This window comes from Glandiceps talaboti, chromosome 7, assembly GCF_964340395.1.
Source record: "Glandiceps talaboti chromosome 7, keGlaTala1.1, whole genome shotgun sequence".
Classification (NCBI taxonomy): domain Eukaryota; kingdom Metazoa; phylum Hemichordata; class Enteropneusta; family Spengelidae; genus Glandiceps; species Glandiceps talaboti.
In genome coordinates this window covers 5,815,811-5,887,899 of record NC_135555.1, presented here as the reverse complement: position 1 = coordinate 5,887,899, position 72,089 = coordinate 5,815,811, and the positions used below count along the sequence as shown (strand labels likewise).

The 72,089-nt window shown below is 35.1% G+C and overlaps 4 protein-coding genes across 6 annotated transcripts in view; 2 read left to right on the top strand and 2 right to left on the bottom strand.

Moving 5' to 3' along the window:
- The window catches only part of LOC144437203 (CBY1-interacting BAR domain-containing protein 1-like), a 13,887-nt gene extending 8,998 nt beyond the window's left edge, over positions 1 to 4,889 (top strand). Inside the window, exon 9 of the mRNA XM_078126096.1 lies at positions 148 to 4,889. Within this exon, the coding sequence (XP_077982222.1) occupies positions 148 to 369 (222 nt within the window). The 3' untranslated portion in view covers positions 370 to 4,889. The remainder of the gene's footprint in view (positions 1 to 147) is intronic.
- A 2,761-nt stretch (positions 4,890 to 7,650) lies between these two features.
- LOC144437383 (RNA-binding protein 12-like) lies at positions 7,651 to 30,973 on the bottom strand. Of its 3 annotated transcripts, XM_078126310.1 has the most exons (4): positions 30,929 to 30,973; positions 12,924 to 15,832; positions 11,079 to 11,114; positions 7,651 to 10,945 (listed from the first exon to the last, which is right to left on the bottom strand). In XM_078126310.1, the coding sequence occupies exon 2, from the start codon at positions 15,824 to 15,826 to the stop codon at positions 12,929 to 12,931; it is 2,898 nt and encodes a 965-aa protein (XP_077982436.1). In that variant the 5' UTR covers positions 15,827 to 15,832; positions 30,929 to 30,973; the 3' UTR covers positions 7,651 to 10,945; positions 11,079 to 11,114; positions 12,924 to 12,928. The 3 variants fall into 3 exon arrangements, with proteins under 3 accessions (XP_077982436.1, XP_077982435.1, XP_077982437.1); XM_078126309.1 differs by lacking the exon at positions 11,079 to 11,114; XM_078126311.1 differs by lacking the exon at positions 11,079 to 11,114 and having other exon boundaries at positions 13,219 to 15,832.
- A 1,094-nt stretch (positions 30,974 to 32,067) lies between these two features.
- Positions 32,068 to 56,251, top strand: LOC144437433 (meckelin-like). The gene is made up of 28 exons (XM_078126374.1): positions 32,068 to 32,254; positions 33,580 to 33,771; positions 33,981 to 34,068; positions 35,445 to 35,517; positions 37,429 to 37,503; positions 38,018 to 38,086; positions 38,509 to 38,657; positions 39,058 to 39,160; positions 42,472 to 42,558; positions 42,804 to 42,869; positions 43,866 to 43,929; positions 45,018 to 45,110; positions 45,590 to 45,710; positions 45,932 to 46,037; positions 46,645 to 46,800; positions 47,089 to 47,187; positions 47,947 to 48,033; positions 48,552 to 48,734; positions 49,069 to 49,125; positions 50,065 to 50,205; positions 50,498 to 50,578; positions 51,008 to 51,124; positions 52,233 to 52,343; positions 52,814 to 52,847; positions 53,541 to 53,617; positions 54,335 to 54,437; positions 54,907 to 55,049; positions 55,810 to 56,251. Exons 1-28 carry the CDS (start codon positions 32,068 to 32,070, stop codon positions 55,888 to 55,890), a joined length of 2,943 nt encoding a protein of 980 aa, XP_077982500.1. The 3' UTR covers positions 55,891 to 56,251.
- A 5,187-nt stretch (positions 56,252 to 61,438) lies between these two features.
- Positions 61,439 to 68,459, bottom strand: LOC144438241 (CUB and sushi domain-containing protein 1-like). Its single transcript, XM_078127287.1, has 6 exons — positions 68,081 to 68,459; positions 66,972 to 67,130; positions 66,036 to 66,215; positions 63,859 to 64,018; positions 62,771 to 62,840; positions 61,439 to 62,143 (listed from the first exon to the last, which is right to left on the bottom strand). Exons 1-6 carry the CDS (start codon positions 68,415 to 68,417, stop codon positions 62,114 to 62,116), a joined length of 936 nt encoding a protein of 311 aa, XP_077983413.1. The 5' UTR covers positions 68,418 to 68,459; the 3' UTR covers positions 61,439 to 62,113.
- Positions 68,460 to 72,089: the final 3,630 nt, after the last annotated feature.

The window sequence follows — 72,089 nt, the reverse complement described above, 5'->3', positions numbered from 1 at the left end:
TTATCATAGGATATTTTCATTAGATTTATTAGATTTAAAGGGTAGATCGTACCAACAGATTCTGCTAATGTGGATAGTTGTATTTGATATAGAGCAAATACTATACTCAGATTGTAATATTTTAACAACAATAATGTTATATTACAGGAATTTCGCAACTCACTGAGACCCCCAAGCACACCAGGACAGTCCCGTCTAGACCTCGTGAGGGCTGGATCTAAAGGGTCACTCAACTCAACATCTAGAAGCACCAGTAAGAATACCCCAAACTTTGATAGGCGGAGTGGAAGTAGTAGTCACCATAATGCCAATCATATCAATTATGACGATGAAGAAGATAGCGAAGAAGACAGTGACTATGCATCTTAGAGATCTACTCTACAACTCAATCAAAAAAATGGAAACTTATTTAAACATACCATGTGGCCTTACTTCAAATGTTTCAAGTTTGCTTGACTTTCTTTGTATAAAATGTTTTTTTTTCCAACACAGAAAAACAAAATGATGAAAACGAGAAAACTTGCGATTGATACTGTAAACCTGGAAATTTTCGCTACAGACTTGTTTTCCCTTATTTTACCAGAAAACAATGATGCAAAATAAGTAGTGACTCAATACCTTCTTGTACATAAAACAAAATGTACTAGTCTGGTAATTAGTAAAAATAAGTAGTGACTAAATGTCTTGTTAGACATGAACACAATGTACCAGTCTGATAATTAGTAAAAATTAGTCTTTGAGAACCAGCTGAAGACTGTAAAATCGCAAAATTTTCTAGTAGCGAAAATATCTAAGTTTACAGTATATTGTTCATTTAACACACTTTGTGGAATCTGTTTACAATACCGGTACTAGATCCCTTCCCATATTGTACTCAATATTAGGCTGCCTAATGCTACATCATGTCAGACTCTGCAATTTATTTTCACTCATGTTGCAAAATTATTTCATGATAGTAATTGCTTGTAGGTTGAGTGTTGAAGTCTAAAGGTGTGTGTGTTCGGCTCTCAGGAATGTAACTGAGTGATGAGCCATACAAATTTTATTTGCCTTTTTCATCCCTGAACCCACTGAATCACAGTTCCTGCATCATAGATATTGGTGATAGGGGATTGTCACTGAACATACAAGTTTCATTCTATTTGTGTAGTGGATAAAAAATTAAACAAAAACTCAAAGTGTTGTAAAGTTAGCAATTTAGGCCCTGTAATGTTACTAGAATAGAATACATGTCACCAGTAGTTCTTTGTTGACTGAGGTCAAAGGTCATGAGAACCATCAATCAAAGATAACCCTGAGAGAATGTCAAGCCCCCACAAATACAGAATTTACACTGAGTACAGAATGATCACATACATGTTATCATTACATTATGTGTAACATATGGGATAGATTTCTACATTTACAAAGTCTTGAGGACCGTCCATTTATAGTTAGTATGTTACAAGTCATGGGGGAAAACGACAGAATTGACAGGATATGACACATCGACACTCGAGTTGCTTAGCAGTTTATACCATGGTACACCTAACTTGCACACTAGCAACAGCATTTTGATAAATTAAATATTTGCCAAACCAAAGGAGGATATATCTGTAATAGAATAGGTCCTAAGTAATACTAGATTTGATCTAGCCCAACCCATATCACTCATTGTCTTTGTGTGGCCAGTTAAAATTTATTGTTATTTCAAAAAGACGAAATTTGCAGTTAGTGTCATATTTAGGCAATGTTATTGTAGGCGTAACAGATCATGATCAACACATTAAGATCTCACCCAGGCTAGTGCAAAGTTGGTCTAGATCTTACCTATGGTAACTATATGGGAAGGGTCGATGGAATTTGAATTAGCAGTACCCAGTAATAGGCCAATATGGTGCTTTCCCAGAACTATTTTCAACCGTGGCCTTGTTTAGTTTTGTAGTATTTTCAAAGTCACGATTGTAGTACTTTTATTTTAAAAGTTTTTTTTCTACCGTCCAGAATTGCCACCTTGATTCTCTCTAGCATTTGTGACATGTGATCAAACTTCTACAGGGTCTCTGGTTCTTTTTTTTTAAAGAGTGGTGTGCTTGTTGCAACGCAAGTCCAAAAGTTTTCCTAAATTTCAGATCACATCTGTTTCATATTTTTTGCATGGTAAAGCAGTTATATGTTCTGTATTATGTTAGATTTTATTGAAATCTTTTATCATATGACTTCCGATCCATGATGTAAGTTTTTTTTAGTGAAATTTGAAATCGTTCACCTTCCAAAATCAGTCCAGCTTAATGAATGAGAACCCATACAAATGGTTGCTTGTTAGTTTAATATGAGAGTATGAACAAAAATTTGACACTTGTATATTATATTATAATATAAAATGTAAAGTAGAATGATCACTATAGCCAAAATGATAAATGTACATTTATATATTTAATTACAAAAACTAAGTAATTTATAACGTGATCATCTGTAGTAAATATGGCATGAAAGTAATTACTATAGTTCTGTAAATTATAAAATTATACTATGTAGTTAATATATAGAGTTTATGTGATGAGAAGTGTTCCATAATTGCTGTAATCCCATATAATCAACATATTATATGTATTATTTGATTACAACAATTCTGTATTCACAGAAGCTGAGATAGCCGTAAGAATGATGTTTAGGTTTTTTTTGGGCAGTATTTGTAACAGCTATGTGTTGTCAAAGACTGGGGTAGGCATACTGTGCTATCAGTTGATAGAGAAATAGTGTCAACATCCAGCAAGGAATAAATGAATGTTACATTAAAAATATAAATGTTTCAGTAAGTTTGAGGTGTGAGAATACTTTGTAAGAGATTATGTTGATATCAGAAAATAGAACTACATGTATATGGTGAATATACTACAAATACTACACCAAGGAGTTAGTCTATATATTGTTTGTGTCATATAGGAGACTGAACTACTTGCAGTTGGTGGTAAAATATTGTTTAAGTTAGGGGGCTAACTCTTTCACCTACTCCTGACTCCCTAGCTTGATAGCAAGTGTGTGTGGTTGCCAGCACAAACCTACAGTCATGCCAATATTCCTTACTACGCTCCCAACACAAACGTCAAAGTCATTGTTTTTTTCCCCAGTATACTTACTATGTACTATATGAAGTGTTAGGTTTATTTTTGTTTTAAATTATTTTGCATGTATGTGTGAAGCTAATTTCATTTATGTTGACTCCCTGCTTTGGTGTATTTTGTTTTTTCAAGATAGGATTTATTGTTTTGTTAGCTTTATTCAAATCAAAAATATAAACAAGGCCTACCTCAACAAAGGCTTTAAAAGTGAACGGCACATTGTTGGCATTCATAGAAGACATACAAAGCAGAAAAACCCAGATGAAGAGACAGCCAGTCTTTTGTATGGAAGTAATGAATTTCATTGGTTGAATTGAAGTCATGTCAACCAATCAGCATTGAACTATTATGCTGGACAGCCAATTAGAAACCAGTGTCAATGTTTGCATCATACTAATGAGATATAATTTCTTTTTTGTTTTATAAACAACATCCTACTCAAATAATAAGAATTTGTTAAGTTTCAAAGTATGTATTTCATAATTTCATCATAGTAATATACCAATTAATTACAGTAGTTCAATACAAGTACAATATAATATTAATCCCATTCACTAGAATTAGAAGAAGAAAAATTGATGTATTTTAATGTTCTTTGTATTCCGTTACTTTGATTTTCTTTTTGAGGTTCAGAGCGCACAGAAGCACAGACCAGTGTTGCATGGATTATTAGTTTCATTTGAAAACCTTTATACATACATTGACCAACTTATGGAAGTATGTTTCGTCAATATTTTTGGAAATCCGACTTGCCATGAACAATAATATTATCATGTAATTTTATAGTATAACAATCAATGATAGATTGTCCAATCTAAGACCTGGTGGTCTGAGGACCAATTGATATTTGCATAAATAGCCAATACTGGCATAGTATTGGCTCACATAGTTGGCATTCACCATTATAACACCATGCCTGTAGTCTGGTTTAATCTGTGGTATTCATTAAGCAGTCATATGGAAAACTACTTTAAAGCTACGAGAATAAATGTTCATGAACTCTGGATTCATAATTTCATATGAAACTTTCTACACATATTGCACCATAGCATTCAAATGTAGATGGTATGATACACATTTCAGATTTCCTCAGTCAGATTTGTCTCTGATTTGTGAGTATTCAATAACAGTTTTCCCAAATCTCACTAGCAGGTATAGCCTTGGATACAAAGAACTACATACAATGATCACAGACTTGTATAGGAAAGTAATACCAAATCTAAGCCAATGCCTTGAGATATGACAGAGATGCCTTGAATATTGACAAAACATACTTTGTATTAATGTATAACACTTTGATAGAAGCTTGTCAGAGAAACAGACTAAAATAAGTCAAAGTTCTGGCTTGTATCTTTTTGTATAGTGTTCAACTGATCGAACTCAGAATGTGAGAGCAGAGAAAGAGTGGTAGCTTCATAACATCAAGAAAATACTTCTGATAGTGGTGCAAAGTTTGTTTCTTTGATAGTGTATAGTATGGTAGACATAGCACATATTGTAAATGAAATTACTGTATGTATGTATCTATGTATGTATTAACTATTAACATGATGATAAACGAAAATATAATACATGCAAATTTTGTAAATTTCTCTACTGTAATTAAATTATTGCTGAAGTCTATTTTTTATCTGTACAGCTGTATTATCTATGAGTATGCTTGGAATAAATTCTAAAACGTACTTACCCCGTCTGTGTTTTCAGTTATTCACAATACTAGATATGAATAATGGAAGGTTTGATGTCCTCTCCCTCAAGTCAAATGCATGCATGCATGTATGCTCTGGTTCTGGCTTCCAATGCATGCTGTTTCTTTCGACCCATGGTATTCACCAAGCTGTATTTCTGCAGTGTTATCCAAAAATTAGCAGAAGTTCATCCTCAGGAAATGAAGACTTTGCCATTCAAGTGCTTCAAATTAGGAAGCTCACTTGTTCTGCAGCTCACATGATATGGACATCATTTAGATTGTGTCAGTAACAGAAATGTCACCCCAGCAGATCTGAACAATAACATCTACATAAATCTTCAAAAATTTGCATACTAAATTTTCACAGCAGGTGTGCAAATGGATTATGTAAATTAGCTCCAATATGTTATCTCAGTTTTTTACCATACGAAATGAAGCATTTGATTTTTGATGTATTGGAATATTAATACTGTGTATTTTTGTACTTTGAATGCATTACAGAAAATATCTATCTGGGGAAAGGCTTTCCAAGAATAAACTCTCCTTGGCTTTGTAATTGATCTACAAATAAAATTTGTGTATGTGTGTGTGTTTTCTATTTATTTGCAATGTACTGCATTGTTGACTCACACTCTTCTATTTGCATACCCACCATCATACCATACACAAGCCAGGTTCAACAAAAAAATATGGAATATATACTCTGGTCGTTCTACATCATTGGTTCTGCTGTGTTCGAAATATGAGTCAAAACACTCAAAATTGCCATTACTTTCCCCAATTTTTAAAAATATGACTGCGATGGTATAATTATACTATTCCCCAATATTTTTCTTCATTCAGCTGGAAAAACTCATGACCTAAGGGTTGTCACTACGAGTCCAGTGACTTGTAATGACAAGGGCCCCTTTAGGTCACTCGTATTTTCCTTGGCTGAATTAAGAAAAATATTGGGGTATAATATCTAATTGTTCATTTCCAGACAATATATCTTTGATTTCCATTGACTGCAGTGTACAGCATTGCTATTACAACCTGTGTATCATTGCATGCACTGTGATGTATACATACACACATAAATGTCTATCACATAGTTACATCTCCTACATACTTCATTCAATACTTGTCAACCTTTGCATCAAGCCCCGTGTACACACCACGGATTAAAGATCAAAAGCCTCTATAAAAGTTCTTTATTCCTTTATTTAAAGAGTCCCCTTTGTCCGGTGACCCTGGAATCACTTCACATAATTGTTGCATGGCTTTGTATCCTAGACAAGGCACCGTTATTTAAAATACAGTATATAGTATATGTAGGTCACAACCTGCTGGAAGTCAAATATCAGGCTACAAGTGTACAATACTAAATGCCTGGAGAAAGAGCCCCCCCCCCCCCCCCATTAAATATTTGGATATTAAATCTCTCTCTCTCTCTCTTAAGAGAGTATGTGATATATAATTACAGGTATATTTATTACAGAGGGAAGAAAGAGTATGTATATTGATGCATTCATATTTGTTATGAAAGCCATGTAGATGGACATTGAAAATATCATTGTACCAGCATACCAATATACATTATGTATGGACTTCACCAGAATTTATTAAAGTATGCATACATCTAATGTAGTGGAAATGTTAAAATACAGGTCAGTGAGGTTTATTTTACTAATAAGCCAAACAAACGAACGAACAACAGAAATCCGGTGTGTAAGGAGAGTCAGTCTATTTTAACAAGAATAGGGTTGAACATATACCAGAGGGTCTATGGGTTGAATTTCCTCCAAGACAATAATATGGAGGCGGGATTATGTTCATGATGTATTATATTTAGGTTATGTAACACACATTACAATGGCCAATTAATTAACCTGTTCTTGTCATGAAAATACTAAGGGGGGGGGGGGGGTAATTATAGATTTGTATATTTATTTATACAACAGATAGCAACACCATGATAGTAGGAACAAATGCTATGATAAAAGAGAAGGTACTAAACTACAAAAGTAGAATGACTAAATTAAATTTTGTAACTTCGTTTCTATCACATGTAGATCTTACTAAGCTGTGAAAGGCATAAATGAATGGCATGATTGATGTGCTTGGCTTCCACAGTAAAAATTGGGTGATTTATTGCAATGAGGTGATCTTTCAACTGTACTTCATTCAACATTGTAAGTGCCTCACATACACTACCCAGCAACTTTGCTTTAAATCATTTGTTTGGAGAACCTGTGGTTATGTACCAAATTAAATGTCAAGAAACCATTCAACTATTACCAATTCATGTATAGCATGCATGCAAAGCTGCTAAGATTGATCAGGTTCATGGGTTTGGTGGTAGTTTTTATACACACCTGTATAAATTTATGTTTGGAACACTGACTTCAAATATCTTTAGTCTTTCTCAAGTATACACCACCACTACATTCATGATTGATCACAGTAGAAAGTTGAACTTAATTTCAACAGTTTGTGTATGTTGCATGTCACAATGACCTAGAAATTAAAACTACTTTTTTCTATTGACAACCTAGTCCAATAATATTGGGCAAGTAACAGTTGGTTCAAAGAAACTTGTAGATTGAAAAACGGTATTTGTTGTTGTGGACAGGCCACATTGTTGTCACTAATGGCAGTGTGGAGTACACACAACAAATCTGTCAATCTAGGGAACTGGAATTTTATTCAGACAACTGAACAGAAAGTCATCTAAGTATGACCATACCCGATGAGACAGCAACGACTTTATTGTTCAGTTTCCAATTTTAGTAATCCAGTCAGGACCATAACTGGTCACACATTGACTTGGAAATAAACACCCACACTTTTACAGTTCAGTTTTCAATATGACTTTATTCTGTACACAAAAATAATGATGAAAACTAGCACAACCAGATATACTTGAAAATATCTGTGATACGAATACAAACATAGTAAAACAACACACTGACAGTAATATGTTTTTGTCAGAAAACTCTAAGTATTTAGACCAGAGTACTTGGGTTTGTACAAAAATAAGCTGCAATATTTGATAAGACTCTGTGAAGATAAATATGGCCCAGAGACTTGTAACAGTCTGATCTCTAGTTATGTTTGGATACTGCTCATTTCATGTTAGTGTTCACTGGCTCTGTTTGAGTTTTTTGCTACATGTAGACATCAAAACTTTGGTGCCCATGTGCCTGTGTCTAGGTGCAGTATGTTTAATGGTTTATTTTGTTTAAACAAAATGTAGAAGAAATTGCCATCTTGTTATTTTATTTAAAGTGTAGAATGTGCTAGTGAACACTAACATGAAATGGGCAGTAACTAGAGATTGTATAACTATCACTCTCTGGACTAAGATGACTAGTGAATACCGCAATAGATACATAGTAGCAAGTGTTCAACACAAAACAACCATGTACAAGGACACTCCTTGTACTTTTCTACAACTTTCGAGGGTAAATATAATAACTTTGATACAAAAATCCACCTCCTAGATCTGGACAATGGCTTCTTTTAAACTATCAACACAACATCTGTACAGGATAGTGCTTAGAAAAATATGTGTTTAAAAGACACTATATGCAGAACGAAAACATTTAGAAATTTCATATATATCATTTTTCCTTTGAGTTGTTTAACAGTGTTCTGAAGACACACCATTAGACACAAGCATGTACCCTACACAATGATACAAGATACGTTAAGACAGCAGTTACCATGGTTACCAGTCTTATCAGCCCATAGAGGATTTGTTACAACTCATCAAATCAAATTCATCAAACTGATATCCAACCACCAATGTTGTTCATTTATTCTGTGACATCATACATGTTTCCAATTCAACATTTTGCAAATATTTCATCTGCAACTATTTCCATCTCATAATATACCAGATAATCATATTTTTGTTTCACTTTCAAATAAAACATCATGTTGTTTAACTTTAACTTTCAATATTTCAAATCTTTGATTTTACCCAGACAAGAAATGAAATGGATCCTTACAAAAAACAAAATGAAAGGTTTAACTCATGCTATTAAACTATATACACAGATATGGATGTCGGCATCCAAAACTTTCTGTTTTAATAACCATTAGTCTATGGTCAATGCATTGTCACAAAACCACAGCCTCTTTTACGACACCGTCCAGAACGCGCCATTGCAAGAGGCTCATTATTTCGCAGTATAAAGGCGGAAGAAATAACAGCTCTAGTTTGCGAGAATGTGGTCAATGTAGTATGCAACATTTTCCTTGTACAAATGCTTTGAAAGAAACATGAAACATCAAGACAGTTGTATTAGTACATTGCATGATGCAACTATTAAACTGCCCATTTTCAAATCAATAAATTTAGATATTATTAATCTCCCTGGGATAAATATCAAGTTTAGCACTTTGTTTGAAAGATATGGGTCATTCGGATAAATTTAACTTGCAGGGTACTTTGATATGTTTCCATCCCTTCATTCCTCTCTATGTAATGTTACTCCTCCAGTCTCAATTTTTACATGTTAAACTAGAACTGAAAGCTGATTTGTCAAGGTGACAGCGATGTCATCATGATATGCTAATGAGAATGAGAAAAACTGACAACCAATCATTGTAGTGAGTTTGACTATAATGGCAGACTTTGTAGGGCAATTGTATTGAAGATATTCAATACAATAATTGCCTGACAAAGTCTGCAAATAGAGTGACAATCTTGACCAGGGAATTTGATCTATCAAATACAACCCTATGTGAGTCTGGGGTATGGCAGATATTGTAGCAGGACATGTCTACAAAACAAGACTTTACGAAGTAATTGTGCCAATATAGAAATGTTTCATAGCGTTTCCCAACTGACTGCATAGCTACTTGGGGTATGCCAAAGTATGCATTATTTATACTCCATCTAACCCTATACAGCTGTGCACTGCATTTACAATGATTTCAGCCCAAACAATGTTGTCATTACCTGATCAAAATATCATGCTTATTTGGAATAGCAGAATAGTAAATAACGTGTGAAAATAGTGGGAAAGCAAGTGAGGATTTCTGTGTAAATGTAGTAAACAGCTGTGCACCATCATTCCACCACAGGATTGTAACTACCCACTGTGAGAATTAGATGGAAGATCAGTCGTTTACATCTCTTTCTACTTGGCGCTTTAACATATGACTCTTATGAGTAGTTACATAAGCGGAAATAATAACACAGCTCTTCAGTCTCCATGCTTTCATTACCAAAATAAATGAGTACTTGTGGCTAGGCTGTGTTTTAAGTTTTAAACAATATCTTTTGTAATTCTGGCCTGAGGAAAAACTATAACTTCTAAGCTTAATCTTTTTCAGTATCCATCATACACATTAACTGGCTTTGAAGTAAAAAATAAAAAATAATATTAAGAATATGAACAGGCAAAAGTTACATGCAAAGCAATGTACATTTCGCAGAATAGATTTAAAGTACTTGAAACATTCAGTCACTTAGAAATGACTACCTAATGAGTGGGTAATATTCTACAGCTCAGAAATAATATACAAGTATGAAAAAAGAAATATGCAAATAGGAGGATATCTCAAAGAGCATTATGAATCTACAAAAATGTCAAAGTATACACAGAAAACAAAACCTGCAAATGCTATACATTACATAAGCAGTAATGAATTTGAGTCGTTGTACACTCCGCCATACAAGTTTTTGAACCATTCTCAGACAAGTTTTGTTGAGACCCGCACTCACTTTCCCATTTCAGATTTTTATCATGCATGGGCATGTTTGTGGCAACATTATTATTAAAACTAATATTGTATGGATGTGCATGAAGAAACTATTTCATAGGTTTGAAAGACAAAGTGGACTGAGGTTGTTGATAGATAAGTCCTTGCATGACTAGCTGTTTGCAAAGAGATGTTGCAAAGATTAAATTGACTGTACTGAAAAGCAACCACACATGGTGAACAGGTTTGTATCACTAGAGGACACAACAACTCAAGACACTGCATCAGTACATATAGTTTAAGTTAACATGGCAGCATTTTTATGTTTACATCTGATGGTCCAAGACAACTGTGTGTAAAACTAAAAGAATATTTGGAAGGACTGATTATGTTTGAATCACTTTTCTTGGTTTCAAAACGTCTGCAGAGCTTCAGTAACCGCCGCCGAATCTAGTACCTGATGACACAAAAGAAGAAAAAAACATGTATATTTGTAAATGACTCTCATTTTTCTGAAATGGTATCACCATAGATTGATATGAAAAGTGTAGCTATGAGTGTTAGTCTAAGCCAGTCATGGTGTGCCATACCTGCAGCTCACTTATAAATCCACTTCATCAGCTGAACTAAAAAATAGAAGTGAAGATGGGCATTAAATCTGGTTTTTTTAATTGGGGTATTAATATCCAAGTATGTATTTTAAACATTATTTTGTAAATTCTCTGCTATCTTTTTCTGAAGGGGACATAAACACATCGTTTTCTCTCTTTTCATTTTAATTTTCAGAAAGATGTTTGAAACTTAGAGTTTTTTTTCTTTCTTTGTAGTCAAAGGTGTACAATGAAAGCCACAGTATCTGTAAGGCTTGGCAACTTCTTACATCTCAAAATGGAGATTTAACCTTTACTTTAATGTGATAATGGTTCATTTAAAGGGTGTGTTGTCCCTATGTGATCAAGCCACACATATTTTACAATTTTAAGTGATATCAATATGCTATATATCTATAATATAAGCTCATATCAGACATTTGAAATTTTACACAATTTTGCACCTAATATTGAAGTTTATGGAGTTAGTCTTTGAATATCAATTTGCTTCACTGTGATTAATGACAATGCAAACATTCCTGAAAGTGATTAAAGAGAACAGTATCTCTTGAATGACTAAGTTTTGGTCAGTCTTTAGTTGATTGTTTCCCCAAAGTTAAGCAGCCAATACTTACAGCTACCGTGCCTTTCGTCATACATATTTTGACCTTTTACCACAACAAATGCCACAATGGTAATGGAATTGATGCCTTTGCAAATATAGACAATTGGAAGTCAAAAGCTAGTGTTAAATGTGCATGTTTTGATGGAAAATAATTTGATAACTTGGCAAGGAACTGGAAAGTTGAAAGGAAACAAGCAGATTTATGAAGAAGTTTTTGACTTTAAAGCTGTAATTTCATATCTCAAATAATTATCATGACTTCAACGTAAAATCTCAGAAAAATATTACAGAATATCTGGGGTAATTACGATTTGTGTTATTTACATGCCCCATGTGCACACACACACCAAGTGCCTTATGTAGCATAAAACAGTGCATGTGTCAAATTATACAGATATTTCGAGAACTTATGCCATCCTGGCTTACTGTCAGTATTACCAAAGTCCCTCTATCACATCATATTTTATCTCTATGACATATCATATCTCTACCATAGAGGGCCTGTGTTAATACACATAAAATTTGTTCTGAAGACATCAGTGTAATGAATCTCTGACATTGTGGCATATATCTATACTGTGTACAAAGACTTGTGAAATATCAGACTTGCAAGTAAGTAGACTTTTATCGCCAGAAAGTAAGCTTTTAGATTCAAATACTATCAATAAATATCAAAAACTACTATTAAACTGCATAATACTAAGATGCAGTCTTCTATATAATAGAGACATGCATATTCACACTATCTACAGCAAAAGGAAATCATCGATATTGGCAAAAGATCCCAATTAACACCCTTCCCCTGTACACACACACACATGTCACACCAGAGATCCTATGTGCTGTGCACCTGGGGCATATGAAAAGTTTCATTCAAAATTTGTAGATATACTTACCACATAGAATGTACAATTACAGCTTTAAAGGTCAAATTATGCTATTGATTGATTAAGTCAATATTTTATGTTACCATGATGCATCTTTACAAAGCAGGCCAACACCTTAAGCTGGGTGAGAGGAACAGTATGAATTGCATGAGAGGCCAGAATAGACTGAAATTTGTGTACTTGCAATTTGATTTCTTTCAAATTTGTGGTTTGTTTTTTTTTGGTTTAGTTCATGACAGCCATTCAGAGTCGCGTCACACCTGTCAGACTTGTTGAGTTTTGTCTGACCAGATGACTTGACTTGACATCATTTGGCTATCTGGCTGTAAGTACCTGTTTTAAGCTAGATACAGCTGTACCCTCCTTGGTCCCATGGGCTTGTTGTGAAGCTCTCTGAGAGCTCTGATAGCCTGTTGTGGGGTCTCAAAGGCTACCAGAGCGTCTCCTGTTGGTTGGCCTGCATCGTTGAGGTGAATCCGGAAAGAGTCTGGTTTAGCCCCATATCCATGAAAGAAATCCACAATTTCTGGTATAGTAGCACTAAACGGAAGGTTAGTAGCTCCTACCACACAGGAACTACCACCTACACTTTCGCTTCCCTGTTCATTATCCCTTCTATCATACCCACCCTCTCTTTGATGACCTCCGGGTCCCATCATCTCAGGTGGTCTTGGCCATTCCCTTCTTCTCATACCTCCAACCAAAAGAGGATTAAATACAGGCGGGGTTGCAAGTAATGGTGGTTGACCCACACCTGCTACCATTGCTGTCGCTGCCATTGCTGTCGCTCTCTTCTCGTGTGCAAGTTTTAAACAGGGTTCATTTTCCTTCAACCGTTTGTCCATATCTGCCTTGGTGACTCTATCAATATATATTGGTCTCTCTTTAATGCGTTGATTGTTTCTTTCTGCTCCTAGCTTTGCATGCTCAAGTGTATAAAACTCTACAAAGGCTTCCCCAGTTGTTTGTCCTTTATCATTATAAATTCTATGTATACTTTGTTGAGGTACTGGAATGCCTGCTAAAAACTGTAGGATATCTTGATTGTTGGCTAAGTATGGTACATTTTTCAAATGAATACATACTTCTGCATTTCCATCAACAGATGGTTTTTCCTCATTACTCCTATCTGAGCCATTTTTAGGCTCCTTTTCCTTTTCTTCAGAGCTAGTTTTTTCAGTTTCAGTGTTTGAAGGGGGTGATTTCGTACTTCCACTAAGATTAGCAAGTGGTGGTGTCTCATTCTCATGTGACCACTTGTCACGTGCTTTCATCCTTGACCGCATTTCATCTTTACCGATAGCAATGACTGTTATGTATCTTGATCCCAAATACTGTCTATTTTTCTCCAAAGCATTTCTGAAATCATGGACGTTCTTGAACTCAATACAGGCCATGCCACTTGCCTGTCCCCTATCATTCTTTTCGAGAAAGATGTCATCGTCTGTGATATTTATTCCATGAAAGAATTCCATTATCAGACGTTTATCAGCATGAAATGGAATTCCTTGCAGACTAACACAAAGAGTGTCTCTGACAGGTGACCTTGACCTGCCTCGTCTTGAATCACGTGAACTACCCATTGGTCCAGGATAAGAATCAGGATGTCTTCTGTATTTTGGTCCACCACCTTCTAACCTCATCAGCCAATCTCTTTCATGACAAGGTTGAACATTAACATACCGGGAACCAATGTATTGTTTATTTCGTTTCAGAGATTCTTCATGATCCCTACGACTACTGAACTTTACAAATGCTTCTCCCGTCCTCTTCCCATCTCTGTCGGCTCCTATGAAGATGCCATCTCTTTCAATCATCAGCCCTGCAAAAAATTTGGCGATGTCTTCTTCAGATACAGCATAAGGAAGCCCAACAAGCAATGAACCCATTCCACTGCCACCACCACCACCACGCATCTCGTGAATGTTTGGTGGTTGGTCTGATCTTCCATGTGGCGGCCTTCCACGTCTGTCTACTTCAAATGGTCTATCTGTAGATCTGGGGCCTGACTGCTCAAACCTTGATCTACCCTCGTGTCGACTTTGTCTTTCTTCACTGAATCTGTTGGATGAGCTGTGATACTGACTTCCTCCTCTGCCTTGATCAAAGGGTGGGCCATCACCAAACCTTCCTTCTTGGCTTGCTCGACGTCTTTCACGATCACCTGGTCCACTGTTAAAAGCATCCATGTCTGGCCTTTCATCAAACCTGTGACTTCTCAAAGCTGCTTCATCTGGCCTAGCTGTGCTCTGAGTCTCTTCAAACCTTCTACTACGATATGGTTCATCATCAAAAGACCTCTCAAATCTTCCATTTCTGAAAGACTGTTCACTTGAACCTCCAAGAGTTGCAAGTGGATCTGCATCTCTGTTTGGTTGATGATCATGGGGTCTATCAGGTCTGTCGGGTCGATCTGGTCTGTCTGGTCTATCTGAATAATATGAGCCACGTCTTGGTGGCGCTGCATCTCTTGTTGGAGGTTCTCCCATTCTTCCCATAAAAGGTGGCTCACCTGGTCGTCCATGTACAGGCATAGGCTCATTCAATATGTCCCTTTTGTCATAGGGGAAACCAGGCTTGTCTTCCATCCACATTGGATTTTGTTGATTATAAGGCATCCTGTCTTGTCCATGAGAACTTCTGTCATGTGGAGGTCTATCAAGGCCTGGTCTATCATGACCAGGCCTATCTAAGGACAGGTCATGTGACCTGTGCATGAATGGCGGCTCTTCCTGTCTTCCATATGGAATAGACTCAGATCTTCCAAGTTCATATGATGACATAGATACATCAGAAGAACGTCGTCCACTTACAGCTGGTGGATATCCTCCATGGACTGACCCTGGTTCCATATCTGTGGTGAAACTTTTGGATCTATCAAGGCCTCTTTCTTCTTGAACAGGTGGTACAACTTCATTTGCTGCCGCTTCAAGAGCACCCTGAAATGGATCACCACGTTTCCTGGCTTGTGCTGCTCTACTTGCGGCTATAACATTTTGCATTTCATTCTTACTGCTAAGCATCAACGTAACCTTGCTGCCACACAGTGGCTGGTTTGTTAACATCATTGCCTTCCTGGCATCCTCATCTGTTCCAAATGCAATGAAGGCATCCCCACTTTCCCCACCAACAATGTGGACGCCACCATCAGGAATAGTCAAACCTTTGAAGTAATGCCGAATGTCCAGTGCACTGGCAGCCCAAGGAAGACCTTGCAGTCGGATTATAATTGTCATGACCACCTGAAGCAGAAAAGAATTCCAGAATTCGAGTCACACAAACATGGCATATAATCGTGAGATAAATCATATAATACATCACCCAACGGTGTCATTCTCATAAGTGTTTCAGAAAACACACAGTTTGCTTTGTTATGACCATTCATATCATTTTTGTTATTTGTTTTTACCAGTTTTTATTTTTTACTGTTGGAAGGTGATCGTGTTTCTTTGCCATTACCAGAGTGTAGGATATGATCAATGCTTTGAACAAAATAGCATCCATTAGTAACACTTTATTTGTGATATGTGTAACCCTGCCAATATTGTTTTCCCCTTTGAAAGTTTGAATACATGTATATAAAAGGAGTCATGAATTCACTTTAAGTGAGCTGTTAGAATAATTCTGTTTCCATGAAAAATTGTGCATAATCATATACTGCATCCACCTATCAAATTTTCCAATGGTAGTATGGAAATTTCTCAAATGTTGCCAAGAGATACAAAATGTTTGTATCAATTCCAAAAATTTTCTCTGCAAAATGAATATGTGGGACTCTTTATTGAGAGAAAAGTCCAGGCAGATTTACTTCTGCCTTTAGTAAACTTGTACTGATTGCTGCTATGTGATTTTGGGTGATGATATTGCACCTCAGTAACTTAATTGACTAAACTTTTGAAATTTTGTAAAGACAATACATGTACCTACCACACTGGACATGTGTTCAGCCATTAGAGAATTCCCTGTAAGGATTTATGAGAAAACGTGTGGTGCTGACATTACATTTTTCACAATCTTGTTGTCTTGACAATCATATAGTCTCGAGACAAATATCGGTAGATTGTGGGAAATGATATATCCAGTGTAGAAGGGTGTCTTTACAAGATTCACAGCTGAATAAGTTACCAGGGTGATATTTCATCACCAAAATTCTAAGTTGCTAGCAGTAATCAATGCATGTGTACAAAAGGCAGAAATACACGTGACCAGACATTTCCTTTAACACCAAAATATACATGAATGTTTCTGTCCGTTACTTTGTATGTAAATACATCAGTTGTAATAAGAGTTCAAAACCAAAACACTAAAAAAAGGCTTATCCATTTTTTAAATGAAAACAATTCCAAATAGATATATTAATTTTACCTAACAAGAATACTTCAACCAGTAAATACTATTTTCTATTAACATTTCTATACATCAATTTTTTTGAAAGAAATGTTTGAGAATTTTTATTTCAAAATTGTTATTTCCTGTTTTCTGTTCAATAAGATAATTGTCTTCTGTTTCAGGTGTTGGTCGCTGTCACACAGTAAACTACTACACATGTACATGTACGGTTGGCAAAACCTCTGATGATGCCGTACTGCCAAGGTGAAGAATGTGCCATTGTAGTGTATTTTGTAGTGAGTACATTAAGTCTAGTTTCAGAGCAACGAAAGTTCCATATCTTAGCAAACATGAGGTATATGCACATAAACTTTTCCAAATTGTGTGAAGTGTTGTGCTTTGGATTTAGATTTAGTAAAATTAACTTGGTACCGGTAGTTATACTTCGGAAGATAGTTATACTTTGGAAAACTGTATCATACTACTGGTGAAACTGTCAACCGTGGATGTTCAGGAAGCAGTTGCACATATGTATAATAATAATAATAATAATGTTGGTTTCTTATATAGCGCTTTCCCACTCCGTGCTCAAAGCGCTTTACAATTATTACCCCTGGCTCGGATCAGAACGGAACAACGGCCCTTTAGTCTTCCTAAACTCCCCAGCATACAATCCATTGCTGCCATTTAAGCGCATAGGATTAAAGCCTTCACATTGCAACCTACATCCAACCAGGTCCCCAGTTATACAGCTGGGTTGACTGAGGCACAGTCATAGTTCAAATCTTGCCCAAGGACTGTAGCCACTCAGAAACAAACAGCAGGCAGCGACGGGGCTCGAACCTGCAACCTGTAGATTCCAAGCCGGTCACGCTAGCCATTCACCCATCATGACTCCACAAATAATAGGTACAAATGTAGATATACAGATATTATAAACCATGTACACAGAGGTGTTCTGGTGCTGTTTTTTGCCCAATTTGTGAGAATGATTTCAAGATGATGTTATCACAATTACTGTCGTGCCAATTACTATGACATGCAGCCGTTTCAGATCACACACATTCAGATTTTACCATTCTACATTTAGACAATGTGTTGTACTCCTCAGGTGAGATCTGATAAATAGCAAGTTTCCGCTTCAAATGCAAACCACTTTCTTAAAACTTATATGCAGCTGTTGATGTTGTTGTCAATCTTGATATTCATTTCTCCAGAAGTTCTTTTTTCAACACAAGAAACCTAGTCATATATTTATATCTATTTTAGTATTCGATACCACAGCACATGATAAAGATCAAAACGATCCACCCACACTATTCATTAAAAATAGCAGAGTATCTCGCATACGACCAGATACAATTGATATGGTGAGCATCTCTTTTCTAAACCACAATCACTCAATTATGTAACCAAATTATTTTAAATGAACCATTGAGAATATGTAGGCCTAAACCTCACAGATAGTTTATAGGCAGACCTTTGATAAACTGTCAAGACCCAGTATAGACATACATTACTAAAGGCAAAGTTACAAGAAATTAACATAACAAAAGAATAGTTACATGTAAGTACTGTAATTTAATTCCATTGTTTCCAAAACCACACTACCCTAGAATTTAAGGCTTGGGAAGGAATATGGGGAGGGGGGGGGGGGAGGGGGAGGGAAGAGGAGATAAATAATTTCTTGAGCATGCTTGATAAAAGAAATGATTTTGAACATGTAAAGAAAATTCACTACTGTTTAATTACCAACAAAGATGAACTTATCAAGTATTTCAACACTTCAGCAAAGCCAAATACTTGGTACTATCAGTTCTTGTGGATTTGAATTGATGAACACCCACCCCAACTCGGTCTTTCATGTATAAAATTCCTACATTTTTCGGTGCACAAATCAATTGTGCAATCATAAACACAATTACATCCATTTGAAAGAGACCATTGTTACTGTACATGTATATACACTATATAATATACATTGTACACCAAATTGAGACTACCTTACAGTAAGAATGTATAGATGAATGATGTATGCACAGTACATTGTATATATGTTCAGCATGTGTGTTGCATGTTTGATGTTCATGACAGTGTTTTTGATAACGGTGGTAAGTAGTTCAAATCTACCTAAGTTCCCCAACAAAATTATGGCAAAACATATCGGAAACCAATCCAGTTTTTACCATATTTCCCTCTTCCTGTTACCAGGATTCTCAAACCTTTGCAAAAAACAGTGTCATGACATTACATGTACTTAGACTGTTACAGTATTAAGTTGTCTGATAGTACTGTGGTGATGCATATGTCACTGCATAATTTGAACAAGCAGTAGAAATGTTCACAGGTTGAAAATAATGGATTAAATTATTAGTTCATGATGTGAACTTGGAGTTTGTCTTCACCATGAAGGTTTTTTTTTTGTAAATATCTGTAGTAGCATCAGAAGTAAGATGGAGTGGATGACAGCTGCACCAGTTCCATACCAAAATGTTACACATATAATTAATATTAATAAGTCATGGACTTCTAGACATAATGTAAATCCAGGTTCTTCAGGTCTAGGCTGGGGTTTCACCTTGGTAACTACCACTATCACATAATTTACATTTCTTGTATTCACCTTCCCATGGATTTTTTGTCCGTGTCTGTCAGTATGATTACTACACGGTCAATGAAAAGATGTAGTCACTGATGGAAGTTTACAAGGCTTGTGAACAATTACATACTGAATGATCTCAATAAAGGGGACTTATAAGGTGTCAGAACTTACATTCAACAGAATTAGTCCAGATTTCAGTGCTAGTGAAAAATATCATCTACCATCCACTTGTAATAAGCAAGACTAGTATTTTCAGAATGCCATGCCTAAGTTTATGAACGAGAGTGCATGTGTCTCAGCTGAACGGACCTAGGGTTTGTCTTATCCTTGATTATACCATAGACAGTGGAGGGGAGCCCCTCCACTGTCTATGATTATACAGAAGAAATTACTTATAAAGGTTATAACACACAAGCAGTTCAAAGATTGTTTAGCATTGAGCTTTCGATGTCTTGGTCGACGATCCTCATTAGAATGATAAATTCAATAGTTACAGAAGAAAGTTTAAAATCGGTTTCTTTCTGATATAACACAAAGCACTCTTGTGACTTTTAATGTAGTGCAAGTTCAAATTCTCCAGCTACCATACCCATTCACATTTTGGAATAATTAAATGGCTGTAAGCAGCCTGAGCTTTGATCCAAATCTTGAGTACAGAGCCAGTTATTAACTCAAAGTTTTACCACCAAATTTGACAAGATGTACACAAGAGATCTAATTTATTGATAGAAATCTTTGTAGACTTGTCAAAATGATACGATTTTAATGATGTTGAGCTTGACTCTCCAGTTGTGTAAACCCAGGAAGACGTTGACATCATGTTGGCATTTCACCATATAACTGGCTAGCTTTCAAAGAATTTGATAACACGATTTTTTAATTTTGTTCAGTCCTTTGGACACCCTCTGTACATAGGAGATGAGATAACATTATTAAGTAATGATTTTCCATCCCATAATATATCAGCAGATACAACCATGAAAAAAAGAGTAGTTACTTTAGTAAAAGATCTACAACCCCTTTCTGTTGTATCATAACCAGATATAGATACCAAGTGATAATGGTGATAAGATAGTTCAGGGGTCAAAACTAGCAGTAGTCAAGGTCACGCAGACAATGAAATATGTATCTACATGTAGATTATGTGGTGTTAGTCTGTTGGACAAATGGAAAGCACTAGAAAAATGTAGCTGAAACAGTTGGCTTGGCTATTAAAGTGTACATGTAGACGTTAATTCAAGCTCTGTTGTGTAGAAAGCTGATGACCAGATTAAAAGCCATAATTTCTGATCTTAAGTTTAAAACACTAGACCGTGATGCATATCAATATATCATGTTCAGAATTGAAGATCTTGAGTGGATTATTTGTACAATTATAAACTTGTTTCCATGGTCTTTACTAGAACTGTTTCAGTAAGATTACTTGAAGTTTACTTCTGGAATCGGCTGGTTTCCACAGCAAAGCCATGATGCATATAGTATATAGAAAATGCTGATCTTCGAACAGCTTTCACAATGATGTAGAGGTGTTGTTGTACATATGGCGGTGTATGTGTGTACCCAGTCACTGTATCAAACTGTAATACTGCATTCAACAGCGACCCCCAGGCCTTTACTTTACCAAGGTCACCAGATCGCATCATGCTAGCCAACAAGTGTACATATTGTTGCTGGGTTTCTGTAGTCTATTTCATGATGGTGAATACATACGAACTGTGAGAGATTGTCTTTTACATGTGAACATACTTCCATGCACATCACTGTTATATAGAAAGTTACCATATGGTCGATTCTTTTTCACCTGAATGAGGTATTTCATGGTTCACTCTATAAAGGTTGTTTCATTTGTCTAATCTGCAATCATCTCCATAGAAGTACAGGAAATCTGCAAAGGAAGTCTTGCACATTTCTTTCATTTTCAAATAAAATATGTATTATTGTAGATCGTTAATGAAGGAGCCATTTCCATTAGATGCCCCCAGGAGGCCAATTTGCATGCCTGATAAATTCTATTTGTAGGTGAAGCATAGACAATTTGAATTCCCCTTTGTACATGTATGTATAGTGTTATACCATCTTTACATGTAAGAGGGTACATTTTTTGTAGTACACACTGAACATTCTTCAAACATCAGTCAAATATGTGAATAAAATAATGCTGACATGATGAAACTGATGTATGAATGCTTTCATCTTTGCATAAATAGAGTAGAGAACTGCAAAGTGCCTCATTTTTGTTTCAGTTGGGTGTACAGTAAGAGAAACTGAAGTATGCAGACACCCTCATACAACATGTATGGTTCAGATAAGTTGTCTTGAAAAGCATTTATTTAGGAGAGTACAATTTGAAAAGGAGTAAGTATAAAAGTTATCTACCATTTAAGTGAATTACTCTACCACAATATACACAACCACAGGCTTTCTTTGTGAAGTACAATGTATAGACATGTTTGCAGTCGCATCAAAGTGTCCATGGAAACACAACTTTGTTAATTTTTTAAGAATGTCCTCAAAAATGCTGTGTAATCCAAGGATGTTCATTATTTGTTCATGTTGAATGAATGTTTTTTGTTCACTGACTTTGAAATGTCCTAAGGTTATGTACTGAATGTATACACAATGTCCTCTGTAAGCAATACGTGCCTCAAGCTCACCTCGCCGTTAACATATGCGGTGGTGGGCCATCAGGTATACTAGAAATACAATACATGTATCCGGTATAACGACCCTTCTATTTCCCCCCCACCCCCACCCCCAGAATTCTACAAGTGATTTAGTAAATCACTAGGGGTGATAGAGTATGACTGGACTTTTCCTTTCATTTTGAAAGGTCCAGCTTAGCCCTGGAATACTGTTATGATCTGATTGTACACAAAGCATTAACAAATATAAATTGAATGTTTGAGAAGTTTTGGTATTAGATAATGCAGTTCCAGTCACACTTTCGTTTTAAACAGATATGCACATAGGAATCTTTATCCCCATTTTATCATTATGTCTTGGATTCAAAGGTCTACTAGTGATAAAGTACCGTGTTGTTAGACATTAATCATGGAATCATAGCATCTCTAAACAATTTGATAGAATTCGTATATTCATAACTTTTCAGATCTTGACACCTTCCCAAAGGGCATTAATGAGCTTCAATAGACAAAGAGGCTGTATATGTATGGCTATCAGCCCAAATGCATTTTTGAGGACTTCTGGTCACTCCCACAATTACTAGTAGGAGCTTGTTACACTTGGCAGTAGCAAAGAGTTCAGTCAGTGCAGTGTTTACTCTTCAATGAAAGACAAAAAACATTGCTGTGGTACCAACTTTGTTTTCTTGAGAGTCACCACTTATAATTGACCAGAGAATACATAATTTCATACCAATAATGTATAAAATCTGTAGTCTTTCATTAGAGAGTATGTATGTTGTACCCACGTGCAGAGAGTAGTTATGATAGATGTATCTTATCTTTCCAGTTTTGTTTGGTAAAGTACATGTAATTATTAGTAAGACATACATGTAACTGATGAAAGCAAGTCTAAGCTACTCAAAGTTTTCTATTTACGAAGAAAAAATAGAAATATCCTTGAAGTTGCTCATCACAAAATGCCTACGAGCAGATTTCTTTGTCAAGATTTGACCACCAATACTACAATTCATTATTAGTCCTCTGTTTGTGACAAATGAACAATGTCACTATCACATGAAAACTAAACCAATGAGTAGGAGGATTAACTGTTGACATCATACATTGTAGTCTCAACAGCAAGCGGTGACATAGTCTTGCTGCTAGACGTTCAGGCTTTCTTTCGATGCTATAACTATAAGCGAACGAAGTTCGCATGTGAGGGCTTGCCCGAACAGTCTAGCGAATGTCATTTCCAGACCGGACATTCCATTGAGATTACATTGAGCGGTGGGTTGGGCCATCTATGCATATATATACTTTAATATATTCAATAACCTATGACCTCGGGGAATCTCTGCATGCAAGTGTTGACAAACACATTTACGTCATTACTATGGCTTATCGGTTTATGGTAATTGCGAGTTTGATGAGTGTGTAGACGTTGTCATTCACACATTTCAGTTAACGCATTGGTGGTTATTTATACAAGCCCCTCCTTAAGATGAATATGCATGAAAATTTAGCTATTGTCCTCTGTTTGTGCTTGTCGCTAATACGGTTCTCTGATTGGCAGTTATTTATATCCTGATGACATTCGCTAGACCTCGGATGTTCCATCCTCGATAGCGTTGTTCGGCTGTGTGTCATATTTTATCGGAAGAACATCCGAGGGCTAGCTGATAGACTAGCGGTGACATGGTGTAGAAATGAAATTGACACTGAGCAAGTTCATCAGGCAAGTCTTAATAGAGGCTTCTTCATTGACATACATCATAGGTTGTCAAAATGTAGCAATTTTGCTTTGAATTACTCTAATTTCTCGGTATCTGAAATAGAATATTATTCCCTATGAGCATCATAAAAATAATGAACATTCAATTTCTTGGTCGACACTATGACTTCCACTCCACGCACTTCACATGCATTACTATAGGCGCGCATGACCCTCTAGCATGAGGTAAAAGCTATTGCAGGTACCGAGAATTCTACGAATCGTGACTTTATCAACAGCAGCATCCATGTCTTTACCATGCCATGCCGTGAGAATATCAAAGGTGCTGGTAGCATCTTTACATTGTTGATGGAACACAATTACAACAGTTGTCGTGTGTGTATGTGTGGTTTTTTCAAAATAGTAGTGTTCAGGGTGCAAAAGTATGCTTTATGGTTATACAAAATCACATGTAAAGCCCGAGTACATAAAAAGACATTTAGGACGAATGTAAGATATATGTCCTGTGTTTTGAAGTGTTCTGTATATGTGTATGTCTGTGTGTAGTATTCAGAAAATAGTAATGTTCAAAATGCAAGAGAACACATTTTATGGTTACAGAAAATTCTATATATTATTAAGCCATACATTTGTAGCCATTTGTTGACATAGGGACATGCTTTGAAGTAGAGATGTTGGACTTCCACATGGCTTACCAATGTATTTTGAGAATGTTTTATAAGTTCCAGCAATCTAATTCTACTATATCATCTACTGTATGCATGTACTAGAAATAACCATTACCGGGGTACTTTTGTTATCATAAAAGATGACCAATTGCATGACTATACATGTATGAGAAACCTAGTCCAATAGATGACATTTGTGAGCAAGACCACCTAAATTCAGGCAACACTATTGTTTTTTTCCCTTTGTAGATGTTCAGGGTTATTTGTTTGTTTTGAGAGCAACACTAAGCCAGGAATACAATGTGTCACTTTGATAGAGTACAAATACATAGCCTCTAAAAGGAAGCAAACACAAGAATACTTTGACCATAGATCAGCAAGGAGCTTATACACTAAAAGACTAAGAAGATTCTATGGAAAATGCCAGATGTACTGCCACATTGTATTTGTTTTTATAACATCATTTTACTATGCAAGTGGTGCATACTTGACTCTGTGGATTATCATACAACATTGCATACTAATCAGTCACAGCAAAACTAGAAGATAGAGCAACACATACATATAGGAAATGTTGAGAATTCTGAAAGAGTTCACAAAAATGTGAAGCATGCCATGTGAACAATTCTTTAACCGAGTACTAAATGGTGTTCAACTTTTGAAATGTTTGTCCCCTAAAGTTGATAACTGTGTAGTGTAGTATTCATCTTGTAAACATTCTACCAAGCCAGGTACAAGTACATTTTTCCACTTTTTATGAAAACTAAAATCATTCTCTTTTTTTAAAAGTAATGACAGTCTGACCAATCAGCGACCTACTTATTTAAAACATGTGGTAGTATCAGCATCTTGGGCCTATATTTTACAATGCTTGTAACTTATGTAAATTCATGTCTGTACTACTCTATGTTTGTGTACATTCAGACAAAGATTACACAACAAACACTCATGTATCAGTGTGCATGTGCGTGTATATGTGTGCACTTGTTTATAATGTTTGTAGTAGATGTACCAAGGAACCTGCCATCAAACAGAGATTGAGCCACAAGTTAAAAGGGAACACAGGTGAGGTTGATTTATCCTAGCTGCATTTTTTTTATGTTAAGGCAACCAAGAAAAGTAGTTTTCATTAACCATTCATTGTGCTATCTCTCTAAAATAACTTAGAGGGAGGTCTGCTGTACTATACTGGCATTATAATCATTTCAGTGAAATCCTGTATTCCATTCCTTTTTCAGTTGTTCTGGTTATGAAATATTTATTCATGTTTCATGGCACAGTAACCATTTTCAATTGAAATTTACTATTGATTACTATTTGTTTGACATGTTCTTGAGTTGGCTACTCAGTGAGTTGTAACAGTGCAGTTAGAAGCGTTGTTATTATAAAATGTATACAAGTCTTACATATTTTCTGCCATCAGGAGAAAACTGGGTACCAAGTGACTGCCTGTACATTGTACATTTGTTTCAAACATACTTTCAGACTGGGAATATTCACAAATATTACTCATCAGTCTGGGACGATATTGATTTCTGTGCAAAACAGTGTCACTGATCATTGTTACCTCTATTTGATGACACCTCCTAGTCCCTGATGCAACAAAACTAAGTGTGTGAATGTTAAAGACCATTGCATTTGCTATCTACAAAATGTATCAGCACAGATGTATGGAAGCTGATTCTTTGCAAAATCTGATGGAATGTAATCCAACAATTTACTGTTCTGCTTCCTTTGTGCCAAGGTGTCAGACCAAGATAGATTAGCCACGCATACATAATTCCCTGCTAGTCATCGAGGTAACAACTTGCATATCATAGTACAAGCCTGTCAGCCATGAGATATTTGTTGATAGAAATCCATCTAGAATAAATATTTTACAGCCTGTGAACTTAAGGTTTAACAGTTGAAATGCCTTCTTTCACATCACAACTGGCATAGCGTGCCATACATGTACAGTATAGAAAAGTAACATGTAAGGATCCACTTCTCACAAAAATTTGAAGTCAAAGTAAGGGTTATCATGTGCAAGTTGTCTAACTTCAATGAGAATAACCATAAAAGTTGCAGAAAATTAAAACTTGAACGTACTAATGTTTATTGCAAGCAACCAATGTTTTTTCCTTTTTTTAATTTTAGATAAGCTTTCTAATACTAGTCTACAGAGTACATACACTTAATTGTATATGCCATATCATATGCAGAGGTTTCTTGACAAAAGGAGAATAGCAAGTAATGAGTATTCAACAGCTAAACTTGATTAGAATGGCAAACAGGTGGTGCAACATGGCAATTGGAGATGTCCAATTTCTTTTTTGCCACGAGTGAGCCATGAATGTTTTGCAAGTGTTTGTGTGTTGTATGACCAGGACACTGCCACAAAATTATTCCATTTCAATTGTGAGGTAACAACACTTGCTATGATAAATATATGCTTTAGTAGTGCATACATGTTCAATATCCAAATATTTGTTGTCCATGCCTTTGCCGAGATGATAGATTACATTTGTACTTTTATGTGAGATGTGAAAGCTTGAGACTGAAGTTGAGACCATTCAGTTTCCTTTGTAGTGTATAGTTTTTATAAGACCATTTACAATAGTGAAGCAGTTACATGTACACTGTATATTACTTAGAATTTGTATGAATTGTATATGGTTGAATATAAAGAAATGCAAATATAAAGCATATAGGTGGCCATACATTATTCATGTTCTCTGAGCATGTTAACCTTTTAGTCATGTTTCATGCAATTATTCATTCATGAGACTGCCACTATATTCTTGAGTGCAGTGAAAGTGCAATCAGGAAAATTGTATATAAAATATGAATACATCACTTTATCTGAAAATGTGAGAACTGAAGACCAAATAAATAAATAAAAGCCATGGAAGTCATCTTTACAGGAAGCCTAGTTTCATAAATCTCAGAGCAGAAGTGCTATTCAACCTAACGATGTTTAACCATAGTCAGAATTCCATTTTAGTTGAAGAATATTTCACTGTACCGGTACTTGAGAAAGTCTGTATCAAAGGTCATCTGCTGATTTCCATTGTTAGTTTATAAGGTGGTCATCCAATGATACATATACACCAATATACGTATACCGGGTACTTTTTTCGTGTTTGAGTGTTTTAAATAAGTTTATTTCTTTTCATTACGCCATTTCACTCAAATGGCAATGTTCTCTTTGAATGAGATAGTAAGAATGCTGTGCTCCTTAGTTCTGAGCGACCGTTCCAAATATAGAGATTATCGGTAAATGTCACCCAACGATTTTCTGATGAACTTCATGAAAGCAGCCATTTTATATTTGGTGACTGTGACAATATTCTTTATGATTGGATGAAATCTCAACAAGATCCATGACATTTACAAGTGTCAAATTCAGTGTGATACATGCCATGCCTTAGCGATGTTATCATCAATGCAGTAAGTCCTCTTTTTTATCTTTTGAGATGTTTTTCATAATTCTTTCCTAAATCGTCCACCTTGCATTCTTAGAGCTACAGCTTATCATCTCATTAAACAATTTTAACAAATATTTTATGAGATTTTTGATAAGTTCTTGGCCTTCAGTTGTATTTGACAATGAATAAACTATCCACTGAAGCTTTGTTTTGGATAGTTGAACAAATACAACTCTTTTTACTTGTATCCATTGTTTTTCTCAGCAACCGCTTTAACCACTTTTGTACGAAGCTGAAATGTCTTTTCACATCCCAGTTATTTTTTTTTTGCAAAATCACAACAGATTTATTATTGTCATCACAGCGAAACATTTTCAAAGCCTGGTTTGAGGAGAATGCTAAGGCCAGTAACATGTCATCTGTCATGACAATAATTTATAGACCAGCATAGTAATTCAGTTGAATTGACAACAGCTAGCCCAAAGAGTACAGTATGCACTGTAAAAGTGATGACATTCATGACCTCTATGTGCCCCACATCAAGGCATTCCGGTAGACAAGGGACAAAACCCATTCCAATCCAAATGAAAATCTGTTCAATGACATAGGCTTGCTATGAAGCCTAACATATAATCCAAAAACTATGATTTACATTTACGTAAATATGATATTAACGTAAATGTAAATCATAGTTTTTGGAAGAGGTTTCGTTGCAATTAGGAACACAACAGTTGGGCTGAATGTGCACATAAAGGTCATGAAAGTTGATGTGATTTTCAATAAGCTTGTATGTAGAGATATAACAAATTCCTAGTACTATATTTTCATGTGTGTCTAAAGACGTAACAAGAAACAGTTCTCTTATTTCTTAAGATTACAAATTCTTCAGTGTATTGCATGTGTATAAAAATATAGGTTACCATACAAGAAAACAATGATTGCAGGACAAGCATAGGAAAATATTGGTTGGAAGAATAATCAAATACTGAGAAATGTAACATCCAAAATCCATGTTTTCCTTTCATTTGTAGCACGTTTTAATTTTGACCATAGAAACACTATATCAGGAAACTGGATACCACAAAGGTAATAACAATATAAACCTTTTCATAATACCTACAATGTACAACTACATTTGTACATGTCGATCATACCTACAATGTACAACTACATTTGTACATGTAGATCTTAACACTTCTAATTTTGCCATCAGTCAAACAACATAATCAAAATGCATTAATCACCTTTACAAAAATATATAGCAGTTGAATGAATTGTCCCCCCCCCCCCAAAAAAAAAAGAAAAGAAAAGAAAAGAATGATAATGGTAAATTGGAATGTTATTAATCCTGAGATTACTGGATATAAGAATTTTTCAAGGTAGTTCAAGTACATGTGTAGCAAATAGTAAAAAAATATTGATCTTTCAAAATCAATTGTGCAGATGAGAGAAACATTGTTTTTTGCACTTCTACCTTGTACCTGTACTTCAAATTTAAATTTTAAAGTCTCGAGTTTTATTTGTGTGTGAGTGTGTGTGAGCAGAACCATAGATATACTTGAGTGCAGTATGTGATAACATCAGGGTCCAAGGTAATGCCAAACCTGTAAATGTTGCTTTTCCAAATTTGTAGAGCACATCATTGTTTATCATTACTATGTTATAGTGCTGCATTTATATTTTCAGTTACTGTTTAGTCTTCCATTAACTGAAAGATCAGCCATTGTGGGCACACTTCTCATTCCTTTCGATAAAGTATGCCCCTACATGTAGCTACATGTACGTCTTTTACAGTTTAAGCCTTCCAGAGTTTTCAGCAACTCTCCAGACTTTTTAACTTCACCCTCATTAAAATCTCAAATTGCAAATTCGGAACACTTTAACAATTGTTGCAAAGATAATATTCAGAACACAACTCAAATTTGTATAAGTCGGACTTCACCACAACAGTATTACAAAATCTATAATACTGGTATGTATGTACATGTAGATGTACACATACATGTATCATGCAAAGCCGGAACCAACCAACCAACCAACCAATAAAAAGTTCTATATATTAGACCAAAGTACAAAAAGTAAGTCGACTATGTATTAGATAAATACAGCATACTCAGATCCATTACTGAGGAATACTTTTGACGTTAGGGAAGAATTTCATTTTTGTTTATTTAAGCTACTCGTGACATTAGGTCAGGTATGAAATTTTATAAATTTGGTTTTTTTTTGTTAGCATTCCATTTTTCACAGAAAGCTGAGCGACAAGACATGTATACATTCTAGAAACAAACAAAAGAACGATCACAGCAAAATAATGCAGCCACCCCAAAGTATTCCAGAGTACACATGGTCACCAATAATTTAACAAAATTCGAATGTGAATATAAACTAATTATATGATACAAAGCACATCAACAAGTAAAAAATAATTATTGAAAAGTTGCACTTTTGAAAACACTTCCAATAATACTCAAAATACAACGACTAATATTCAAGCTACAAATTATGTGATATATTTTTAACCAGTATAAAGTTGCAAGGTTTGCCATCAGTGCATCACATGATGCTTGCAGAAAATAGCGCCACCATAGCCAGGCTTGACCAATTTCGGTCAGGCCGCGAGACAAATAAATTCAACAAGCAAATCAACTAATCAAAATGCAAAATCCCCCCTGATTTTGCCCTGAAAGTCGAAGCCATCAGAAACTCACGATTATTTATCGCCTTTCTTTCTTCTTAACTAGGGTTCTGTACACCATAAGTTCCTCGTGCTGCTAGCCTATCTTAGCGTCGGTATTTTCACGACAGATCCAGGGTTCATCAACGAAATTTCCAAATCAAAATTTTCGGTAATTATCCAATATTTTTGGTACGGAAATATTACCAAAATGTTCTTGAATGGTTGAATAGTGGCAAACCAAGAGTTTTTGCCAAATTTTACCAAGGTGTTGGTAATTTTTTTAATTTTCTCACCTGTTATACCTACCACCCAATCTTACGATATGAGCTAAAGATGGCGCCAATGGGGAAAATTAGTCACTAGCTGATTAATAAGGTTTTTCGATCAAATATTTGCTAGACATGTTACTAGCTGCAGGAACACACGTAACTCAGCTTGAAGCAGCTATAAAAAGATCGATATCATTAAAGTGGCCATATATAGCAGATTTGTTAATTATTAAACAAATTCACTATGTGTTTTCTACTTGAAAAGCAAAAGCGAAAAACATAGACCAAGTCCTTGCTTGAAACTCAACAAGTTGCAATACATATATGAAGAAACAAATTTCATGAAAATAACAATTGTAAGAATGTTGTGCAAATCACTTCCTGAATGTACAATTACAAGCTTTTCAAATACTTTTTCAGTGAGAATGTTTTCTTCTATTTGTAGACTTTAATAGAGATCATATCTGCACACAAATGTGCCATGGCCTCTGGGGGCCTCTGATTATTCTTCTTCTCATGAGAAAGTAAAGAAACCAAATAAAAATCACTATATCATAATAAGAATAATACAGATGTGTAATGATATTATCTTTAAGGCGGCATCCAAGATGTCTAACATTTTATACTTAAAATGTATGATAGTTAGCAGACACCTTTAGAAAAATGTGGAAAGACGAATTTCGACACTACAATGTTGTGGTCAACATCAACAACAAAACTGAATTTAATTTGTTTATTGACTGCATGAATTAGCAAGCAAGTAAGTGCATCATACTCAGATAACTTTACTGAAACAACAAGAATACACTCCTTCCAAAATGATGTCAACATCCAAAAGAAATTTCTAGTAGTGGGAAAGTTTGTAGCACAAAAATGTACTTGTTTACATTTACAAACATAAAATCACTTCAGTACACTCTGAGGCTTTCCAGGTATGTAATATCACCAATTGTTTTTTGTCATACTTCTGTGAGAAGTCATTGCATTTTATGGGCAGCTGGCCCCTCTTCACACTGTTTGCCTGAGTTCTCATTTTGTTCGTAAATACAATGTGTATAAGTATAACAGGGTCTAGAAAGTAGCGACCCAGTACGTTTTTCTTTACTCCAATGTACTGGAGCTCATTATGAACAAACAACCACAACATTTTTCTGAAAACAAAAATGGCGCTCTCTCCACAGCTATATTCACTCTACCTGTTATTAATCACTGGAAATTTTCTAGCGATCTACGGAGAAGACTATTCATTTGACTATACAGTCGTAGCAAACTGTGAGCTTGACGAGTACTTTGATTTAGCAGAACTTCAGTGCAAATCATGCGGCCTTTTTCAGGAAACGAGTGCGGACGGTAAGCCCATAACATTCATGATTCAACAACACTCAACAGTGCAGTGTCAACACTAGTCCTGCTTGCATACGGAGGAATTCGGGACTCGATTCTGACAATTGTCCCTCCCCCTGTGTTTAGAGTCAAGTCAGTAATACAGACTCGTGCACCGTCATGGAAGCAGGACTATGTCAACACCAACATTGACAACAGTAAACTTTTCGCTTCCACCGTTGGTATTACATGTAGTAGTATTTTTCAACGCTCACTCGCTTCCCCACAAGTTGTCTGTTTGAAAAAAAAATAGCTATATAACTTCATTTTAAGCTTCATACATGAAAAGATTCCTGCTGCTCCTTCAAGTTCCCTATAATATTGTCAGGTGGCTTAGCAACTTTATTGTTACATGCCGGATAAAAGCACAAAATTTGGCATAAGTGTTCCTAAGGACCTACTTATTTTAGGTTGGGAGCCCTCTTGAATACTTGCATAAATTTGCATATATCAGAAAAAAATTAAAAAGACCATCACCAGCCATGAAAAGTTATATGTTTCAGCAAAATTACTCACTAAAAGGCACTAATTTTGGCATGAATCATGCTGGAGATCTATTTACTGATTTCATCCTGGAAGCTTTTTTAGAATATTTGCATATATTTATGTCTATCAATAAAATAAGGTACTTTGACAAATTTTTTCCTCAGTAGCGAAGTAAAGAGAACGTTTCATAACATAAGCATGATTCCTATGTTGAAAATTGTTGTCTGAGCTTACATATTATATTACCAGGATGGCAAAAAATGAGTAATTTTGGAAGTTCTCCATATTTAACACATTCACTACAGCAGAGATTGCTGTCATAGTTAGTTTCTGAAAGAATAGCACATGCATAAATTAGTGAAGTCAGAGGGCATCTTGATATCGACACTAAACTTTTCTATACATTCTTGTGAGAATTTACCGTAAAATTGTGAAGTTATACAGTTTTCTATCTTACAATCATTAGCTTTCCAAGACAGTAACATTCTTCCAGCACTTATCAAAAGAGCTCTGAATTCTGATTTCTTCTTCCATCACAGCATTCTTGTAATATTAGGGGAAAATATCATTTTCAGTAATGGGCATTGTAGTTATATTATGACATATTTGTATGTGCATCCATTGAAGTGTGATTTCATCGAGTTGTTACAAAATATGCCCACACTGAGTTGTACATGGTGGGATAAATGAAAAATACCACACACCGTCACTGAGTTGTTTGAAAGGTACATATGTACCCAACACCATCACCTAAGGAGTCACCTATCATTCCTAACTACAATGTTTTTACCTAAATATTTGTGTAGGACTGTCTTGTGATTGTGAACCTGGTTATAGAATAGAGGAAGAGAAAGGGTTACCTGGCGATAAAGTATGTACACCATGTCCAGCAGATACTATGGTAACATCCAATGGATGGCAATGTATAACATGTCCAGCCAGCAACCCACTTCAACCAGATGGTAGCTGTACACCATGTTCACCAGGATCTATACCAGGTTAGTATTCTACACAGAAGTTTGATTAGCAGCTTGTATACTGTGTTCACCAGGATTTTACCAGTAGTGGTAATGATATAATCTAACAGTTGGGTTTAAACATACATATTTAAGTTGATATAGTATTCAAGTTTTGAAAGTGAAATCTTCAATTTGAGAACTTAATACAAAAATGTAGTTTGATCTTCTTCTTTTTTTTTTTGAAACAGTGGAATATTCACCTGATGGTCAACTACAAACTGAGTTCAGCTGTGCAGCATGTGATGATCCAACACAACCAGATGAAGAATGTGATTTGTAAGGCATTACTATGACTGTTCTACACACATGACAGTACACCTACAGCACATTTCAAGTTAGTGTTCACTGGCTCTGTGGGATACAACCATACAGAAACCAATAAGAAACTGCATTCTGCACTGAGATAGCAAGGTCACAATTTCTTGCTACATTTTGTCTATTATGAAATAAAACCATTAAACAGACTGCAACAAGACGCAGACACATAGGTACCTATGTTTTGATGGCTGCATTTGAAGTCTGCATGTTAGTATGTTTCATTTAGACAAAATGTCCACAAGAAATTGTATTCCTTCAATCTTGTTATCTTAAAAGTCTAGCATGTGCACTTTCTTATTTGGTACTGCATGGTTGTATCAAATAAAGCCGGTGAATGGTATTACTTGAAATGGGTTGTAACAGTACCTGTCATAAATGATGACTAGGTGTATGGAGGGGAAATACTCATGGTGATAGAGAAATTTTCTTGTTGAGAAGTGTCCAAGCAGACAAACAAAATATATGTAATGCTAGTACTGCAAAACAGACATATTAGTAAATTACCATTACAGTTATAAAAGCTATGTCACCTTCAGCGCCAACTTACACAAAGTTCTAAAGGTCTATGCCAGAAAAGTGAAAAACAGCTGTTTGACATTTATAGAAATAACTTGGGCCTGAATTAACTGCTCTAATTCTAATGTAGACTGAAAAAAAAATTGCCATTTTTGAACATTCATTTAAAATCACACTGTACCAAGTCAGTGAGAGTATACACTATGATGACTCTTTCAGTTTCAGTTGAATCTCTATGGTTTCACTAAGGAGATAGTAGTAATCTAACACTTTGGGATTCCAATATTGGGCTAACCATTCACATGCTTACCTTTGTGTAAACCCCCCTCCCTCAAAAGTTTACATATGATACCATGCATTTTCAACTGTGTACCTACATTTTGTAGACTAGAATTCTTTACCATTAGACATACACCAATCATCAAATCTGAACACTTTCAGAACAAACTAAAGACATATGTTGAAAAAGCATTTTGTGTGGATTTACCCGTATTGCCACCATTGAACAGTACTATGGTTCTGGAGCCTGGTGCATTATAAATTATTGTGGATTAGATTAGATTGTACATGTACATTGATCAGATGATTAACTTGATCAGGTTTTATGTGAAGCCCATATTCATACTCCTTTTTTGGCTGAGAGGAACTCCAAACTTTCTACCAGGGGGTATTTGTTTGTACACAAATAACTACAAGTTGGGGGAAACCGGATTAACAGAAATGCAATCATTTGCCAAGGTTTACAACAAGGCTAATCTAAGTGCTAGTCATAACCTGTATATTTCTATAAGATTACAAAAAAATATGTTTTGTAACAGGTGTCTAAGATGTCATTGGAGTGTATTAGATGTAACTAATGAAGGATCGTGTACATGTCCAGACACATTGGGGGTAAGTACACTCATAGTTTGTTTTTTATTTATTTACAATTAATAGGTCGTGGATTCCTAAAAAACATTAATTTAGTTTCAGTGTATTCTACAAGAATGTTGGCAGCATTGTGAATTTCCTAGGAAAAATATGATATTCTGGAAGATTTACTCCATCAATCAAAAACATTTATGAAGTGCATGATTCCAGTACACAGTGATGTCAAATGTGTTGAACAAGTAACCCAATCCTGTTCATAATACTACAGATAAAGAATATTAGAAAAACTGGCTTTGAATTTAAGAGATACTGATACACTCCTATGCAAATAGATGCCAGCATGAGACTCCTACTCTCTATTTCAGTCATACTATGAATTTGAGGGGGGGGGGGGGGGGGGCTCATACAAGAAAGTTTTCAAAATGTACTGATGATGCTTGTTAATATTTAGCCATCCATCAGGATGACGAAATCATGATAATATAATTTTACATCCTGTCATTTATTTCCATACCAGTGTCGATGACTGGCAAATTTGAAACTAAATGTGTTAGTCACATGCAATGAAACTTATCACATTACAAACAGATGATTAAACATGTAAAAGAAATATGCTGAAATATATTCGATTTGTTAAACATTTGTTTAAAAACCCTCAGAATTTACTAACTTGAAATCACAAATGATTTTACCAGTAGTTGCTTGCTATATACTTACAAACTGCTTTTACTTTGCTGTAACAGCAACAGTGCCATCAACACAACTTACAAACTACTCTGCATAGTTTTGAATAGTTCACTATATCTTACAAACTACTACTATGCATACAATATTTCACTCACTGTATCCGCTTTTATTACATTTGTCGCATTATATTCTTTGCCTTGTAGGGTCCAGTGGAGGTAATAGCAGCAGTAATTTTACTACTTCAATAATTGCACTTATATAAATTTAATAATTCTATAAATTTAAGCACTTGAAAAGTTCACATAGAATGCCTTAACTTTATGAGCTTTTTTCTGATATCAAGGATACATTCTGCATGTTTAATACTTATAAATATTCATAAGTATTGTAAAATATATCTTTCTTGCCTTATTACACTATGTGTTGTAGTACTTGGTGAACAGTGTTCTCCATAGAATATGTCCATATGAACACAGTGAGAGACCAGTAACACCTGCTGAGGCTTTATTAAGCTGAAACAAAGAATCATGGGTTTTGTGACTGTATTTATACCATTTTCCCATGAAAATTTTTCTCATAAAAATTTCAAGTGAAGTAGTTAGAGTATTATTTGCATGTATCTAGGAGAAGGTACAAAGAAATTACAAAAAAGGGCTTGGACACCCTTGCTACTTTATTCATAAGGTGTTACCGGTTTGTGAGCCCCTTTTATGAAAAAAAATTCAAGGGAGACCAGAGGAAGAACATGCTAAAATAATGATTACATACATTTTGTATCTCTATTTTGCATGTTTATTGTATTCTGTACAATTGTTTACTGTTCATCATTTCTATATGTTTCTACCTGCCATAATGCATGATTCATTATGTATATAAACCTGTAGTTATCACCTATTTGTTAAAAGAGGAGATAATGTAATACATATTATTTAATTATTCTAATTTGCATGTAAATGTATTCATTTTGTTTTAGTTCAAAATAGACTTTCAATATTACAGTTTGGATTGAATAAAATCAGAGATGTTTTGAAAGAAATGAGTGATATGAACAATAGTAACAAGTAAATGGTAAATGGTGGGAAATTTTAGACAATGTCAAAATTATTACAAAAGTTATCTACATGTACATGTAGTTGATAAATAGGTAATTACATGTAAACTGACCTGTTTCACCATCTTACATGTAATGAAGCTTACCTTGATATTGCTTGTTAACAATATTTTTCTACTCTTACTTTCTCACAGACTGGTGGTCTATGTTTTGAGAGCACAGATGATGTTCTTGAGTATTCAGAAGGAATGTATGTTGTTCCATTTGATGTAAGTTTGTAACTAAATCTATCCTGTACACTATGGAAATTAGAGTCTTCAAAAATACATATATAAAAGATAGCTTGTCTGTGGTCAAAGGTTATGGGTCAATGATGATAGCTATCCTAAGATTTTGCTCATTCCAAATATGTTTTCCGTTTTTGATCTGACACATATATATACAATTATGCACTCATTGGCTAAGTTGTAAAAATATCGGCCTACGAAAGTATATTGTATACATATATATACTGGCCTGATGATGCTCTGTTAACAGGGCTAAAATAGAACTTTGAGTTTTGATGAGACCATCCAGTTTGCATGTTTGTGTGTGTGTGTGTGTGTGTGTGTGTGTGTGTGTGTGTGTGTGTGTGTGTGTGTGTGTGTGTGTTCGCGTATAACTTGCAGTGCTTACATTTTTGCTGAGTGCATGATTTTTAGTTGTAACTCGAGGTGTACATCAGTGCAAAAAGTGCCAATACTTGATGATTGTAAACCATGGAAAATACTCTCTTTTTTACAGTCATATGAAGGAGACTTGACTTCCTGGTTCTTTGAGAAGCATTACCTGGCATCAGAGGCTGCCTGTAAAGTAAGTTATCTTTTACACAGTTGTTATCAGAGACAGCCTGAAGAGTAAGTAAACTACATGACTAGTAGTACAAAATTATTAGAGGCAGCCTGTAAAGTAAGTTATCTATTGCACAGATAAAATTATCTAATATGAATTACATGGTGTCCTGATGATATAGTAGACAGAATCTCTGTGAAATGTAATGTGAATTTAGGTTAAAAAACAAACTAGAAATTTTCTTGGTGCGCAAATGCAAGTAAGGTTATCTCGTAATGAGTTACTAAATCTAAAGCAAATGCATTCCAAGTTGTACCTACAATGTATATGTATGTCTATGTCTTGAATGCCTGCATGGAATGAAAGAAGAAATTATTACCCTTTTATATATTACTTACCAGAGCTGGTATAGACTGAACTATGTTTAAATGTTGTTATTGTAGTTATACAGCAACCTGACTGCCTGTCAGTTATTGGGAAATCTGTGTGTTTATCTGGATTACTACCAAGAAGGTTCATACATTGATGCCTGCACTGCATATGATGACATTGCCCGTGCTAGGACATCAACTGTACATAACATAGATGATTGGTAAGTGTGCAAGTAAAAATTCAGCTTCACTTCTGCCCTTTTTTGGACTTTGCTCCAATGAAAAAGAACTTCTGCACAATCCCCTACCTATGCTGTCAGCTGTTTTAACAATGCCAGGGACAATCGTAGTGTTATAAAAAGCATGCATCGACATTAAAATCAGTTTAAAATAGTTTAATTGAGGTTATTATGCAAGTATTTTCACTTTGAGCAAAAAGCTTTTAACTCAGCTTGTACCACTTTAATGGTAAACCAAACTTTATTATATTGTCAACTTTTACTGAGAGAGTTATCTATTACTAATTGTTGGTAGAATCATAGACCCTCCACCCTGGATGGAGGGTCTATGGTAGAATAGACAAAGGTAATGATTGATATATGTTTGTTATTGTTAAACTAGGCCTGCATCCATGCCCTGGTTGAAGTATGATAATGATGATCCAGTCTCTGTACTGTCTGATACCAGAATACCTACAGTGTATACACTAGATGCTAACAAAGCGGTAAAGTATTAATTCACTGTCATCTCACTTACAATGTAATATCCAATATTTGAGATGTGTAGACTATTTAGCCATCATAAATTACCACCTGGCAGTGTGTATACATCTCAAACATTGTATATTGTTGTACTAGTGCTAGTACAATCTATCTTTGTATGCAGCTAGAATTACAGTAAAATATATTAAAGAGGGAAAGACAAGAGAAAGTTGACAAGTACCTACATGTAAGCTAATCCATAGACACTACACTAAACGTTTCAGTAAATGTAACCATATATGGTCCTTGCATCATAGTAGAAGTAGCCATGTATATGGTCCTGGCATTTATTCAAATGAAGTCTGTGAAGTTGGAGTTAATCCAAATGAAATAGAAGCAACAGTGATGTATATCGAAATGAAGTACCGGTATAACCAATTTTGAGACGTACTTAGTATATTATCATTTTTTTATGGAACAGAAAATTTATCTTTAGTATTTTCCCAAAGAATTAATATTGAAACTGTTCTTACAAAGGTTTATTGACAGGAGATTTCAAATGTTTTGAGTGCTGAATGTTCAGTTTGTAAGTTTTAAAGGGGAAGATAAAAAAAAAAAAAATTAGATTTTGGAATCATATTTAGTCAACGCATGTGTACTTGTGTGTAGATAGAGTCATCTCATCTCTCATGGCATAGTTCAAACCATGCATTGTAGAAAATATTTAGAAATATATTGTATTAATATCAGAGTTAAACTTCATTTTCATCATAAATAAACAAGACAGTTCATCTAGGGTGTACATATAAAAGTTCTAGTAAAATTAAAATTTGTAAATTGTCATACAGTAAATAGAGTCATTGGTTTGCATGTGGTTAGATGTATTCATATATACTGACTTCAAAATCTACCTTTATGATCATTAATTGTTAAGATTTGTGGACATTGATGGGAAATGAAATTTTTTTTGAAAAAGGAGAGTTATGAATCAGACATTGAGAATGAAATAGAAAGACAATTATTGTAATAGATTTGATAAATAATAGGAATGATTTTATAAAAAAAACAATGCATGTATACAGCGAAACTGACAAAAGTGAAAAGTATTACAGTACCTGTCTATCAGGAATGTAGATATGGGCTGGTAGAGGACAGAAACAACCAGTTATTTCTTAATCAAGTTAATGTTTGCCGGCTACCTTATCAGGAATTTGTTTTAAAAATCTTTGTTTCAACCACTATATTTCCATCAATGGTCAGATTCGTGGGTCTTGAGGTAAAAGTCATTAACAATAACAGTTTTGTTCATATATTATAAGGTTTTAAAAACCACATTATCTGAATTAAATGGAGAATTTGATGTATGATATGTGGGGTGAATTACAAGACAAAGACTGTTTGCTGTCTTACAAATGTATATACCTATAATTGTTATGTATAGCAGGCATATACAGGGTAATCCCTATAGGCAATACAGCAGGAGAAAGGTTAACAAAAATTTTACCAGATTCCTTCCACAGTGTTACCTGGGTTCCAAAACATTAGATAAAAACCTGCAAAAACAATGTACACAGGTCTTTACAGTTTGTGTACCATGGAACACAGGAAATAGTGTAGTCATGTTACTTGGCAATAGCATCTAGTATCCCATAGAAATACAGGAATTGATATAAAAATAGAAAATTAAGTATGGAGTTAAAAGTGAGAAAAATGCATGCATGGGGTTATAGGAAATACTCATGATGAAGTCATGATTTTCAAAGGACAAGGCCAATATGGATGAATATGATGTTATTTTCACATGTTTTCTTTGAAATAGTGACAGTAAACTGGTACTTAATCCGGTGAATGATAATTCTTCGAATGCTCTCCATTCAAAGTGTTACTTATACAATGTACATCAATGATACCATTATCCTTCTATGTACAGTACATATTCATATGTTCTTGTTTCTTGAAAAGTGAGTCACAAAATCACACTATATCATTTGGTGTTTATTAAACTCAGGATGAATGTACAAGTCACTGCTTCAATGAAAAAACAAACATGGAAAGTACATCCTAATTCACCTCCACATTGCCTGCTTAATTAAAAAAAACCTGCATATAAAGTATGTGATTTGAATATTGGGTGAATTAGATATTAGATGCATGAACATAGCAAGGCATGACAGACTAGACAATAAACAATTATTTTTGAGTTTATTACACCATCTTTCCATAATGCAATTTAGAAGGACAGTGGCAATTCGACAGAGGTAATGTTATTACAGTTTTGTTTTTAATCAAATCATACTCCTATAATTATTGTTCATATTTCATAAACCTAGATACTATAGTAATCATAATTTCAGTCATAACCCTAAAAAAATACATACTTCTTGGTGCAAAATTTATTATTATTTTGTTTGATCAAATCATACATCTGTCATCTGTAATTAGTGTATTTTATATCGTAGACACTGTCATGTAGCAATCAACATTTTAGTCATTAACCTGAAATAGTTATAATTCTTCGCGCAAATGTTTTGATCATTTTGGTTACATTAGCGATATACATAATGTCATTGTAGCATTATATTTTTCAATAAAAGTATGCAAAATGTTAAAGGGCTATGTTTCAATCCCAGGTCGTCACATTAGTGTTATCTTAATAATAAGGATTACATGGGGTCATTCTTTTGTTTGGAGCAACTTTTTCTATAGTTCTGTCAAACAGTGGATTTTACACCTAGATTTTAATCCTAATTTGACCTAGGCCTTTAGTTATCTTATTTCTCAAATGAATTACAAATAATACATTTCTGACAAATCAGTCATGTAAACTTGGACTTAAAAGTGCTCAATAAAAGCACAATGTCTTCATACAATGTATGATTCAGAGTCTAACAAAAAAATTGCAGAAATTCTTTCAATACATAATTATATCTGGCAATGAATACTATCAGAAGATACCCTACATACAACCTCAGAATGACGTGAGAATAAATTTGAATATTCCATCTCATAATCTCAACAACCCAAAAGTTATTTTTCTCAACATTGTTTAAGAAGAGCCTATGGCTCAACAATTTATTGAGGTTAAATAAAGTCAATAACAATAATAATAATAATAATAATAAAGTTTGAAATGAAATGATGTCAGATTACTGCCCTAACATTGTGAGTATGATAATATATACAGTTATATATTTTATGATGTCAGTATCGCACCCACAGTCTCAATTTATAGTATATCAGAATACAGCCCTAGGTTTTGACTTGCAAGCTTCTGTTGAATGACTTCAGTTTTAGTTCATCGGTTTGATGTGCAATCCTACATTCAATGTTTCAGAGTACAGATTTGAAGTTTGTGCTAGCCAAGTACACTGCAGAAGGGGAGTTCTTGGGTTACGAGGCTGTAACAGGAGGAACTCTACAGGTAAGACATTCATTGCTAGTCAAGTACAGTTGGTTCTTGGGTTCCCCCAAAGTGGAATAAGTTCTATATACTAGTATATAAAAGTAAACTGTTTTGACAATTTGGCATTCCAAGATTTACAGAAATATTGAGTGAGAATTTTTTCTGTATATATGTAGTATAGCATTGACTTATTTTCCAAGCCAACAAATTATTTGAACAAGAATTTAAGATGTTTTGATAATTTGAATGGCTTCGTTTTACAGCTCTGCCCAGATACGCAGACAAGATTAGATGCTGCCTTCCAGTTTGGAACTACTTACAAACAGAGTGTGAGTATATGAAACATTACAAAAGTCAGTACCAGTAGGTTCATAATTTGAAACGAATTCAACTTTTCCATGGTGAAATAGTGGAAATAAAGTATTACAGAATAGCATATTATGTTCGTGGGGAACATAACATGTGTATTTGAAATAAAGGAATTCACTCCAAAATTAACATACAGCATAAAAATGGCATATCTTTCTATACTGTATGTCAATATGAAAAGATTTCGGTTGTACACAAATTGCTAACATTCAACATGCATCTTTTTCCTTGAATCTGATTTCATTCGTGTGTGCAGTACATTTGACATTTATCAGGTTCATAAATCAGTTAGTGATACAGCAGAAATATCGAAGGGTCGCGAAAAGACTGTGCGTATCATACACATTTTATGTTCCCCAAGACAGGCTTCCCACAGACCACTTACTACAAATATAAACACCATTGGACCCCAACTGATACACAGACTCATACACACAAAGTCCTTGCAACAAAGAAGCTATTTAATATCATCACATTGCATGCTCAGATTTTGACATATACAAATTGATGACAGCAAAAATTTGAGTCTGCTTGCATGGTTCCCCTTGGTGACATGTGTACACATACATGTACAGTGCTTGATTGTTGGGAGGAATGTGGTGTTGTTTATATTTGTAATGACTGGTCTGTGGGAAGCCTGTTTCTTATCTATCTACATTGTTTGTGGGGAACATAACATGTGTATGAGACGCATAGTCTTCTGGCAACCCTTTGATATTTCTACTGTAATTAGTTCTTGTTACACAGACCAAGGTTTCTAGTTCCAAGTAACATTTGGTCAGTTCAGGTCATTTTATTAAATGTCATTTTGAGGACATTTATATTAGCTACTATCCAAGCAATATTAGAGTCGGAAAATGTACATGCTGTTTTGTTTGTACTTCAGCTCAACTAAGCTCCAAGTGTAAATATAGAGTGATAAGTGATTTTATAATATGATATGTTTTTATTTGCAGTGTACCATCCCAGCTCAGGACTTCTGGAATTATCCTGAACATGAAAATATCTTCTATGATTTGTGTATCCTTCACTAAACACCAGAATATGAACTTTTTTAAAGGAGTATGTGTGGGTGGGTGGGTGGGTGGGTGGGGGGGTTTACTCGTGTGCAAAAATACAGTACTCCGGGTCTGGACTTTTGGAGTAACTAGAGAACTAGAAAGACTTCTGTTAAAACATACATGTACCAACTGTTACCTGCCATAATCAGGTATTATTCAATTTTAATCAATTAATCTTATGCTGACACACACTGTCATGTAATATGACTGAGGTAACCTAGGTTACAGACTACTCATTGTATTATCTCTCTCAATCAATCAAGATCAACATATCTGATATCTCTACTTCATGTCTACCTAGCTCTCAATCTGTCTTTTCTACATCTACCTAGTTGCCATTCTGATATCACTGTCTAATGTCTTTGATATCTCATTCTCTTAGGTCACTAAATTAAATCTGTATGATGTCACCTAATGATGTCATACTGATGTTTATGATGTCACTATTACATCACTTGATGATGTCATGCTATGATGTCACAGTATGATGTCACTATTACATCACTTGATGATGTCATGCTATGATGTCACAGTATGATGTCACTATTACATCACTTGATGATGTCATGCTATGATGTCACAGTATGATGTCATGATATGATGTCAACATTATATCACTTGATGATGTCATGCTATGATGTCACTCATGTTACTACCATCATATATTATTCTGTGATGTTACTCTATGATATCATTATCACATAAGTTAACTATATGATGTCATTCTCTGATGTCATTGTATGATTTCACTGTATGATGTCACAGTATATGATGTCACTCATGCTACTACCATAATATGATGTTATTCTGTAATGCCACTACTGTATGGTGTCTCTGTCATGCTACTATATAATGTCATTCTATGATGTCATTGTATGATGTCACGGTATGATGTCATTCTATGATGTCACTATGATGTCACTCACATTCCTTCCATGTGATGTCACTGAATAACACTACTGTATTACCTAGAGGAAATCCTTGTTTAGTCAAGTTAACTAAATAGGTGTAAGGAGAGTAGTTGTTAACCTTAACCCTAGATATCAGTTCTAGAGTTTACAGAGGGTGAAAGTACAAAGTTACATGCTGTGCCAGTCTTACTAGAGAACTATTCTGCCAATTCTAGGGAACCAAACAAAGGTGAGATTTATATCATACCGCACCAACGGTACCATTTTGTTTTGCAAAGAAATTAAATTTCCTATGGTGAATTCCAAACCTTTTGAAATACTTGGCTGACTGAGTGTGACATAGGTGAATGAGTATGCACAATAAGACGTTTTTGGAATTTTTTACTAACCAAAAAATTATGTAATAGTATATTATATCTGAATACCTGGTTGGCAGTTTCACTGGATGCTAGATATGATTTTACATGATGTTGAGTTGTTGGGATAAAATAAGGATGTTTAGAGTTCACCCCATACCACCAGTATTTTAAAGTTATTAAGTGTGTCCCTTTAAATTGACCAGTTGTTGTTGTTGTTGTTGTTGTTGTTGTTGTTGTTGTTGGTTTCAGAGTTTATTTAGATGACTAGATTCAACTGATAAGTTTGTTTGTTAAAATGAAACTTGATTCAACAGAGTTTAATGTAATTATGTAATGTTGATAATTTCAGAGCCTGTTGTTCCCGACTGGGTTCTGACGCGTCGTTTCTTCCTGGTGGATAACGTGAGTGGTAAAACAAGTGCTGATGCTGATGCTGAAGTTGTTAGATATGCCAGTCTGTTGAGACTAGAGTAAGTGTTTTTTATTATTTTATACCACCAAGGAAGTTGTCATGTAAATCCAGAGTGAAGTTTTTGACCTGGAGATCATTTTGAAAGATGTATTATAGTTGAATTTTAATGGTAAATTTCTACCAAGTTGATGTTCCAGGTTTTTGTAAGTATACTTTAAATCTGATTTTGAGAACATCTTGTTCGTAGTTTGATATCGTAGAATGTTTGATATCTTGTAGGATTGAAATTCAAGGACAGAATGGTAAAATCTATACACCAATGCTGAGAGTACGTTACGCAGAAATTAACCGTGCTTCATCATTTGAGGCAAACCCATCACAAACTGTAAGTACACACAATTACACAGTTAACAAAGAATAATGTGTTGTGAGTGATGATGATGATGATGATGATGATAATGATGATGATGATGATGATGATGATGATGATGATGATGATGATGATGATGGTGACAACAATGATGACAACAACAACAATGATGATATTGATGGCATTGACAATGACAATGATGCACATTTTTATATAGCACTTATACCATAATTTGTTTGAAGTGTAGCATTGCCCCCCCCCCCCCCCCCCCCCGCACAGACCTATAGCGAGACAACACATCTTTATACATACTCCTTGTGAGTATACAATCCCTAATGTTACTCTACTGGATTGACTGAAGCACAATGGTGGTACAAATATACCTGTAACTGTTCAGAAACTACTGACATTGGCAAGGCTTGAACCCATAACATTCAAATTCAAACTCAGTCACTCTAAACATTCCAGCATATATGATTCAATTTTATTTCCTAAAAAATCAGTTTTTCATTTGATTACTCACTGCATAGTGGGTAGCAATTGCTGTTTAAGTGACTTTTTTTCTAAAAGTTGTGAAACTGTAAAGTAACACTTAATAATGTGACATATTTTGTCCGTTTAGGTCAAATTTCAAGTGGAATACACTATGAATCTAGATAAGTACAATGAAGACGTCTCTATTGCCATGGGAGTACTGAGTGCATTGGGTGTTATCTGGGCTGCTATCAGAACCAATGCATGGAGACGTAGAGCTGGAATGATCACCATTGATATTGTGGTAAGTTGTACTTGTATGTTATTCCTGTATTTCCCTATTTGTGGATTTTAGTACTTTTCTCGTATTCACAATCAATTTATATAGAGATTTATCATAGTTTTAGACTGTAAGATACGTCGTGATATTCCAGCCTCCTCTCACTGAGAGGGGTTGACCGATGTGTGAGGGCGCCCCGTCATGTTGTACCTTGCAGACTATCATAGTTTATGCTGTAGAAAGTCTCAATATTTCATGACAGTTATTTCTCATTCAAATTGTTAATGGTCTTTTTCTGGTCTTTTATTTCAGAGCATGTTCAAATTTTTCTTCTTTTTCTGCGGTACTTTAGCTGATGTATTTTTCATTGTAATGTTTGGATGTGGTCTGTACTGGTTGATCTTCTTCAGGGTAAGTCACTTAAATATCAACATTTTAAAATTTAATACTTTTTCCATGATACCTTTTGTGCTGCAATTCCATACAGTAAGAAAGAAAGAAATGCATAAAGTTATCTTCACGAAAAAACACCCCAAACCAACTAACTTACTCACTTGATCATGACAGCATCATCTTATTTATCCTAGATCAAAGCCCCAATAGTTCAGTATTCAAACCTAAAGTCAAATTACTATTTCCTTTTATCATGTATAGTAGGGTACATTTCACCCACTTAGATACCGTGATGCTGTGTGTGTGAATCAGTCCTAAAATATTACCCTTTGTGATTCGCTGATCATGTTTACACAAAATGATCAATATTCACATCATGTGTAGATGCCAAAAGCCAACAAGTTATTCAAATTTTTTTTGTAATTCTGATCAGAAATGTTAGAGTGAAACATTGCCACCATAGTGAAATACTGCCACCATAGTGTAATATTGACATTTTCATTCATTATTTTTATCGTCAATGAAATTATTTGATTTCAGAGTATGGGAGTAGTGTAATATCAAATCTTACCAACTAGCATTTATGAAAAATTTGCAAGATAATAGCTGCATGACGTACTCACATAATTGTGACTTTGATAAGGAGTTAAGTTAGATACGACTAGGGATAGGACTCCCTAACATAGATTAAATTGTATCACCAACTTTGAGTGGGTCCATCTTATTAAAGGTACACTGTTACACGTAGTTCATTTTACCGACATTGTTTATTTTCAGAATCAAAATGCTGTGTACTTAGTATTACCATTTGGCAGTGATGAAACACCTCTCATTGTCTACATCTCTGTGGCTTTTGTACTGAAGGTAAGAACATGTATAGATAATATTCCTATAATGGTGGGGGGGGGGGGAGCGCAATAAGAATGGCAGATATAATTTTCATCAAAAGGCTAGAGGAATGAGGTCCTTGTATAAATTACTATATTTCTGAATACTACTATAATTGACCAAAACCTACATATTTTATCAGATGATAAGGCCATCATTTTGATTCAATTTTAAAATCCCTGAGAAATGTCGTGAGAAATACCTGAATATGAAATCTAGGGTTGTCCAACAGATGATGGATGGACATATATTTATATATACACTCATGATAGAGGCAAGTTACTTGTCAACCAGTCAGAATCAACCTTACAAGTGCATCATGTTTAACAACCAATCACAATGAACCTTGTATGTGTATCATGTTAAGTGACCAATTAAAATGAATTTTACAAATGCTTTCTAATAGTGTGATATGATTCAAAATATTAAACATAGTATAATTGTACAGTTATATTTCCATATTAAAATAAAATGAATACATACTTTCTTTACAGTTCTTTGATTTGATTCATGTGATTGGCTGTCAGTGTATCGTTGACATCTTCTTCATCGACTGGGAAAGACCCAAAGGACGTATCGTCCAATCAAACGAACCAGGTACTGACAACAAAGGTCAAATTGCACCTGTTAGTGCATGGAGGATGTTCTTTATAGCCAATGAATGGAATGAAATCCAGGTGAGAAAATATAAACCAATCACAGTCTGGCATTGGTTGTGTTTTAATTTGTAAATCATGACTTTAATTAAAAAGGTGAAATCTACATCATTATCCTATGTATATATATGCATGTGTTGCCATGGAGAAATGACGTTCAAACATCAAGTCTTTCAGAATTGTAAACCTATGCATCACAGGAGATTCTATTTCAGTGAGAGTTTTTTCCACAGTAAGGAGTGGGGTTCATGGTTGGTGGTTGAGATGTAAGTTGTGATATCCCATCAGTTGATAAATACTTTATTTATTTAATACAAACATACTCATTTTTATTGCGTTCTTTATTTATCAACAGACAACCAGGAAGACTAATGTTGTATTTCAACTTTTTATGGTGGTCCTGTTTTTACATGTAAGTAGTAAACCATCGTCAGTTATTTAGAAATGATAGCACTGGAAGAAATGACACTTTTTAATAGATAGTGACTATTGAATTGGCTTCAGCTGTAATGAGCCAAGAGATCTAAACAGTTCACTTAGTCAGAGTCTTTCAATGTTGCCACAAAGTGTCCGTTATAACAGTGAGAATCAGTTCAAGGTATGAACAGTTATGTCAAAATGCTGTTATCAACCCATTGTAACTCAAAACACTCCATTGCAACATTGAAGAAAACATCATGTGTACTTGAATAGAACCTATTGCAGGGTTGCCAACATCATATCCATATATTTCACGAATCTGTTCATCTGTGAGTTTGGAATTTCCCTCTCATTACTGTATGCAGTCATGGTCACTATTTCTAATGCAAAAACCAGCACTAGAGGGCAGCATTCTTACAGGTTATTATTGAAGTATTGCTTATTCCCTTGTCATGAATTATAACATTCAAGAGATGTTAATTAGCATGTAAAATTATAAAATTTCAGATATGAAATATTTAAACAGTATTAGAAACCAAGTCAAGATTCATGTAATACAACTAAAACTTGCAGAAAATGAAAGTTTGATTTGAAATGAGATATTGGCTGCCATCGCTCATAACCTTAATCTAACAAAGTTACCGATATTTCCTGACATAAATAAAGAATCACTGTTTATATGTAAATGTCTATTTTCTTGTTCTTACTGTACCTAATAGGAATTATTGACCAGTCTAACTCAACAAGTACTGTATTGGTTTTTCCAACCATGACTGAACATTTCACCCATCAACTTGTCAGATTTGTATCTGTTTTGTTGAGTTTGCACTTGACCTTGATCTTTGTGCATCTCCACTTTGAAGTCACAGGTGATACTAATATTTGAAGATTTGGCATCTAGTAATCTCTGTGTCTATGTCTTAATTTACAGGTGATAGGGTTTGAGGATTTAGCGTCCAGTAATCCTCGTGCTTATGTCAACACAGATTCTGAGTACTACATCGAGGAGAATAGTCAAACATTGAGGTTTGCTGTAGCCACCATTGTGTACTTAATCATTGCACTCTGTCAGGTAGGTGTACAGTTACTCACAATCACACCATGATGGTCAAGGTTGAAATCAAGTGGAACACATTGTGTCAAGGTCCAGTGTAGATTAAAATAAACAATTTAGTTATGAAATATAGTTTGCTGGTAGAGCTATAGAAAGAGTTGGTCCACAACAAAAGGATGATCCAATGTCATCATTATGACTAATAGAGAGAGAAATTCATTATTGATAACTGAGCCTTTATCAATTAAATCATATTTGTGTGTCTCAAAATATCCTGTGACTAGATTTTATCTACTCTTTTGTGTTTCAGTGGATCTTCTTCACATTTATCTATGAGAGATTTGTAGAAGACTTCAAGAAGAACTTTGTAGATCTTTGCTCCATGGCCAATGTAAGTATTCACTGAGAGAGGGAGTCAAGATGACTATGGTATGAGAACTTAGTAGATCTTTGCTCCATGGCAGTCATCAACACAATAACTCCCTTCCTTTGCTCAGCTCCATGGCAAGTGTGAGAATTCACTCAGAAAACACTTAAGATGACAAGCATGGTCTACTACATAACATGAGTACAAACATGGTTATAATTGTCTCACCAATATTTGTACCTGAAAGTGTTCCATCAGTTTCTAACATATTGGAAAGGCTTGTTTGTACTGATAGGTATAAATACTAACATCAGCAGCAAACTGTTTTGAATTAAATCTTGGGGAAAGGGTGATCATCTGACAGATAAACCAGGTGTTATTGGTAAGATTATGTAAATAGGTATTACAAATTGACAGAATTTAATGAGAATTTTGAAACCTTTCATTTTGTAGGTGAGTATATTCCTGTTGATGAACAGAAACTTTGGTTACTATATCCATGGTAGATCACCGCATGGCAAAGCTGATACCAACATGAAAGAGATGCAGGAACAACTGAGGAGAGAAGAGGTAAGGATCAGCTGTTTTCTAGTATAAACCATACGTTAATAGTGTACCATGACAACTGGCAAGACTGTGGAATATTTGCCATTTTCCCTTTTCTGTTTGGAAATCTGTGCAAAATGTTAGAGACTTAGGCATCATAGTATTAGGGATACAGTTAATATACAGCTTATTTCATTTTTTCCTAACTTGTAAATTTCTTTTGTACAAACAAATAATATCCCCCGCTTGTCATCATCATTTTATCTGAGTTCTGAAATAATCTATGTTACATCTATTTTGGACACAGTGTTTCTCAATCTTTCCCAAAGATGATCAACAATTCCTTTGTAAATATAAAGAGATACATGTAATAGTCAACGTAGTAGCTGTTATAGTGTTGTAGACACCACAGGCTTTACGTCAAACACTGTTTCTTATACCCTAGCTGAATAGGTGAAATACTAATGAAAAGTAATACATGACTCATACAGCCTGTGACCATAATACAGTCTTTTAATACTAGTCAGATTACTCTAGGAGTCAGCTGGCAGACTGAAACAGTCACCACTGTATATATACTGATTCCTGTATTAACTACTTATTGGATGTTATTGGTTGTAATCTCACCTGCCTTCGGGAAAGTAATTGTATATTAGGGTACATGAAGGAAAGAAATTGTATATTTAGGGCTAGTGTGAAACTTTGGTGACTCATTCTGATCACTTCACTCAGACATGACGGTTCAATGCCTACATGAGACATGCCATAATCCCCCGATTTCACTTTCGCTAGTTAAATTTATTACTAGATTCAGCTGTATTATTCTTATACGCTGAAGTAAATCAGGAGGCAGTAAACAGAATTAGAGAGAAGAAGGTCATTGAACAACAGAACAGTTAGCCGACATTATTTCATTCTTATATTTGAAACTTTGTTATAAAAACTTAGCAATCATCATATTGTGTTGTGTTTTTTCTGTTGATGCTCTCTGTGTTAGCTCATAGACAGAAGATGAGAAACACTGTCTATGGTTAGATATGTAACAGGTTTGTTTATCTGCTGCGAGAACGTGGTAATCATATTTTGCCCATGCTTATCTGCTGACCATGTGTATTTGTAACTTTTTTACTAGGAAAACTTGGTAGGACAGCGTGGGTTGATGCCAAACACAGAACAACAGACATTTGAAATGTTGGTGCAGGCTAAACTAAGAGAACAGTATGATAAGATAATGCAACCATTGGTATGTACTAGTAGTCTGTTATCATGTCATATTTTGACATGAATGTAAGTTTACTTTCAACTAAAAGAGTTAAAGTAGATTGTGTTCTGGAAATAAACTCTTTAGACTGTTACTGTTACTTTGTTCAAGAAAAATCCAACCTATTCTCAGTTATTAAATGAAGAAAAAAAAAGTCAGGGTTCATCGTACAAGTTTTATCATTCAAGAAGATATCAAAATTTAGTCATTTTAGAAAGTTTGGAAAGAATTGAAGAACTTTGATTTTCCAGAAAATTTGTTCCCAGGGCACATGCTAACATAAGTACCGGTACTGTCTAGTGACTAATTTGTTACAAGTGTTTGATATTTCTAATAAAAGATACCACAGTTACTACATTTCATATCATGAGTAGAATCATTGAAATTTATTCCTACCCCTATGGTCGTATCTAACAATTCTGATTTCCACCATATTGTTGTTTTGATTTCAGGTTGCAGTAGGTGCTAGAGAGGGCGGTCAAAGAGGTGAATATTACAATAAATATTAATTACAAACAGAAGTCATTACAAGTGAGATTCATCATGTTACTTATTTACACAGGAATACTCTGAACAAATCAGACTCACTATTCAGGGATTACTGTGTCTAGAATTCCATTCATAGAGAGTGGTGAATCAGGAGTAGTACTGTTTTAAGTTGAAGACTAATTTTGATCAAAGACCTTAGTGTTCCCAATAAGTATAAGGCTCATTTATGCACTAGATGTACAATGATATCATTGGATTACATCATCAAATTTTTTGCTTTTTACACATTCAAGTGAAAATCAGATGGAAAAGAAAATACTGTATTATCATAGCCAGACAAATACGTGGAAATGGTTATTAAATCTGTTGCCTTTCACAAACCAAATGAATGAAGCAATTAAATCACTCAAGACATTCAGTACATGTACATCAAGTCCTAATTCACACATGACAGTGTCTTTCAAGATATTTCTTGATATTACCAAAAAAGAGTCTCATCATACTACATCAAAAAGTCATACATATAACAGTCCTTGATTTTATTAAAAAATCTCATTACACCCCATGATAAAGTCATACAGGAAACACTGAAATCAATACTGTAGACTGTAGTTTTTCAGATTCATACCTTGCAGGATTTTCACATGATTTAACAATGTTTAACTTTTACCCTGTCTGAAGGTGGTAGAGCTGGTGCGATTGACATGGAACGTACTCTACAAGCATTTCAAACTATGAATAAATTCCTTGCTGCATACCTAGACCATGTAAGTAATAAGTACAAAAACTAAGTTACTGTTGAAGTCATAGGATGGGTTGCTGACTAGCTTGTATTAACAATGTAGATTGCAGTAATTCACTAAGTCTGATGATTCCCCAAATCTGTCTTTTTTTCTAATGATATTTTTGAGCATTTCTTTCCTTGTATTGTGAATGTTAGAATCAGGTCATATCGTGTATACTAAAGTCATGTGTGATTTGGTGATGGATTTATTTTAGCTGAATATGCACAAAACCTTTTCTCCTGGAAATTAGCCTATTAACATATTTCACAAGTCGTTGTATTTCTGAATTCATCTGTTGTGAAAAATGTTGCACTGAATACAGTGGACTGACTGAATAAGTTATTTACAAGCAGTGTCTACTTTTACTTGCATTGTCCACCAAATTAAAGTGCACCTGTCACATCCTAAATGTGAAATTTTTCCACATGCCAAAATAAATGTGTTCCCAGTAAATTGTGATGCGTAGTCATACTTCCGAGTTTCTGTTTTTGTTGACTGCCACTTATCAAGTTATTCTGAATAGCAGGTACACTGTCATGTATAAGACAAAGTTCACAGCTGTATAAAGCCACTGTATGATTAAATAGTTAAATGACTCCACTGGGAATAACATTTGAGATTGCAATTCACCTCATACTCTGACTTTTAAATGAAATACTGAAGCTCACCATTGCTAATTTATTCATGTTGACTTTACAGTCATTACGTGATCTAGACTACATGGTGAAAGACAAACTATTACTGGAGAAAGTACTTGATATGGAATTCTTTGAACCTGCAGACAAGGGATACTTTTACAATGGTAAGATTTTATTACTAACATAAGGAGTCTTGACTGGAAAAAAATTCAATTAGAAGATTTGATTTGACAATACTGAAGTCATGTGACCCTTGATTGCAATAAGTACCACCTAACTTTATGATAGAATATTAACTGTGACTAATTATGCATTAAATGTATTTGGTACTTTACACTTTCATTACTTGACATTATTTTTCTGTTAAAATAAATTGTAATATGTTTTTCTTTGGTATCTCTTATTGTAAAAACTAAATTCCAAAATCACAATTATTTGACATATATCTTGTATAGCCATGAAAGTAAATCCAGAGGAAAATAGCCTAGTACAGTTTTCAAAATTGACTCCTATGAAATGAAAGTTTTCAACAACATTATAACTATATTGATTAATGTTGTATTGATTACAAAGATAGCTATCATATTTATAATTTCTATTTTAATCAATATTTGTTTTTATTTTTACTTCTAGATGATGGTCATTCCTTTGATGGTGCATTATTCCATGGTCACGAGTCTAGCCTTCTAATCTTTGATTTACTACTATTCTGTGTTATTGATCTCATCTTTAAAGACTTCATGTTAGCTGCAGTACTCACATACATCTTTGTTCTGGTAAGTTAGTGCACCATTTATATCAAAATAACAATATATTTGACATTTGTTTCTTTACAAGTTTGCAAGGACATACTCTAGATTAGTCTAACTGCTAGCAATTCTGCTAACTTTAAAGTGACAACAGGTCACATAGCAATAGAGGTGATGTCAAGGGCTGGAGGAGTTGCACACCAGATGTACATTGTAATGTCATCCTTGGCTTTTATTCAGCAACATTCCGTGCACAGAGATCCGGGGTCTCACTACAACACTAACTCTAAATGTGCTTTCTGAAGTACTCTATAATATATTCAAGTGGCTATTTAGTCATGACGTTGAAAGTAGTCACACACAATTAGTCAGTTTACTAGTCTCAGAATGTATATTAGAACATAGAACCTACATGAAAGGTCTATAGTTAGAACACCACTATTATAGAAACTGTGGATAATGTTGACGCAGATGAGCACAGTGATGAATATACATTTCATCGCGTCAGTGCAGAAAGGTCATATCTGCTATGCAATTGTATAGGCAGATAAGACATTACCGAACTGACACGATGATTTGTACTTGTATTTGCAGAATGATTACAGTTGACCAAAAAAAATTTGTTTATAAAGAGTGAGATAACCTAGTTTAATTTCACCCGTATTACTAAGAACGTCAATGTATTTCTAAATCAGTAGTATTTCAGTACAAAAACTGCTTGAATCTTCAAAATAACAATTTACAAATGTGGTAACTTATAACTAAATCACTTTGTACCTGTACACAGATCTACTGTAGAATACGAGATGCATGGGGTAGAAGTAACCTGGCTAAGAAGACACTGGTAGATGAAAGGTTCCTTATTTAGTGGGAAAGCAAATCAGAGACTGTTTTATACAAACAACTCAATAAATTGGCTAATTGCTAGTCAACGTATGTGGTGCCTTACAATCAAGAATACCTTGTGTGTAACTTATTGGCAAATAACGTCCGAGTGACACCAGGGTATACTGTAAAATATTACATCAAGCTGTCATTCACCAGGGTGATTTCCATGCGTGACATGAAACCATAACATGAAACCTTGTGTTTTTACAGACTGTATGTAAAAGATCTACTTTACAATTCATACTGGATGTCAATAACACCTTTTAAAATTGTCTTAAACCAAGTTTTAATTTTGGTTCTGTTCTATTGATTAGTATATCATTGCACTGTGATGCCTTGTAATTATATTGTATAAGAAAAGGTTAATTTTTTTCATCACAAAGGCATATATTAAAACTTGAAATGATCAACCAATTCCTCATACAAACTTAAATTCTGTTTTTGTTTTGTCAAAGTACAGTTTGTAAGATAACATTTTGTGAGAAGTGTATTTAATAATAAGGTAATGTTTATTTTTGTGACAAATTTACTGTCAGAGATGTGTACAGAACAGTTTTGAAAAATTACTTAAATTTGAAGTTTTTAAAATGACAGAAACCATAAAGAGTTGGAATTTTCATCAGTGAACAAAAACAGTCATACTGTTACTTTTTTGTGTGGAAACAATCCAGCGTGATAAGATTTTCATGATGTTAAGTTTTTTTGAGAGCGATACTTAAAAAGAAAAAAACATTTTCCTGTGTATTTATTTATCAAGGTATAAATGTGCCAACTTCCAAAATAAATTGCCTTGCTAGAAAAATAACAGACAAAATACATATTAGCTATTTAGATGACTGGTAAACCAGTAATTTGATCTAGTTTTGTATCGTAGGGAAGAAGTTATTGTTGGAGATATTTTTGTATAATTGGAAAATAATTACAATAGTCGATTTACTCAGGCGAGTTACTTAAATCAACATTTGAAAACACTTTCTGAGACTTAAGTAAAGGAAACATTGTAATTTGAACAGATGTAGATACTTAAAAAAAGTACATATTATTGTAGTGCCAACTTTGAATTATGCACAGTCTTTTTGTGATATCAAAATTTTATGAATCAGATGTAGGTATATATGATATAATCTTGAATGGAAATTTATGATAATTTATTTGCTGATTTGTTACCTACACAAGTGACGTTTTGACATTAACATTCCAAAAATTGAATTATTTTGTTTGTGAATTCTGCTGGAAACCTGGAGAAATGGACAGGTCCTACTTATACACACAGAGGAGATGTGAGTTATTTGTTAGTGACAGTAAGGTAGATGAAGTATTAGTTATATCAAGTCTGTTACAGTTCTACTATCAAGTTGTTAAACAGTTCTGTAATGTCTTCTTACATACAGAGAGATTGTTTCAGAATGTGGTACTCTGCATGGTTGCAGTTTGGTTTGCACAGCATGTGTTACGTGTACAAGACTGTAGTTTGGTGTGTACATCATAATGTTAGGTATCCATAGTCAAACTAAGTAGCTAGGGTATTATTTAATGTTGTTGTTCTTGTTGGTTTAGGCCCCTTAACTGATTCCAAATAAATACCTTTGCCAAAACTAAACTAACTACGGTAAACATATAATCAATTCACCAATATTTGCTGAGTACAGCCGTGTCTGGGACATTCAGTCAATCCCATCATATCCCACCATATCCCACCAATTGCACCATACATTCTGGGTATCCATGCAATTAAGTTACCAGTCGTTATGAACAATTTTTGTCTTTTGTTTAAAGTTGTAAAATGTAAGAGTTTTGTCAAGTTATTTTGTTACCATGACATTGTTTTGTAGCCTACAAGTTTGAAGCATAACATTTTCAGTTTCCTTTTTGATCACTTTTCTGAATAGGATAAAGAGTGATAATTTAGATCTACAGTGTACATACTTACATTCCTTATTTTAATGGAAAACTTTGCCAACTTAGAGCATGTAACAATCCTGTACAACTGTATATATATATAATGTACATTAATTTTGTCCGTCCGTTTCATTCTCCCTCCATGATTCTCCTCATCTTTCACCATGCCATACTGTACTTTGTATAAACAGTGACATTCGTTTTCCTGGATGGAAATAGTTCTCTTATTTATTTGATGTTGTCACTGAATGAAAGAAGTACTTGTGGTTGTCTTGGCTGTATTTCAGACATTCCATATTTCTATAAATGTAATTTTAGACTCATGTAAACAGAGTGATTTGTACAGCGTGTTGCAGGTTAACTACGCAGAAACTAATATTAGGAAACTGCATATGTTATATTAAGGTAGTAAGATTGAATGAATACAGTTTCTTGCAACATTTTGTCTAAATAAATGAACTAACATGTCACTGTGCAGACATCGAATGCAGACATCAAAACATTGGTGTCTGCATGTCTGCATCTAGTTGCAGTACGTTTATTTCATTCAGACTTATTGGCATCTGCTTATTTGTATCAAACAACACCAGTGAACAGAAACCTGCAATGTGCTGTATTTGAATATTTTATCCTGAGAAATTTAGACTAAAGAGACAATGATTTCCAGGTGATTTTTTTTTATTTACACAGAAAATTTAGCAAAGCATACAACAATGAATGAGATGTAAATATAAATTAACAAGTGAACATATCTGTAAATTATTGACTACTTTATGAATCAAAGCAAATACAAGATGGAAAGAGAAATAAATGAAAACTGAATCAAACTATTCTTTGGTTTATTTTGTCTGCACTCATTGACATACCCCGTGTACATATACAGGCTATAACTGTACACCTTAGCACAGACAAGGAATTTCCTTGTCTGTGCTCCAACATCGATAATTTACAATGCAAGTGTTGTCAAGAACTGTATGTACAAGCATTTTACTAGTATTGGCCTAGCTTTCAACAAACCTGCATCCACAACTAGTTATGATGTATCATTCATATAACTAAGATCATAGTATGACTCTTAAAAACATATGATTTGAAGTGAGGAACATTTATCTTGCATTCATCACTTTTATCCCATCACTATAGAAATGTACCCAACACTAACAGAATCGTTGCTAGTTGTTTTTGTGACTCCCTCAGTTTTTACCAAGGAACGACTCCAAGCATCTGCATAAAACTAGATTCTATACAAAGGTATGTAGGCCTTAACAATTCCAGCCGAGTGAAGTACTGTTATAAGATGTAATCCGAGGATATAATTTACTGGAAACTATATTAAAATGGTGTTATAATTCTATTTCTAGCGGAAATACTTGTTTTAAATTTACATTTTTTAAATCTTACTCTTTGTTACCAACAACTAACTGGCTTACACTCATTGCCAAGTTTTACATCAGCTTTTATGAACACCTTATCAAATATTTATACGGACACAGTGCCAAACAGTTAACATTTAGTAAGTACTCTGAGATTAACTGTTGTGTAATATTGCAACGTGACAATGAACTTTGTGAGGCATGTAGTCCCCCTTCATCTGATATCAGGAAATACAATGCTATTTCAATTATTTCTTAAAGGAGAAAAGAATGTGCAATAACACAATAGTTTACATCACAATATTTTTTTAAATATTGAAAAAAAACGAACATCCGATGACGTGATAACTTACATAAATACTGTGTCATGGCAACAAGTGACGTGAGCGAAGTCTTGTCACATTCTAGAGATCTAAATAGTATACTGCAGAGAGACGATTTATAGTAAGTTTACTTGTAAATAACGCATTCCTTTCAATTTTAAGTATCTCCAGTCACAAGAACTGTTATTGGGTAAAGACGTAAGTACATACAATCATTAAGCTTACAAAAATCCAGGAAAGAGAGAGTACATGGGTAAAGGTGGTTAAGACACGGACAAAATGGAAATATTACCTTTAAAATTTGCATATTACGAAAACTAAGTATACCTATTAATTGTAATAATGAATGTATAAGTAGTGAAATTGTACATATTAGTGTCACTGGTAGGTCAGGACAATTCTGATGACTCTATTGACATTGGCAGGTGATATCGGTAACATTGGATGACGCGTCACGTACGTACGTGTTGTCTATCAGAAGTAAATATGGTACAATTCACATACCTAGAAAACCAGCACTGTTTGTCATTCCACGTCTTGTCCTGAAAACTTCAGTACATTTGCGAAGGGAACAATTGAGACTTTAGTCCAATCCTCAGACACGTTGGAAATGCAGCTTTATTCACGTGGTTACAAATACACGTATATTTAAATTATGTGTAAACACCCAAGAACAGATGATAACATTGTTAAAATTCAAATGACGTCTACATGTTTTGATTGGCTATTCAAACTCCTAAATTATCATCTTTGATGCGGAAACTTAAAATTCAAATTAACTTCATCATACTCGCAATTTGATTGACTACAGCATGTTTCTATCAGTGTTGACGATATCCTCCTTAAAATCACACTCAGGTTACAGTTTACTTTAAGCTAAAGTCTTTCGTAGCTGCATATCAATGCAGTCACGTGAGAAATGCAAACCAATAGGCTTCTGTTATCCGTTTTTCTAACCACTGGCATTTTAATTCGTGCTTTATAACCTATCAGGAATACAGGTTGAGTCCCTGGGCCTAAGGCGTTTCATAGGCCACCGGGACAAATTCGTCTTCATGGCTTCATGCTGCACTTCCCATAGAACGGGACAGCATGGAATCCATGCTAATTTTAGGGCATCCTATATATTTGCTGTAGATTTAGACAGCATGAAACCCATGCTAAGTTAACAGCATCATATCTAGAACAGGGCAGCGTGGAAAACACCCTACTTGCAATAAACCGGGACACAGTCTGCACATAGATTGTACAATATAACTCATTCGTTCAATTTGAAATTGACAATGATGTTGATCTAGATAGATACATCAACTTGTGTATTCAGTTCGGCTATCTAGGGTCTTACTTTAATAGTCAGGGCACGACTCAATATAGTTTATCACTTACACAGCTAATGGATTGCATCCCGGCTAGCTCTGACAAAATCAAGAAAAAAAGGGTAAAAACAACGAAAAGTACTAAATTTGTCATGTGTTAAACTAAAATTATCATAAGTCAATTATTACTCTTGCTACAGCCGTTAGGTTTTATTCTCTATGCAGTTGGAAATATTAATAAGAACTTTGAGTGCTTTGATGATGCGAGTCGAGTCGTATCAAAGCGAAAATCAGGCGTTCATTAATCTCGGGCGATTGTGGTAATTATCTAAATCACTTCATTGAGAAAAAAAATATTATAAGTCTACAACATTATGTATCCTGGACTATTTACGAGAGAGAGCACCTTACACTATTGTAAATATAGAATTTAGTGTGTGAATACATCACAATAACAAGTTTGTAATGGATGAAATATAAAGCAGTTTGGTGAAAATAGCTACCTAAATATTACTATTATAATACAGTAAAAGTTCATGTATAATTGTAGACAGTTCACTTTACCATTTGTGTTAAGTACGTGCTTTAGATTCAAACATTACAAGAGTATATCGCCGACATTTTATAAACCCGTACAGAGAGAAACACAAGGAAAAACCTATACATAGATTGTACAATTGTGAGCTGAAGGTTGGTTTCGTATAATGCATATCATCGAAATGTAGTGTTAAAAGGATTTTACGTGGGTATGTGGTATGAATGTAACTGAAATTCTATGCCAATATTAAAGGGGTTTCTATATACGATTGGACAACATCATATCGTGTACCTCACAGTCTTGTTTGTAAGGTACAAGCACATACAAGTAACACACTTGTCTGCGGTACAAGTAAGGTATGAGGTTATTCTACGTTGTCTAAAATCCGCCATTGACGCAAATTTCGCATATAGCCTTATTCTCTACAGAGATACAATAACACCTTTTATATTAACTCAACATCATGATCTGATCCATACTACATACAAATAGCGATTTTCAGCTCAAAAGAGACTGTGACAGGTTATAAAGCCTGTGAAACCGTGGACATACGTTTGCAATTCATGAACATATCCTTTATAAGGCTTCTTTTTTGATGAGTTTCCTGGGTTGTAAAGCTTACATCGTAATGACAGGTCACTATATACGTCGTTGTATATTCTGAGACACACAATCTTCACTTAAAGTCAATGTGTATAATTAATACACCAAGTCTTGCAGTTCAGTATTCTCATCACAATGGTTGCCATGGTGATTACAGAGGACCTGTACTAAGACCGCAGTGCTGTAAACAACAGAATAGAGAAAAACACATTTTATACATTTAAAAATAGTCATTAAATTCACTGTATTGAGTCACACTATATGACGTCTTTCTAAAATGTAAATTGATGTTTTCTTAACATTTATCATTCTAAACCTTGTTATGTATGATTGCACTCAGTTTACAATGACTAATTTATCGATATGGAAGGAACTACATATACATTACTCTAGGGACAATTGGCGAGTCTCCTAGTGAATTCTAACTATAGCTGTGTAAAAATACATTCCATTTAAAAGACGATAAAATCCTGCAAACCCCATTTTTAAAGCTTATCTTGTGATAGTTAGCTTTTCATTCAGTTCAATTATTTACATATTATTTTATTCAGTTCATCTAAAGGAAATTCAAAGGGCAGATCACTACTAGATATGGAGACAGTATATAATCAATATCTTAGAAATACGTTTATGATCACGACAATTTCAAAATCTTTATTTTCTAATATCTGTCATAACGGTGGGGGGGGGGGTACGAGTGTCAATTTCGTGGAAGTTAAGTGAAAGTCGCGTATGGTATTCAGAATTGATAACGTGGTCAAAATTTGCATAACATGTTTACAGTGAATGGGTTTCCATAGATACGTACTGATTCTCCGTCATAGAGTGGATTACTAAACGACAGTAGACTAGTATGCAAGTGAAAGCTTCCTCTTCTCCTGCAGAAAAAAAAGAAAAAAAAAAGAGAATGACGTGTACATGAAGTAAGTCATATCGTAAAGGGCCTTTGTGTTGCCATTGAGCCAGTGGTATATAATTGTGAGCGCCTTGAGCTCTTAGGAGGAAAGGTGCGTTATAAATTCACATAATATTATCATTATTATTACGTCATAAATTGATATTATATTATATCGTCACAATGATTTCTGTGCTATTCTTATACATGGTTATATGATAGTGCAAATATAGGCCAATCTTGGTACAAAACGGACAGTTACGTCACATGATGGTGTGCAAATATAGGCCAATCTTGGTACAAAACGGACAGTTACGTCACATGATGGTGTGCAAATATAGCCAATCATGGTACAAAAATTGAAAATGGTGTCATGTCAACAGATTTTTAAAATGATCATTGACTGAGTAGAGATCAAATTGGAACAGACTGGTTTCTGATCCCATCATCCTCTTCTCTAAGGGCTTCGGTAATGAGGCCTACCGAAGAGAATGATGGGACTGGAAACCAGTCTACGATAACCAATTATTAATTCAGCCTGACTCGGTTTATCAAAAATAGTATGATTTTACTATTTACAGGATTATAATTATAAATTATTGTAATTATTTAAATATCTTTTTGAAAATGTTCAGTTCTAACAAATAAGACTTACAACTTGAGTGATAAATGAAAAATGTCCAAATGTTTCTTATTTGTTTTCAGTTTACTTTTTATTATTTTCATTTCACAAAATTAAGTCAAAAACTCCTGTTGTCAAAATTGCTGTTGCTCAGCAAAAGTCTATATATCGGTCTCTTTGTCTGTCTGTCTGTCTGTCTGTCTGTCTGTCTGTCTGTCTGTCTGTCTGTCTGTCTGTCTGTCTGTCTGTCTGTCTGTCTGTCTGTCTGTCTGTCTGTCTGTCTGTCTGTCTGTCTTTGTATCTATCCATTTCCCGATAAAAATATCGATGTTTTTTTTTCTTAGAGAATCTACATGATTGATGTTGACAATGAACTTACTTTGCTCTATAGAAGTAGACTCCAATAAGTAAACACGTGATAAGAGTAACTGGTACTAGTACACCTATCACAATATATACAATTCTAGAAACACTGTCACGTGGCTGGTTGGGATAATTGGTCGGGTTGTCACTGTCAGATACTATTTTACTGTCTTCATCTTTAGAAAAAAACGAACAAAGAATTTCAGAATCAGTAAAACATACAAAAACAAAATACAGGGGGGAGTATATTCATGAATAATGCTACTGTACACATAAAGAGCTACAGACCCTGGACCCTGGGTGACCTCCAGGGCCTGGTAAAGTTAAACACCAAACTACGAAATTATAAGCAACACATGAGGCTTTGGAACTTTCATTGTACCGAACCAGGGGATGGATGTTAATGTAGCTTGAGTTCGTTTAAGATTGATAAAGAAAGAGTGGCAGACACACCCAGGCTAATGATTTACAAACTAAGCTAAGGTAAGCTATAGTAAATTAAGTAATTTTTCAGTTACTTTGTAAATTCATTGTTGAATCATTATCAAAGGCTTTCCAAATATTGTCGTACAAATCAAACTGTTCCATATTATCCGTACCATTCTATCGAATATTGGGTTAAGGAAAAGACTGAGAAGAAAGCACTCTGAAACAGACATTGCTATTAGACGGCATATCATTACGACAGAAACACCCACTCAAGTGAAAACTAACAGATTGAGAATACTGTGTTTTTACTTCAGACGATATTACTTTATTTCTTATTTCCTGGAGTGACATTATTACTAATCGCTAATCACTATATTTGACTCATTATATGGTATTGTCACACCAAATCAGGACTTTCATTTGTTGAAAAGATTGATGGAAATTACAAGGGTTCTTCATGCTACGTGCGTGCTAAGGATTTTACAAATAAACGTGTTCGCGTGTCTAGCAGGTGTTCCCAAGGTGACGGTTCTAATAAGTCGGTGTTATTGCAGAAAAACAACTTTCATCGTTTTGAAAAAATCCCCCGACTATTGCCTGCTATGACGTCACACACAATGACTGGTAGCGTTCTATTAATTAATGAGTGAAATATACAAAGATCAAATTAAATATAAAATAATCAAACTATTTTCAAAAGTAAGTACATTTCATAATCACGACGTATTGTTCATAGTTGACAAAATACGAGAGGCCATGAACCAGAAGACGTCGACCGTGTATATGTTTTATTGTTCCCTTGGTAACAATGAATCGAAAATATGTCATACCCAAGGGGTTACTAGATGATTGCATAAATGTGAACTCCAAGGCCTGTAAACGGTAAAAGGAATCGTAAATAACACTACAATGAAACTTAGACCACTGAGAATAAAGGTAGAAGCGTTGCCAACCAAATTTATCAATTAATTGATGTTTGCATAAACGAATTAAGCTGATATAGTTTGATCTTTTGATTAAAAAGTGTTACTTCTTTATTGACTTTTCATTGGAAACACCAGATTCCAAAGCCAACTAAACATATGCATAATAAATCACAACAAGAAAACGTCAAACAGAACATGATTTTCTAAATTAAAGGTATACAATGGATCTATCAAAGTCATGCCGTGAAGGCATCTATCTTACACTAATGTAATTTATCGCTGATAGTGGTCTATTTATTAAAGTTAAAGTGTATATTCTCCACGGTTGAAATATGAGACCACCTCGCTATGAAAACTAATGGTTTATTCGACTGGGAGATTTCTAAAGATGCAACTGGAAAGTTTGAAACTGTGTGGTTTTTTTAGATATGAAATTGTACACCTGGCATCACCTGTGGGTAAACGTATAGCTGTACACATAACATTGTGCAATATATCCAATCACATTGATATTTGTGTCTCTACCCTAAAATCAGCACCCCAATGAATCACGAGTACAACTTATTACTTCACTACCTAAGATGAAATTGACTTTCTCTAATTTACATATAATGTCTAATTATTGACATTAGTAATTTTAAGTGAACATTTTGTTGGTTGTCTAGTTATCAAATTTACACCACAGTCACACTTAGTGCAGCAAATTTACACATTATTTTAAGGAACCCCCCCCCCCCCAGTAAAAATTCTTTTGTATTCCCGAATGATACCATCTAGTCTTTGATATCGTTTACATCGTACGACCAGAAACAATGTGATCTTAAACATGCATTCTTACCTGGCCGCACGTGAAAATTACCGAACTCCCTTCCTGTCATGTGACCCGAGTAGAGATATCCAGGCTGATTGACACTTACAGTGCCATGCATTGACCACGTGACCGGGTCAAATCGTGGATCTGGAGCATTGACCTCGTCAGGTCGAAATGTCAAAGTTGAGGACTGGTTTAGGTATTGACCTGTATGAAAAGATGGGTTTCAACCCGTTAGTGACCTAATGTACGTACGAAGTGTGAGAAGAACGAGTTGCAAAGGGAGCTATTGGACTGTGCTCTCTTGTGACTTCCCTAAAGAGGCGTTGGGAAGAGAAGAGAGGACGGAGATATGAGGAGGGGAGGGGAGAGGGGAGTAGAGGAGAGGAGGGGAGAGGGGAGGAGAGGATAGGAGGTGCCGGGAGGGGAGGGGAGGGGAGAGAAGAAAAGAGAGGAGAGGGTAGGGGAGAGTAGAGTAAACGTAGAGTAGGGGAGAGGAGAGGAGAGGAGAGGAGAGGAGAGGAGAAGAAAAGAAAATAGAGGGGAGGATGGGAGAGGAGGAGAGTACTGAGAGCGGGACCAGCGGAGGCATGGATTTCAAAGTCCAAACATATTCGTAAGTACGTTTATCATGAAATATATGTTGACACCGTGAACATATTTTTGATATAACACAGTAGAAATAGAGAACACACGCAATACTAGTGGTGTTTTTAAATAATAACTTTATACAATATCATATACATGTATATGTCTACTGTAATAAGAAGACTCATCCACTGGTGCATAAAACAGTACACTGAATGATAGGAGAGTACGTCTGTGAGATTAATGATACAATTGTTACAGTTGGAATCGTGATGATATCCACAGGGCACGTAAAGCATGACTGAGTCAAACCCATTAGAAACACCGAACATTTTTGGCGAGATAATCCATATACTAGAGTTGTTTATCTCTTACCTGACATTGTTATCCTAACCTTTCCGTCATTGATTCGGGCCGATATCACGGCGTTGTCGTGGTTACTGATCACATCCATGTAAAATGGCACTTCCTCTTCTGCGTACATATAAACACCGATCCATTTCTGTCCGGGTATAAAGACTGTTTTGATATCAACTGTAATGTTTCAAAGGGGAGAGAATTATTTATAAAGTATATAACATTTCAATATCGATAAAATTAGAGAGATAGGTGGACGGAGGGACAGACAGACAGACACAGACAGACAGACAGACAGACAGACAGACAGACAGGCAGGCAGAAAGACAGAGACAGACAGACAGACAGACAGACAGACAGACAGACAGACAGACAGACAGACAGACAGACAGACAGACAGACAGATAGGCAGGCAGGCAGACAGGCAGGCAGAAAGACATAGGCAGGCAGGCAGACAGGCAGGCAGAAAGACACGTACACTTTGATTAATATTGGTATTTCGTAAACAGCTAGGAAGAGTAAAATTAATAGGAAATGCACAATTTGTTAGAATTACTTTTTAAGTTTCTGTAATCAAGTCAGGATTCAAAATATTGTATATCGTAATGACAATTGAAAGTTATCCATGTGTCATTACAATGCATGGGTGTATAGAGGGTGATATCGATCTTCTTTACTCTAGACGGATGTCATATATTCAGACACAGACATAATAAAAACCAGGGCTTTTTATACAGCACTGTAGTATTCACATAGGTGATACAGAAACTGTACCGAGTACACTTGGCTTTTTTTCGAAATGAATCAAAGACATGCAAATGAATAAATACCCAAATACATCAATAAGTCGGTTAAAAAAATACGTGATGATTGTGGCGATCATTTGACTCACTAATTTATCGAGAGCTTATCGACGACTTGTCCGTCCCATCCATCAGTCACATTGCACAAGTCGGCCACGAAATCAACACATCAGAAACACTTGTGATTGCCTTAGATACATTATATACAGGTCTGACAAATTTAATTTTTGTATGTGGCATTGGCCATCATACAATCGAGTACTTTGGCCACCGTGACTTTCGAAAGTATTATTTCTGAAACAAAAGAGCTATGGGATAACTTACTTTTATGAGTGATGTTTTGCGGTGTTTTGTTTGAAATTGTGGATGACGGAACAATTGACGGGGTTGTCGTTATAGCTTCGGATGTTGAGGCCATCGATTCTATCGTTGGTTTGAGACTGGTAGAAGGTTGACCGGATGTGATCCTACTTTCTGTCGTTATTACAACAGTAGCCCGTTCCGTTGGCGTTCTCACAGGTACCAGGGTCGTTGGCGATTTAGAGCGTACGGTTGTTGAACGTGGTGTTGCCGATATTGTTGTTTGTTGATCGGTTGTCAATTTCGCTAGTGTCGATGAATTTTCCGTTGTCGAAGTACGTGGATACGTCGTGACAGTCATGGTTGTGGTTGCCGCTTGTGTACTTCTTGGTGACGGTGAATGTGAAAGTGTTGCCAACAATGTTGCTGTTGTTGTTGATGATGATGATGATGATGATGATGATGATGATGATGATGATGATGATGATGATGATGATGATGATGATGATGACGACGACGGTGGTGGTGGTGGTGGTGGTGGAGATGATGGTGGTGGGGGTGGTGGTGATGATGGTGATAGTGATGATGATGATGATGATGATGATGATGATGATGATGATGATGATGATGATGGTGATGATGACGACGACGACGACGCTGATTGCGGTGTTGGTTGTTGTGTTGGATTCTGTGATTCCGGACCGTTGGACTTGAACGGTGACGATGTGCTTGTCGTCTCTTCTGATATTCCACTCTGTATGGAGTCTGACTGGGGAGTTGTTTTATTCAACGTCGTTCTTAAATTCCCAGTCGATGTTGTCGTTTGTAAGGTACTTTCGTAAGTATCTGTGGTCGTTCTGTGGTTGGCGGACGCCTTAGTTTGTGTATAGGGCGAAGAAGAGCGTGTTGGCAGTGCAGTTGACAGGGACCGTGTCGTTATTGGAGTTGACAGGGAGTGTCTTGTTCGTGACACGTGAGGCATTTGGGACGTTTCTGTCAATGGTTCTTGAGTTGTTGATTTCAGCGACGTTATATTATCCGTTTTCGTAGTCACGGTACCAGCAACTGTTGTTCTATTGCTTTGCTTGGGCGTTTGCAACATCGCCGTTGGCAACACAGGTCGTCTTGTAGTAGTCGTTTCTTCCGAAGTACTTGAAACATTTCTAGTACCTGACAAGCTAGTCGAGTTTTGTGTAAAAACATTTCCATCGCCGCTTGATTCAGTCGATGTTTGACTCAAATCAACGAATTTATCAGCTGTAGATGTCTGAGTATTCTCTGTCGCTGAACTGTGACTCGTTACTATGGCAACAGATGACGTAATGGATGTCACCGGTTCCTCAGTTGTTGTTGTGTTCCCTGCAAATAAATAAAAACGTATAGAGTGTACAGAAATACGAAATCTACAAACAATAAAGGAATGTATATTTCAAACAAAGCGTTCGCACAACTATATGTATGTTTGCACAGAGCAACGATTCCTTGCCCATGGCAACAGCTGTACATGTCAGATACATGTCTATTTCTTGGTCGTCATATCCGTTCTGACATTCTAGTAATCTAAAAAGCACTCATTTTGTCAACGATTTTAGGCGTCAACTTCCACATCCTGTCTTTGTTATTTATACCGTATAAAATGTCCATATTTTCCGTTGTACAGTGCCCAACGATCGACAACTGACAAATCGAAGGCTAAGGTTACATCTACTCATTGAAATTAAAAGCACAGTCTCGTTTCTTTCTGTATTTCAAGATGTATCGATCTCTCCAGCGTTTCTGTTGTCTGTGAAATACAAGCGTTTAGATTCTATGGTACAACATTTTTTAAACACGTCAAACCACCAATATTCGGTATTTTCGTCCTAAAGGCTATATAAATGCAAGTTCAAAGTCACATGATCATACTCATATTCATCAAATTTTCATTAAAAAGTCGATGTTGCCAAAATGTATGTAAATCCGGGCAATAAGCTTGTTATTTGTGATTTTTCGCCTGAAAATTAAAAATTAAAAGTGAAAATGCTGAGCACAGGAACTGTTTTCGTGAGCAACGTAGTACTGTGTATATCGTAGTGATAAAAGTGAATCGATTGATGGTGGTTGTTTGTGTATAGACTATTGCATGCACGCAACGTTGCGAAATACACGTTTAGATGTGAAAAAGAACTTACCTGTATAGGAGACCACAGAGATTACGAACAAAGAAATCTCGAATGTCACAAAAAGATACATTGTTAACGTGATATTGACTCTGTAAATGTATCAGTGGTGTGCTCACATTGTCATCAGTGACGAAAGCGAAAGCGTCTTGCGATATTTTCGTCCTGCCGCGATGGCGGCCATTTTGAAATACATGAATAATGAATACCTTTATGAATATTGTAAATTTTGCTTGATCAGGGACAGTGACCCCGTGGTGACCTCTACATCGTGAATAAATAATGAATCTGTCGTGTACAGCATAAAAAAGCGTACATCTTTGTAATGTATTATAAAACAGACCGTTATCATATCTAAATGTATCTTCTCAGGCATTGTCGACTCATTGTAGCTGAAACACTGATGAAGCGAATCTTTGTTGTCTCATTTTTACGGCATTTTATTTCTGATAACACATTGGAAAATATGTACGGATATTTAACGTCTACGTGTTTCTAGTTTATAACGCGACACAATTGACTAATTTTTATTGTCAAAGTTGAAACCATGGACACATTAGAAGGTGATTATCTTCTAAAATGAGTTAACTCTACTAAATAGACAATTTATTATTCGTGTAATTTGTCATGCGTCACATTGTCTAACAAAATAACGTCCCGTTATCAGAAGCTTTTATGAAACATCGCTCACTTAATTGTTTTTCTCCCGCGGTGCTATCTAGTTCTCTCATGTTGTCTATCCACAATTGAACTAAGTGCATTTCATCTGGGCATTTCACTCTCTTCGCTAACTTTCAGCTCTCTGCTAACGATCAGACAATATTAAACATATGTCTAGATTCAGATAAATGTGATAATAATAAATTCTTATCTTGTCACACTTACTCACACACGCACACGCACACGCACAGACACACACAGAGACACAGAAACATACACATACATAGACACAGAATATGTAGTGTACATATATATACTATATGCATTAAGTATAAGTCTTACTGGAGAGAACAGTGCTCGATGCAATATTAGTAGCAACATCCCGATTTTATCAGTCGCCTGATGATCGCTGAGGAGGCGTGAAACTCCGAGTAACTACTTATAATACCCTCATTCTCATCCCTCCCCCCCTCCCTCCGTCCACTCTCTCTCTCTCTTTCTCTCTCTCTCTCTGTCTCTCTCTCTCTGTCTCTCTGTCTCTCTGTCTCTCTGTCTCTGTCTCTCTCTGTCTCTCTCTCTCTCTCTTTCTCCCTCTCTCTCGCTCGCTCTCTCTCTATGCAGTGGTAATATCGATAACAACACAACGTAATGGTATATGTTTTACGCCAAAGCAGTCTAATTTGTGCTCTCTTAATTAACAACACATTTCTTTGAATATTATGAATTTGAAGCAACTATACAGCAATACAGAAACCACAAGACCCGACAATTGACATGTAAATTTGTATAACGCTATTAGTCAAAATATTCAAGAAGTAATAGAAAAACCACTATGCTACTTTGGCACAACTTTCAACTTGAATGTTGATCTGAACAAAGAATACGACAAATGGCCAAACATGCAGGGCATTGTGAAATGTTCATTAACTCTAATGTTATACAAATTACAGATATATTTCAACTGAATAGAGTATGATTCTTAAGGTAGTGTGTGCATCATAAACTGTTAGCTGTTGAATGTCTTCCCGGGCCGTCTTTCAGATTAGCTGGTAGGGCCAAATCACACGTATATACATGTGAGTTTATACGATAGACACACAATATTAATTCAAACCAAATTAGGGGCAAATGTCAAAAAAAAATTATTTGAAAACCACTGCAAAGTAGCCATCTTTAATAATTTTTCTATAATACTGTCTTCATATTGCTCTTTC

What these genes read in the sequence shown, in the direction of transcription:
- LOC144437383 (XM_078126310.1), bottom strand. Translation starts at nt 15,826, where the DNA reads ATGACAATTATAATCCGACTGCAAGGTCTTCCTTGGGCTGCCAGTGCA.
- LOC144437433 (XM_078126374.1), top strand. Translation starts at nt 32,068, where the DNA reads ATGGCGCTCTCTCCACAGCTATATTCACTCTACCTGTTATTAATCACT. An exon ending in TCAGGAAACGAGTGCGGACG is followed by an intron (nt 32,255 to 33,579) that starts GTAAGCCCATAA and finishes ATATTTGTGTAG; the next exon opens with GACTGTCTTGTGATTGTGAA. An exon ending in TAGAGAGGGCGGTCAAAGAG is followed by an intron (nt 52,848 to 53,540) that starts GTGAATATTACA and finishes AAGGTGGTAGAG; the next exon opens with CTGGTGCGATTGACATGGAA.
- LOC144438241 (XM_078127287.1), bottom strand. Translation starts at nt 68,417, where the DNA reads ATGACTGTCACGACGTATCCACGTACTTCGACAACGGAAAATTCATCG. An exon ending in GTCTACTTCTATAGAGCAAA is followed by an intron (nt 62,841 to 63,858) that starts GTAAGTTCATTG and finishes TTTTTTCTGCAG; the next exon opens with GAGAAGAGGAAGCTTTCACT. An exon ending in CACTCTATGACGGAGAATCA is followed by an intron (nt 62,144 to 62,770) that starts GTACGTATCTAT and finishes TGTTGTTTACAG; the next exon opens with CACTGCGGTCTTAGTACAGG.